Source organism: Nelumbo lutea, chromosome 1 (genome assembly GCF_056320005.1).
Source record: "Nelumbo lutea isolate HS-2025 chromosome 1, American lotus-T2T, whole genome shotgun sequence".
NCBI classification, from domain to species: Eukaryota; Viridiplantae; Streptophyta; class Magnoliopsida; order Proteales; family Nelumbonaceae; genus Nelumbo; species Nelumbo lutea.
The window spans coordinates 105,319,564-105,391,652 of NC_142684.1; the positions used below are offsets into that span (position 1 = coordinate 105,319,564).

General features: G+C 39.4%; 2 protein-coding genes across 2 annotated transcripts; one reads left to right on the forward strand and one right to left on the reverse strand.

The window, feature by feature from the left end:
- Window positions 1-1,146: 1,146 nt before the first annotated feature.
- LOC148876577 (putative UDP-rhamnose:rhamnosyltransferase 1) lies at window positions 1,147-2,893 on the forward strand. The gene has a single exon (XM_088968983.1). It carries the CDS (start codon window positions 1,332-1,334, stop codon window positions 2,760-2,762), a length of 1,431 nt encoding a protein of 476 aa, XP_088825109.1. The 5' UTR covers window positions 1,147-1,331; the 3' UTR covers window positions 2,763-2,893.
- A 3,774-nt stretch (window positions 2,894-6,667) lies between these two features.
- LOC148876578 (transcription initiation factor TFIID subunit) lies at window positions 6,668-31,978 on the reverse strand. The gene is made up of 7 exons (XM_088969227.1): window positions 31,516-31,978; window positions 31,323-31,432; window positions 27,613-28,382; window positions 11,492-11,630; window positions 9,795-10,114; window positions 9,588-9,704; window positions 6,668-6,992 (listed from the first exon to the last, which is right to left on the reverse strand). Exons 1-7 carry the CDS (start codon window positions 31,853-31,855, stop codon window positions 6,965-6,967), a joined length of 1,824 nt encoding a protein of 607 aa, XP_088825353.1. The 5' UTR covers window positions 31,856-31,978; the 3' UTR covers window positions 6,668-6,964.
- Window positions 31,979-72,089: the final 40,111 nt, after the last annotated feature.

A 72,089-nucleotide genomic window follows, 5' to 3' on the forward strand; every position in this document is an offset into this window, starting at 1 on the left:
TGGATTATGATATGGAACTCAAAAAACAATTGATCAATAAACTAGAATTATAAATATGGTAACAAATAAGATATTATTTATCAAAATTTATGAATGGGTTTTAATTGGTCAAAACTCTTTTCATATTATATCTTATTTTTCCCGCATCATATATTTTCCCTCTGTGTGCTATTCTTTAATGAATGTGTTTTTTATCAAAAAAAAGCAAAGAAAGAAAAAAAAGACCCTGAAGATCCCACCAGTAAAAGATCCCACCATTCTTTAATGAATGGTGTACCCCTACACAGGTTTGGGCTCGGGCTGGGCCCGCCCAAGTTGCACCCGTAGACATGAACAACTTTGTTAATAAATATTAATGGTGCTGTGGGTGACTTTTGAAAAATGAAAGTTCCCGGGTTCTTTGCTATTTCATTAAAGCATCTTTACAAAAAATAGTATATCATTAAAGCATTTGGTCTCGATTTTAAGCTTGTGGAATTGGACCAAACAAGATGTCACATCATACTGGGGAGGTGTGGATAATCATCTTAACTGGCTCTCACTGAACCAAGAAGAGATGGAACCCAGTTTTGTTTTTGTCTGATGTTGAAATCTCGATCCATAAGTGAAGACTTATAACCAGGTTCCAATTTTATTTCTCTGGATTGGGATTTTGTCAAATAGAATCCAGAAAGAAATTCGGAGGATGGATTTCTTCAGTCTTCGCCTGGTTCTCTCTTTCTTTCGGTTCTAGTTAGAGGTGGATAATTTTGATATTTTCAAAAAATTTTGAGTTATACATGTTAACTGACAATAATAAAAATCTCCCTTTAATTTTAAAAAATACCTCCTCTAAAGTTTTGAAAAACTCAACAAAGATCTCCTTTCGTTACTGTCCAAGACGGAAAACATTAAATTGATGCACCAGTTTTTTCTAAATACTCATTCTATCTTTTTATAAATTATTTTATAAAAAAAATTACTGAAATAACCTCATTTTAATTCAACAAAAACCTCTTTTAAAGATATATATTTTCTTATTGAGTTAAAATGGGATTATTTCAATATTTTTGTATGTAAAATAATTTATAAAAAAATAGAAAATATATTTTAAAAAAACTGGGATATCAATCTGACGTTTTCCAAGAAGTGGAGGTTTTGGTTGAATTTCTTAAAATAAAATTATAAGGAAGGTTTTTATGATTATCAGAAACTTTAGTGGGGACCAACTTAACACTATTTGAAACTAAAAAACGATTTTTTCCCAAATAATAATATTTGTGAATCACAGAATAAAGAGTTTATCTTCGCTCATTCCCCACCAGCTTCTCTCTCTCTCCGTTCATTCAATCATGGAAAACGAGAGGGAGACGGATAACCTTCACATCGTAATGTTCCCATGGTTAGCCTTCGGTCACATGCTACCATTTTTGGAGCTGTCCAAGTGCTTAGCTCAAAGGGGTCACCGTATCTCCTTCGTCACTTCCCCAAGAAACATTCAAAGACTCCCCCAAATCCCTCCCAGTTTATCACATCTCATCAACTTAGTCAACCTACCCTTACCTCCGGTCGATAACCTGCCGGAGAATACAGAAGCCACCATTGACCTCCCATACGACAAGATCCAGTACCTTAAGAAGGCCTTCGATGGTCTGGAGGAACCTCTGACTCGTTTCCTGGAGGCCTCGTCACCGGACTGGGTTATTTACGACTTTGCTCCTCACTGGTTGCCCCCGATTACTAACAAACTTGGTTTGCTTGGAGCCTGCTTCAATATATTCAACGCAGCAGCGCAAGTCTTCATTGTGTCACCGTCGTCGATTATGGGTGGTGAAGATCCAAGATCAGAGGCAGAGCATTTTACTGTGCCTCCCAAGTGGATTCCTTTCCCTTCCAATCTAGCCTTTCGCCTTCACGAGATCCGCCGAATATTTGACGCCGTCCAAGAGAATGTTGCAGGTGTTTCTGACATATTCCGCTTCGAGTCGACGGTCAGAGGCAGCGATATCATTGCTATTCGAAGCTGTGTCGAGTTCGAAGCGCAGTGGCTACGTCTCTTAAACGAAGAGATTTGCCGAAAACCCAATATTCCGGTAGGCTTACTTCCCCCTTCGGTGCAAGACATCAGAGAAGGCGACGACGATGAGAGGTGGATCGCTATCCGTGAGTGGCTAGACAAACAGAAGAGCAGGTCCGTGGTTTATATTGCACTAGGGAGCGAAGCAACACTGTGTCACGAAGAGGAGACAGAGCTAGCTCTTGGTTTGGAGCTATCGAGGTTGCCTTTCTTTTGGGTACTGAGAAGACCGCCTGGATCATCGGCAGCCGAGGAATTGCCAACCGGATTTGAGGACCGAACCAGGAGCCGCGGGGTGCTCTGTAGGGGTTGGGCCCCTCAGATGAAGATATTGGCGTACCCATCGATAGGGGTATTCCTGACTCACTGTGGATGGAGTTCAGCCATTGAAGCACTTGGGTGGGAAGTCCCTCTGGTTCTTCTGCCCCTGACATCGACACAGGGCCTTTGTGCGAGGCAATTGGTGTGGGATAAGATTGGAGTAGAGATACCGAGAAATGAAGAAGACGGATCGTTTACGAGGAACTCGATTGCCGAAACACTGAGATTGGTGGCCGTCGGCGAACAAGGCAACGCCTTGAGGACCAGAGCGAAGGAGATGAGAAAGATCTTCTGCAACAGCACTCTGCACGATGGATACATGGATAATTTTGAACGCCACCTCAAAAACCATAGGCTCCGTAAAAGGCTCCTCAAAACAGACTAATTTTAAGTCGTTTCTGTAGTTAAATTAAAAGTATTTGTAAGTTTTTCTTCTTCTCTTCCTTTTTCTGTTTGATTTTACCTGGAAAACCTTGCTATTAAATGGAAGTATTCGATCTGGTTTCTTTCCTCTCATAGAAATGGTCGAAGAAGCATTTGATCAAATGGGTTATGGGGTCAATGGCTGTGAACAACTTAGAAGGTTGATTTAAGCAGTTTATCTGAATGGATCATGCAATTTGATTCACAGGCTCACAGCCACGTGGTCTTCCACTAAAGTACTTCAATGCAATTTCCATGGTTCAAAGTTTCTCATCATGGAATAATTTCGACAAGGTCACGGAAAATGTGAAAGGAAATATGAAAACCCTTTGGTTGAAATTTCCAAAACTTCCTTCAAGTTTCACAGGATTTTGCTTCGCACACATTTACTCGTGCTCAAAATCCCAATTTGTTTTTTTTTTTTTTTTCAAGTGAGGCCTCGAGAGTTTGAAAAAATATTATTTTAAGAGAAAAATATACAAACGAGTGAAGCCAGGTTGGTGGAGTGCGGCCATGACCAATCAATTTTCCATTGAATTTTGATGAAAACCCACCAAATTGCTTATACCTTTTATAATAGCCAATTGATTCACGTTTCTAGTTCTTTGTTTTGATTATAGTGTGAATATAGCCAATTGATTCACGTTTCTATATCTATATCATATAAAAGTGTGAATATAGTGTGAAATTTTTTTTTGATTAAAATTATCGTTTATTTCTAGTTCTTTGTTTTATAAAAGGTATAAAAATTATTTCATTATAACTTTAATGTCAGTTATAATGGCTATTATAATGGTCATATTTGTGTATATAATCAATATCTAATTATAAGGATTGAAAATGTAATTTCAATTATTACTTTCCACCATATTTAATCCCCTCTCATTAAGTCTTATACTTAAAGGTATTAACTCTCATTTTCTCTTATTAAACCATATATTTAAATTATTTTTTACTAATAAACGGTACCAATTAGATCTATCTTAATACTTTTAGTAATATAAACTCATATATTTTAAAATTGGCTAAAACACAAAAGGGAAATTGTCTAAAACTCAACATGAGTTTTCAGCATTTCTCTTAAACTCACCACAACTTTTCAAAATGTCTAAAACTCACCATGTCACTAATTGGACGTTAAATAGACTAACGGGTGTTAATATATTACCGTTTTAATATTTAGACATGAAAAATGGAAAAAGTTCAAAAAAACATTTTCAAATATAAAATGCATAAAAACATAGAAATTACAAAAAAAAAAAAACATAAAAATTAAAGAAGTTGCAAACAAAATAAAAATTTATTTTCAAATTATAGAAATTCTAAAACAAAATAACAAAATAAAAATTGTAGAAAAAACACCAAAAAATTATAGATTGTAGAAAATAGAAAAATGTAAAAAAATAGAAATTATAAAAAAAAATGGAAATAAAAACAAAACATTAAAAATGCAAAAAAAAAAAAACAAGAAAATTGAAAACTGAAAAAGACCATTTTCCTCCAACTCACCATTCAAGGGTAATTTGGTCATGAAAGTTGATATTTATGCAGACATGAACACCTCTGTTAAGAAGCATTAACGGTGCACTAACGGAAGGTGAGTTTTGGAAAATAAAAACTTTCTGACATGGTGAGTTTTAAACATTTTTGAAAAGTTGTAGTGAGTTTAAGAAAATGCTGAAAACTCATAGTGAGTTTTAAACAATTTCCCAAAACATAAACATTCTTTATCCAAGTGATAGCTAAGCAATTTAACCATTTGAATCCAATTGATAAACCTATGAAGTCATAGTTAGGTAATAAAATTTTTAAAATAGAAATAAATATAAAAAATACAAAAATGTAGAAAAAGTAGACACATTTATGATAGTTTTATTAACCAAATTAAAAAATAAGTGTAATAAAAAAAAATTATTGATAATGAAAATGAAATACATACTTCAAAACTTACCAAAAATGAAATTATTTTACTATTTGGCAAAGATCAATAATTCAACCTTTGTGTCAAATGTATCAACATTTAATGTCATAAATAAATAATATAAAATATAAAATATAAATATATAAAATGAAAAAAAAATATACATAAATATTGGAAAAAACACATTCAGGCACATGTATAATATTAATTAACTATCATATTAAACAAAAAGTAAGTGTGACATATTGGAATTATTTTTACACAAAAATATAAAACAAATCAAGAGAAAAATTGAAACATCTATAATTCTATATTTACACTACTGTTAAAAATATAAATAAGATTGTAGAACTTTCTTTAGACTAAAATCAATGTTTTGAAAACTGACCCCAAAATAGAACTACTTTGGTTTTCGATTTCCAAGTTAGTAGTCCAATCATTGCTACAACACCGCTTGCCCTCTTTTTAGTTCTTACACCTTTCTCATCTTTCTAAATCTCTATCAAATCCTAGATCATTTGATTCATTGGTATACGTCAGATTTTAATATAAGATCGGTGTTTAATCACTCATCTCTTGCATCAATTTTTCAATTTCTTCATTGGAGTGATAAATGTTTTTATTGCTACAACTTAAAAAGAATCACAAGAATGAAAAAACTCAAAATCAAAATGGAATAACTAAAAACCCAACTAATTTTGGCCATTGGGAATAATTGAACAAGATTTTGAAATATGAAGGGTTCTTTTATCATTTTTTTTTATTTTATAATTTCTATTTTAAAATAAATAAAATATTTGGAACCAGTTTGAAAGCAACCCAATAATCAGTAATCGGGTCAAACATTTTAACAATTAAACTATTCGAATCAACAATTATCTGACCATTTCAATGGCTTTTTTTTGGTAAAAGAGCGGTTTAGGGCCAAAATGGAACTAGTAACCTAACCATTTCTTGGGCCAAAATGGTTCAACCATCTAGTCTGGTCTGATTTTTAAAACGTTAACTAAAATACTCTTTTTTTTTTAATTTAGTTCCTATTTAATTGTAAAGTTTAATTTAGTTCCTATTTCTGATAAATGAACAAAAGAAAAAAAAAATATATATATATATATACTATTTATAAAAATGTAGATGCATAGTGGAAGTTTTTTTTTTTTTGAATAAAATTACCCTCTATTTCTTTGTTTGATAAAGGGTATGAAAGTCATTTTATTACATCTTTATTGCCAATTTTTTTTACTACTAAAATTTCCATATTTGTCTATTTATTACATCTCTAATTGTAAGGGTTGAACTTGCAACTTCATTTATTACTTTTTACCTCATTTAATCCACTTTCATTAAATTTATACTTAAAGGTATTAATTTCCATTTTCTCTTATTAAATCTTATATTTAAATTATTTTTCACCAATAAATGGTACTAATTAGATCTATGTCAATACTTTTAATAATATAAACTCATATTTTAAGATGGCTAAAAAACAAAAGCATTTTTTATCCAAGTGATGGTTAAGCAATTCAACCATTCAAATCAAATTGATAAACCTATGAAGTCATAGTTAGGTAATAAAATTTTTAAAATAGAAAGAAATATATAATATTACAAAATTGTAAAAAAAATTAGACTCACTTACGATACTTTTATTAATCAAATTAAAAGAAAAAAAGGAAAATTGTCTAAAATTCACCATAACTTTTCAGCATTTCTCTTTAACTCACCATATAACTTTTCAAAACATCTAGGGAACTCATCTCATTAGTTTGACCTTAAATAGACTAACGGGTGTTACTAGATTTTACATATATATATATATATATTAAAAGATTAACTAAAAAACATGAAAAAATGAAAAGTTCAAAAATTTTTAAATTACTAGATTACCATTTTTCCCTTTATTTGACCCCTACTATTATATTTGACTATTTGAGTGAGGACAATTATAAAATTTTTAAATTTATTCATATTTCATAATTATATAATTTTTTTTTCAAATCTCAGTGGAAGATATTGTGGCTTCAAAATAAATCCGCTAGTGCAACCAAATATGAACTCAAAGTTGCTACAAATTTACAAACTTCACTTAATAGCTGCTGTTGAGGACCTACCCAAGGCACTGAAGCCACCGTTGATATCTGTCTCGGAGGAAAAAATGACAGCTAATGGCTTAATATCTTACACCATCAAGTCAAGAAAACCATAGCTGATGAGTAAACACATTGGATCTTCACCTCTTACGGTCAACTCCTTTTACCACCAATAATATTCCTGTCGCAGTAAAATTTAGCCGTCACCAAAACGTCGGGGTGCTCATCAAAACCAAAAAATCAAATCAAATTAAGGAAATGAAATCGGAAAATTCGATTAACTAAACTTTTTTAAGTTCAGTTTGATATTTTTTTAAACCTAAGGAACCTAAAAAAAAGATTTCCTTTCGTTATCTTTGCGTTGAAATTCATCATTTTAACCCTTGTAATAAATATTCTAACAATTGCAAGTACTGTTCATCTCCCTCTACCTCACAATACACAAATAACACCCCAATTCCTGCTTCTCAAACCTTTCTTCACTGGCCGCCCAAAAAACCACAGATCCGGAAGAGCTCTTCAAGCTTTCCCTCCAAGTTCCCCTTACCGAGCTCTGCGAGAAGTTGTTATCGGCTTCCAAGGTCAGCGACCTTAGGACATGGCTCAGCGTGGCAACCACAAACGACCAGTCCTGCGTAGACGGGCTACAAGAGTTGAACAGCACCACCGCTGCAACAGTGCTTAAAGAGTTGAGGGTAGCAATGAAGAACTCAACCGAGTTTACAAGTAATAGCTTAGCCATCGTGTCCAAGATCCTGACCCTTCTCGAGAACCTCGGTATTCCAATCCATCGGAAGCTATTGGATGTGGGGTCTGACTCTGATAAGTTTCCGGCGTGGATGCACCCTGGTGAGTGGCGACCGGAGACTGCTGCAGGAGACGGTTCTGTGGATCCGATTGGTCATACATGCACACACACAATCTGTACTCTCTTTTCTTGTCTTTGCTCATGGACTGTTGTTGTTGTAGGCTGGAATTGCAAAACCAACAGTACGAATTGTCCTAGTGGATGATGCACTCCAAGTATTCGAGATGGCGCTCGGCTGGGCTGGGCAGAGTAAATTAAGTAAGATATTTCGTCTTGCCAGCAGGGAAGAACCCCGGGCCTGGTTGAGATGGAGAGATGAGCCTGGAATCCTGAGATGGATTCAGTAAGGGACCATCACCGCTTGCCTGAAGTACGCGGCGACGGAAGACCATTCCCTGAGAAGCTGAGGCGGACGACGTATAAGGTGGACCAGGAGCAAAACCCAAAACCAAGGTCAATATCACCCCACCTTTCAATTTCGTTTCTTCCCTCAACGAGCGCCAAGCAGAGCGGCGGCCGCTGCAAGAACCACAATCATGACAACATTTGAACAGTTGAAAGAGTTGGTGCTCTCAGTTTATTGGTTTTGATTCTTCAACAACAAGGTGTGTATGACCAATCGGATCCACAAAACCGTCTCTTGCAGCAGTCTCCGGTCACCAGGGTGCATGGACGAGTTGATCTATGGCGTCTTCAAACTGGGTTTGGCAATCACGCAGCATGGCCACGAGAAGAGGATCGCCATTGACCTTGGGGATAAGCTTTCGTGGGTAAAGAAGCGAGCTTTGAGAGCTTGATAAGGGCAACTTGGAGGGAGAGCTTGAAGAGCTCTTCTGGATCTGTGGTTTTCTAGGCGGCAAGTGAGGAAATGCTTGAGATTGCGGTGCTGTTTGTGTATATGAGGGAAGATGAACAGTACTTTTCGAATATCGATAAATCCGATACGTCAGTATGGGCATATTGAGCGAATCGATACCTTTTTTTATATATACAGGGGTCTTTGTCACAGACCCCATATTACAGGGGGATCATGATTAATCGAACCGGGCCAGTAAAAATATATACACCTGCACCCCTACCAGAAAGTATGAACTCTACACCATAGTGGATCCCAAACTCGTCATCGGTCGCTTTCCACTGAATCTCAGACATTGTTCAATGTGAATGATGCCAAGCATTACAATCAAACCTTTGAGACTTGCCATGACGTGGCCATTCACAATTGCGGAGAGTTTAGAAGAAAACCATCTGAACTCAATGGAGAAGTTACACAGCAAACTAGTAATTCAAGTGGGCCTACTTCCACCGGCGCCATTAGAGAAGACTATATGAACTCAAAGAAAGGGGACGGGTAAACTCAGATGGCTCCTGATGCACCGAAGGCACGAGACTGCGGGACATATCCATTCTCTTTGATAATGGGCTATGGAAGATAGTTGACCAAGGCTGAATCAACAAAATGTGTGGCTTGTTACCTCAGCATCATAGAAAATGTAGTCGGATTGTCGGAAACTCGTAAACCACCGAACGATTCTCTTCATTGTATCTTTTTTAACTACTACTCTTAATTATGTTTCAAAAAAAAAAAAAAAACTACTATCCTAAACTTCTAGAGATGTAGAAAGATAAGCCCAAAGTTATTGGGTTTTGCTCAATCTACAAACTCATCCAATCACATCCACCGAGCTCTCGTCCCTATGCAAATATGAAAACAAAAGAGGGTGTGGGTCATTCAAGGTCCTTAAACTTATAAAATTACTAACCCATGTTGGACGAAGTGATTACTTAAGTTGGACAGCAGTTCCAAGTAAACATTCTTTCATTGGTACAGAGATTGTTCTAATCTAGCTATTCTGCTCTCTATACATCCTCATTTTTTTCTGAAGAGTTAAAGCATAAAATGATTGAGCAATATTCCACAATCTGAACATGTAATCTGTTGAAATACATATCGTGTATGCTACCTACTTGGGAGGGGACGTTAGTTTGTGTTCTTCAGAATCATGCTTTAATGCTGCATCCCCGCCCATTAATTCCTGAAAGCCCTCTACTTTCACTGGCGGCGCCCTTATGGTTGCCAAATTCCTGCACGTGTGGACAAACTTAAGAAATCTCGCATGTGCCAGAAAAAGTGAAGAACTGCCATAGTAATCTAATCATATATAAGATTCTTACTGTGTTTGGAGCTGAGGAATTTGAAGGGATGACAACTGTTTAAACTGATTGCTGGATTGATTGTGGAGGTTTGCAAACGCAGCCATTTGCTGCTGCCTAAACTGCATTTGAGGATGTCTATGATTTACACCAGTGAAGGCATTACCATCAATTGGTGATTCAGTTTGGCTTTCAATCTTGACTTCCACCATGGATCTTTCTTTCTCCATAGTCGTACCAGACCGAGGAGTGGATGGTTGGCGCCTTCGCATTCTCTCCCACTGCTGTTGCTGTTGAAAAGCCAGATTCTGGTTATGCACCATCTGCATCTGTCTTGGAACCTGCGAGTTCAAAGAGGAGACACAAGATAACAGTTATATTTCTAGATAAATAGGTCATTAATCCATTAGGTTAGCAATTATCATACTATATACACAAAGGACATGCTATATGGAGCATAATGTCGGGCAGTCAAGAAACATGTCCAAAAAATGGGTGTGGCAGAAATGTGTATGCTGAGACGAATGAGTGGAAAACCCGTAAAGAATAGGATCAGAAATGAAGTTATTCAAAGGAACCTAGGAACAACTTGAATAGGTGATGAAATGAGAATAAGTAGACTAAGATGGCTTTGTCGTGTGCATAGAAGACAATCAATAGCACCCATAAGAAGTAATTTATTGCAATTTGAAGGGGCTAGAACCAGAAAAGTCACAAGTCATAGTAAGAAATGATTTAAGCATCCATAATGTAACAAATGGATATGGCATTAAACAGAACAGAATACATCTAGCCAACCCCATATGATTGGAATAAGGCTTCGATGATGATGATGATATACAAAGTACAGCGTGGGTTTGACTGAGACAAAATTCACATTAAAACTTTAAATCCAAGATATGGCACTGAATAGAATGGAATGGTAACAAAGGACTCATGTGGCCAAGAATTAGGTGATGATAATAATGATAATATAAATGGAATTCATCTTGAAGACCTGAGTAACACACTATCAGGAACGATTTTTTCTATGAGCCTCTTGGTCAGTGTTGCATACTCGAACATGGGAATCAGAATCTGACACCTGCTCAGGAGTCCAACTTGGCGAACCCAAAAAAGTAGGATTTGTGGACATCTCTCACATAAATAATATTTTATTGCATATGAAAATTATGAACATTTAATATTATTTTTAAGATCCACATAACTATATTACCATAGCTTAAAATATTTTCACTAACAAATTAAACTCGCATCCTTCACCTATTATTTGCCACGTGGCCACACTAGTTGTTTTTCATTGTTTTCATAATTTTGATGTTAATTGGAAAAGATCAAACAAACAATGGATTATAAGTTCTGTAAATTGGATAAATACACCCTACTGAACAGTTTAAATGGTTGCACCTGTGTTATAAAATAGAATTTAAAGATTTGTAATCTTGGAGAGTAGATGTGGTGGTGACTTTGGTAAAACCATCTAATTCATACAGTTGCTGAGTCCAACATGTATTTTGGAAAGTCAGACACAAATCACCTCAAGGACACATGTTGACTCACAAGTCTCCTCCAAAGGTGGGGTGTCGATGCAACACTGCCCTTAGTGCACAGATCAAATAGAGAGAATACTACTCTTTGGATCTTTTAAGACCTTATCACCTTCTAACCTTTATTAGGGTATAAAAGATAAAATGCAGAGTTCAGCATAAGCTCATTACTTGCTGTGATTGTAGCATAGAATTTTGATGTTGTGACTGGAATCCTGGCTGTGGCTGGAGTCCCCTTGCATGCTGCTGTGCTTGGTGTGATAAAGTCCTTGTACCATCTTTCACATGATCCACCAACGTACCCAGATTGCTAATGAAAGTTCACAGGAATAATGTTAGACAATCGAACAAAATACTTGTACTAAACAGTGTCCTACAAACAAATCATTTTTATTTGAGAGGCTGGAAATACAAACAGAACAGAAATGGAACCTTTTAATGTAATAACCACATCAACCATATAAATATACATTTTGCAGAACAAGCAAACAAGTTAAATAGATTAAAAAAGACAAGCATCAAGAACCTAACGGGATTTTATACCACATGACTTTATATCACTAGGGCAAAATTATTTAACAATCTTCATTAGCTGTTTAAAAAAAAATTGTTAACAACTTCCATTTTAATTGGCAGGCGTCTAAAATCAATATCAATGAAAAGGGGAAAAACCAAGAATGACTTTCACAAACCCAAAAGAACAATACCACCACGATGACCAACCCTTAGAAGAGACCAAAACAGGTTATAAAATTTAAAATGGATCAAAATTGCTGCAAGAGACAATAATTCAATATTGAACATGAATTTTGTGAAAACAAGAGATAACAATGATAGTTGTTACCATCACCATTATCAGCATTATAAACTTATCCAAACTATTTACATCAAAGACAAAGATATTTGCAATTATTCAAACATAATAATAATAACAACAACAACAACAACAAGAATATGATGATATTTTTTTTGAAGGGTAAAAAGAAAAATTTTATTGAAAGAAAAATGATCGGTGTTAAGACAACAAACAAGGTGTTAAGATAACACCCACAAAACAAAAAAAAAAAAACAAACAAACACTTAAGATCACAAAACAGAGGGAAGCAGCTGAAAGCCACCCAGAGACAAAGCAACTCAAAATTCTTCTTTGAACATTTCATCCTGTCCATCTCCTTCAACTCCTTCCTCGTTCCATGCCTCTCCTTCCCCAACTGTGGTCTTCTTCGAGCTTTCTTCAAAAGCTTCGAAAGCCTTTCTAGCAAACTCCTCTCCAAACTCCACCCAAAAAAAAAAAAACAGCCCTAAGCTCTTGCCCACCTTAACATCCCTATCAACCAAACAATCAATCTCCACTCCCCCCTTCCCCCCTTCTCACCCACCCTGACTGATGAAGTTGCAATTGAGCCCTTTTCACTATTTCAATTGCCCCTTTCCCCTTTATATTCAATTCCAAACCTTCTTCAGTAGTTGGCATTCGTTGTAGCTGAACCCCTTGTGAATCTTGGTTCATGGCTCCCCTAATCTCCAGAACTTTCTGTTGAGGGCCCGGGAATAGGATCTCGTCACGGGTCGGTCCACGAGGAAAACCTCCTGTTTTCCCTTGTTCCTTCCTGCTCTTGATGAACCTATCTTGACACCTCTGGTGATTTGTTCAAGAAATCACCAACTCTCCTAACTCACTTCTTCAACTAAATATTCGATATCTCATTCAATAATGGGGTCTCCTTAAATAGGAGATTACAAGAGTCCTAATCAAAGGGAGTCTCCTTGCTGAATAGGGAGACTGCCAGTTCCATCGTTCCAAGGATAAGATAAGCTAATCCTAACCTGACAAGCTACTAACAAGATAAGATAAGAGATAAGAACAATAAGATAAGAACAAGCAAGATGAGCTAATTTAATCTAGATAAGGGTTGTTGCCGAACTAGGTAGGATGACCATCACTGAATCACTGCTGCTGCTGGCGGTGGGTCAGGTTCCTGTTGCTGCCAACGGCGATTGTACGTCTTCCCGAGGAAGGCGTCCATAACATTACTCCCCTCCTGGACTACGAGCTTGTCCTCAAGCTCGAACTCTGGATATGTGGCTTGGAACTCTATCAATGGGATCCATGTGGCTTCTGTTGACAGTAAATTACACCATTCCACCAAGACTTCAAGGATTCCACGATTGAAACGAGAGCGGGTGACAGCTTTAGGTTGGGGGACCAACTTGCCATCTCTCAAGGGTGGCAGGGAGGGAACTTGGTCCAGGGGAATACCCGTAAATGGCTTCAGCAAGGAGATGTGGAACACATCATGAATCCGGCTGGTCTCAGGCAATTTCAACTGGTAGGCCACACTACCAATCCGTCGTAGAACCTTGTAGGGCCCACTTGGGGGCCAGCTTCGGGGCAGCCTTGTGGCACAAGGAGCGTTGCTGGTATGGCTGGAGTTTCAACCAAACAAATTGTCCTGGATCGAATGGCAGTTCCCTGTGGTGCTTGTCATAGTGGAGCTTCATGCGGAGCTGAGCCTGCTGTAAGCAAAGGCGGACGTCGGCTAAGAGGGTGTCGCGCTCTTGTAAGGAGTGATCCATTGCTTACAAACGAGTAGAACCGGGCTCATAGGACAGCAAGCAGGGAGGATCCCTGCCATAAACAACGCAAAAGGGAGTCATGCCGAGGGAAGAATGGTAGGCTGTGTTGTAGCAGTACTTGGCCCAAGGGAGCCAATCCACCCACCGTCGTGGTTGATCGCCTACAAAACAGCAGAGATACATCTCGATTGTGCGGTTAACCACTTCCGTCTGATCGTCAGTTTGTGGCCGGTAAGCTGATGAATAGGCCAAGGTGGTGCCGTGTAGCCGGAATAACTCTTTCCAGAAGGCACTAGTGAAAACCGGGTCTCTATCGCTGACGATGGATTCAGGTAACCCATGTAAGCGAAAGACGTGTGTAAAGAAGGCGAGGGCAACTGAAGTGGCATTGTACGGGTGTGATAGAGGGATGAAATGGGCGTATTTAGAGAAGCGGTTGACTACCACGAAGAGAACTTATTTGCCACCTACCTTGGGTAGTCCCTCAATGAAGTCCATGGAGATGTCAGCCCAGATCTGTGTCGGGATGGAAAGGGGCTGAAGGAGGCCTGCCAGGTGTAGGTTTTCCCATTTGTGTTGTTGGCATGTGGAGCAATTCTAGACAAAATCTCGAATAGAAGTCTTCATACCCCGCCAATGAAAATCAGTCTAGATGCAGTGTAGTGTTTTCTGAATGCCCTCGTGGGTGGGGTTATGGATGTTGGTGATGATGGTGGGAATCAACGGGAAATCTGGTGGAAGATGGACTCGTCCCTTATACAGTAGCAACCCATCATGAAGTGACCAATTGGGGTCGGCGCTGCCAGACTGGATCTTCTGTAACAAGAGCGACCATTCCGGGGACTGTGGTCCTGCCTTCTTAATGTCGTCAAACAGAGAGATCCGAGGTTGGGAAATGCTACACAGAACCATCATGTTTTCATCTCGCCTAGACAAGGCATCAGTTGCGCGATTTGAGGATCTCGCCTTATATTCCACCCGGAAGTCAAACTTGAGTAGTTTGCTAACCCAATGTTGCTGAGGGGAAGTGGTGAGACGCTGCTCTAACAAGTATTTGAGGCTGTAATGATCAGTTTTGACGACGAACGACCGTCCCCACAAATATGGCCTCCAGTGCTAGACGGCTCGGGCTAGGCCGATTAGTTCGCGCTCATAGGCTGGAAGCTTCAAGTGCCGGTCAGCCAATCTACGGTTGAAGAAAGCAATCAGGTGGCCTTGTTGCTGTAGTACGGCCCTGATACCCACTCCGGAAGCATCACACTCGACTGTAAATTCGAGGGCGAAATTAGGTAATTGCAAGACAGGGGTGGAAGACAGGGCATTTCTCAATGTCAAAAAAGCTTCATCTACTGCGTCGTCCCACCAAAAGGAATTTTTCTTCAACAGGTTGGTTAATGGAGCTGCCAACACTCCATAGTTCTGTACAAATTTGCGGTAGTAACCCGTTAAACCGAGGAACCCGCGTAAGGCCTTGGCTGATTGAGGTTTGAGCCATTCTTTTATAGCCTGAATCTTGGAACTATCAACTGTCACACCCTGCCCATGGATGACGTGGCCGACATAAAGAAAATGGCACTCCCCAAAGGAGCACTTGGACCGTTTCAGGAATAATTTGTGTTGGCGTAGGAGCTCGAAAACGGTCCTCAGATGGTGGACATGCTCTACCCACGATTTGCTATAAACGAGGATATCATCAAAGAAAACTAAAACAAATTTGCGCAATTGAGGCTGGAATACCTCGTTCGTTAGGGACTGAAATGTAGATGGGGCATTGGAGAGTCTGAATGGCATGACTAAAAATTCAAAGTGGCCATGGTGGGTGCGAAAAGCAGTCTTCTTCACGTCACTAGGAGCCATGCGAACTTGGAAATATCCGGACCTGAGGTCCAATTTAGAGAAATACTGGGCACCATGCAACTCGTCCAGCAGTTCGTCCACAACGGGAATAGAGAACTTATCTTTGATCATCTGGTCATTGAGTTCTCTATAGTCAACACAAAACCTCCACGTTCCATCCTGCTTCGCCACCAACAAAACCGGCGAAGAGAAGGGGGAGTGACTTTTGCGTATGATTCCTTGGTTCAGCATCTCTGTACATTGTTTCTCTATCTCATCCTTCTATAAGTGAGGGTAGCGATAAGGTCGGACAACGACTGGTGCTGAACCCGCCACCAAAGGAATACGATGGTCGCAAGCTCGGGAAGGGGGGAGGCCCTTGGGTTCCTGGAACTGATCTGAAAACTCGACGAGAAGTTTTTCCATGGTTGTCGGTTCTGTCTGAAGTGCATGAACCTGTGGTGTCTTTTCTTTAACCCTGCAACCGTGCCATGAAACTTGCTTTCCATTTAGGTGGAAGGTCACGGTGACGGCGCTGAAGTCCCACAAAATCGGGCCTAGGGTAATTAACCACTTGACCCCGAGAACAATATCGAACCCATCCAATGAGAGTACAAATAAATCAGCAAGAAACAGTTCAGAATTGACCTGTACCGGCACGTCCTTACAAATTCCTGGATAGTGAACTCTTTCACCATTTGCGACGGCTACCTGTAGTCGCGGTCGAAGCTCCATTGGCAGTTTTAACTGAAGGGCGGCATGTTCACTTATGAAGTTGTGTGTACTCCCAGAATCGACGAAAATGCGCACCGGTTGACCTGCTATTTGTGCCTGTAACTGCATGGTCTGAGAGGTTTTAATGCCGGTGATCGCATGAAGAGAGATATCTGGCTCGAATATGAATGGTTCTTCTTCCTCCTCCTCTTGTTCATCGATTAGGAGGCAAAAAAGCCTCTTGCATCTGTCCTGCCGAGTAGAGGTCATCACAGTTGAAACATTGGCCTCTTGCTCGGTGTTCTGCCATTTCTGCCCTAGTCAGACGCTTAATGGGTGGGGCGGCCATGTTACTACCTGTACTTGTCATTGGTCTAGAGGCAGTGTTGGTGGGAGATTTCAGTTCTCGGCTGGTAGCAGAAGAGGGGGTCGTTGCTGCTGATCTCGGGGGTACCCATGAGTTTGGTGGCCGACCCACATTAAAAATTCCGCGACTGAGCTGCAGTTTGCACTCGAACGCGCGGGCTAAGTTCATGGTTCTGATAGCCCTGCCGTGAACATATCCACTTGCTGGTCGGGCCGCACGGAGGATGCCCTCTTAATCAGCTCACCCATTGGGTTGTTGGTCAGTGGGGGTCCGAACCTAAGAAGGCAATAGGGCTTAAACTAGGGCCAACTGAGCCCGAGTTCTTCTTGCTCTAACTGATAAAACCAAAGTTGTGCTTCCTCTGTTAAGTGAAAGGCTGCGAGACTTACCTTATCCCGGTCATTTGTCTATTGGTTCCGAAAAAATTGCTCGCAGTGATACAGCCAGCCTAAGGGGTCTCAGTTGACGTTGTAGGACGGGAATTCCAACCAACTGTACTTGGGGACAACTGCGATTCTTTGGCCAACGGACTGTTGTTCGCCGAAAGACTGGCAGATCTAGTCGGCGGCTGTCCCTCCTTCAGAGTTCCCTTCCCTGCTAGAAAGGGTTAGCTCCATCAGGCGTCGCAGCTCCCTCACTTCATCTTTGATCTCACGGACTTCGGAGCTGGTCTCCACGAGTTGGTGCTCGAGGTCGTGGACCCTGGATGGTAGCTGCTCTAGATCACCCATGACACCTTGCTCTGATACCAAGTTGTTAAGGGCCCGAGAATAGGATCTCGTCACAGATCGGTCCACGAGGAAAACCTCCTGTTTTCCCTTGTTCCTTCCTGCTCTTGATGAACCTATCTTGACACCTCTGGTGATTTGTTCAAGAGATCACCAACTCTCCTAACTCACTTCTTCAACTGAATATTTGATATCTCATTCAATAATGGGGTCTCCTTAAATAGGAGATTACAAGAGTCCTAATCAAAGAGAGTCTCATTGCTGAATAGGGAGACTGCCAGTTCTATCTTGCCAAGGATAAGATAAGCTAATCCTAATCTGATAAGCTACTAACAAGATAAGATAAGAGATAAGAACAATAAGATAAGAACAAGCAAGATGAGCTAATCTAATCTAGATAAGGCTGTTGTTGCCGAACTGGGTAGGATGAGCATCACTGAATCACTGTTGCTACTGGTGATGGTTCAGGTGCCCGTTGCTACCGGCGGCGATGGTACGTCTTCCCGAGGAAGGCGTCCATAACACTTTCATCTTCAAAGCTTTACCTTTTGAGCCTTTTTTTCTAATAAACTTGTTTGAACTTGTTGGTAGGACCAACACCAACCAAACCATCTTTCAAACGTTAAAAAACTTTTGACATGTGGATAAGCTAGAACTTGCTCGGCTCTCTTACTTCCTTCAAAGACTCTGAAGCATAAGCATCCCTTTCCTTGATCTCTGAATTCCTTCTTCGACCTAAGTCGATCCCAAGTATCCCAGCTAGGAATTCAAAGCGTAAATGCTCTTATCAAACTTCTGACCCACCATTCTTGTCTCCTTTGCTCGCTTCTTCAAGCTTAGAGCTTGTTTCCAACCTCCTAGCTTCCCCTCCTTTGCACCTTTTCTAAAAACCTTCATCCCCTCTTACTCCCTCCTCTCCTTTCTCTACCCCCAGCCTTCTTTCCTCCCCTATCTCCCTCAACCTTAGCAGAATCCTCGTTAGACAACACCAAACGCTCCACTTGGGGCAAATCAGTAAGAATTTCCACCACAAGAGAGCCAAAACAGATAGACCTACCTGAAGGCCGGTTGATCTTTGCATGTTTCTCCAATCTCCCAACATCCTTCTCCCTTGGAATGAAAATAACTTCACCGCACAGAAGACAACGAAACTCTTTCTCATCAATTTGACTCTCCTTGTTTCTTAGCCTCACGGTTTTTCTTCCAGAACTGTCGTAATTAGCAATGATTCAAACCCAATCCTCCAGCTTCTTGTTGCAGTTAAAACTACTGCAAACCCTTTTAAGTCTCGATCTCAGGGAGTGGTCCCCACTCTCAGCATCCGACGTCTCAAATGAGCCATGTGGCCATTCGTATATCCCCTTAAAATCGCTCTTAAACTCCCACCCTCCAACGTGCACCTATTCATATTTTCCTTCCCGACTCCAACTATGCGCCTCTCTTTTATAGTCCCTATCCCACCCCAAATTACTGCTATGCCCCTCGCATCTTCGCCTCCATCATCTTCCTCATCTAAGCGACTCTTCGACTTCCACTCTTCAACAAAGCAACCATCTTGAAACTCCAACCCTGTTTCAGATTTCTCAAAATTCCTGTTGTCAAGGCGTCACCTTCGCGTCTAGTCACTTTTTGGGGCTCGCCTCGCCCAAATGCCAAGTGGTTTATATACCGATTATACAATTTTGTATAACATTTCATATGTTTTTATATTTTAAGCATATAATATTAATATAGGCAAGATATACTGCACCATCTTCTTATTTCTTTTACTAAATAATATCTTTTAGGGCAAATTTCTTAAACTACCCTTATTGTTTACATATTGTCTTAAAGTAACCTTGTTGTTTCTGACAATTGACATCGCCGTTAAGTGCTACTGGAAAGAAATGAAATGTTGAATTTGCCCTCCACTATTCCTTAAATTTTCAATGTAAAACCCAACCGACAAAAAAAAATCAAAATGAAGAAGTTGATCACAGCTTCAACGATGACGAGACTCTAAACCCATACGAAAATATGGTCTGACACGCTATCTCTTGATCGGAAGCAAATGTTGAGCTTCACTCCATTGGGTTATTTCTCTCTTGTTTGATGATTGATGTGGATACATTTTCTGTAATGGGTGTCTTTAGCGTGCTAAAAGAATTCTAATTTCTGAAAGGTGGAAACTTTATTGTTTATGAGTCGAGGAATGCTAAGGATTGAAATCTTAGTAATGTAGAACGATGGAGACTCATTTGTTTGACCTATGATGATTCAAATGTGAGCTTTTGATTTCCGAATCTTCCTTGATTTGATGGAATATATTTTTTCAGGCCACTTTTTTCATTTCTCCCATTGAATTTGATCGAGAGCCCGAGGGTGACTTGACCATTGGCCTATTATGCTTTGTAAGGAGGAGGTGCGAAATGTGGGTCCAACTCCATTTAGATTTGAGAACATGTGATTAGAGCACCCAGGGTTCATTAAGAAGGTTGAAGAGTGGTGGGTAGAGAGCAATCCAGCAGTGGAGTTGTATGGGATGAGGTTTCACAAGAAGCTCCAGTATCTGAAAGGTAGAATCAAGGAATGGAATCTACTGGAATTTGGGAGATTGAAGGAAAGGAGATAGAAGGTGATCACAGATTGAGGACTTGGACAATAGAGAAGGGAGGGAAGGCCTAACTGAAGAGGATAAGGAACAAAGATGGAGATTGCAGGAACAGTTAGAGGATTATATTTTTCAGGAGGAAATAAGCTGGAGGCAAAAGTCAAGATGCAAGTGGTTAGAAGAGGGGGACAGGAACACTAAATTCTTTCATGCTTTGGCTTGTGGCAGAAGGAGGAAAAATTTTATTACTAGATTAGAAATTGAAGGAGAAACAGTCACAAGTCAGAGAGAAATTACGGAAGCATTTGCAGGTCATTTTAGGAATATATATAGAAGGCCACTAAATAATAGGGTATGGTTGGAGGGTTTGGATTGGCCAACACTGAAGAGAGAAGAGAAGGATTGGTTGGAGAAGAAATTTGAGTTGGAAGAAATAAAAGAGGCGGTATTTTCAATGAATAGATCAAAGGCACCGGGCCTAGATGGTCTTACGATGGCTTTCTACCAAGATTGTTGGGAGATTCTAAAGAAGGATATATTGTTGGTATTTGATGAATTCCATACCAGAGGAGTGATTAACCCTGGGTTAAATTCCACATTCATTGCTTTAGTTCCCAAGAAAAGTGAGACAAGCCATCCAAAGGACTACAGACCGATCAGTCTAGTTAACAGCCTCTATAAGATCACCACTAAGGTGTTGTCAATTAGAATAAAAAATGACCAACTATCATCTCGAACAATCAAGGAGCTTTTGTGAGGGGGAGACAAATAATAGATCAGATACTTGTAGCAAGTGAGCGTTTAGAGGACTACAAGAGATCTAGGAGAAAATGTATGGTATGCAAACTAGATCTAGAAAAGGCTTATGATATGGTTAATTGGTCCTTCTTATTGGAGGTGATGATGAACTTTGGGTTTGGAGACATCTGGTGCAAATGGGTGATGGGATGTATTAGGGATTGTCATTATTCTATCTTGGCGAACGGGACAATGGTGGACTATTTCCCAGCTTTGAGGGGGATTAGACAAGGAGACCCCTATCCCCCTTCTTGTTTACATTGGTAGCTGAAGTGCTAGAGGGATTGATATCCAAAGCAGATTCCAGGGAGCTCATAAGAGGGTGGAGAGTTGGAAGGGATAATGTACCACTTACACATCTACAATTTGCAAATGATATGATCCTATTTTGTGAGGGAGGGGATATCAATTGGATTAAAATTTTGAAACTCTCTATACATCTCTTTGAACAAATGTCAAATCTTAGGGTGAACTTTGAAAAAAGTTGTATAGTTGGAGTCAATATGGGGGAAAAGGAGATTGGGGAGTATGCAAATATTTTGGGATGTGTAGTGTCTAATTGGCCATTAAACTACTTGGGCTTACCTTTGGGGGATAATCCTCAGAGAGATGATTTCTGGGCCCCTATTGTGGAGAGATTTGAAAAGAGACTTGCCAACTGGAAAAGAAATTATTTGTCTCTTGGAGGGAGAATCACCTTAATTAGGTCTACGTTGGCTAACCTTCTTGTATATTTTTTGTTAGTTTTCATGATACCGGTGAAGGTGGCTAATAGGTTGGAAAAGTTAATGAGGGGTTTTCTATGGGAGCCGGGGGAGGAGAAGAGGGACCATAGGGTCAAGTGGGAGGTGGTCTGTAGAGGTAAAAAGGAGGGAGGGTTGGGGTATTGGTAATATTAGGACTAGGAATCTTGCATTACTAGGGAAATGGTTGTGGAGATTCTCATTGGAGAAAGAAAGGTTGTGGGTTAAGGTGGTGGGAAGTATACATGGACTGGCAAATAATGGATGGGATTCAGGAATTCTAGCATAGGCTACAAGAGCTTCCCCTTGGAGAGTTGTTCAAGCCATCTTGCCCTTATTCTCTCCATGGATCAAGTATGACTTGCATTCTGGTAACCTTATCAAATTCTAGGAACATGTTTGGGTTGGGGATCCCCCTTTGAAAGATCAATTCCTAGGCCTTTTTGCTATGTCTTCCCTTAAGAATGAACCAATTTCATCCTTTTCTTGTTCCTTCCAATTCACCTTCTGGGTTTGGTGGGAATTTAAGTTTGAGAAGAGGTGTTAGGGACACAGAGTTTGCTTGTACTATAGCCTTACTATCTATCCTTGAAGGGATATTCATTGAGCCGTCTAAAGCAGATAGCAGAATCTGGACACTCATTCCCTCGGGTTGCTACACTTGTGCCTCCTTTTTCAAAGCACTATTACCCTCTCATCCTGTTGGCTGTTAAGTGTGGTGTCGACCTATACCTCCTAAGGTTGGGAGTTTTTGTTGGGAAGCCTTCCTAGGAAGAATTAATACAGGAGATCTACTCCAAAGGAAAAGACCCAACAGTTGCTTGTCTCCTCACTGGTGTGTTCTCTGTAAGTCTGATGGTGAGTCTGGATATCATTTACTAATGTCTTGTCGGTTTGTTAAAGCTATTTGGGTATGGTTTACTTCTCTGTTTGGATGCATGTGGACTCCCCCTTTGAATGTTCCAAGCTTGTTTTCTTCCATGCCTAATTGCCCAACTAAAAGGGCTAAAATCATGTGAAGGTGTGGTAGAGCTGCAGTCTGTTGAACAGTGTGGGAGGAGAGGAACTCAAGGATCTTCTCAAATAAAGAGAGAAGTGTGGAAGAAATCATGGAGATCATCCACATTAGGATGGTACAATGGTTGAGAACATTGGAGCTGTTCAAAGCGTTCTCAGTTGATGAGCTGTTAAGGAATTGGAAGGAGATTGCAGATTCAAGCTTGCTGGACTCCTCCACCCCTTGGGTTCACTAAACTGAACTTTGATGGCAGCAGCATAGGCAACCCAGGGCCTTCCGGAATTGGGGGTGTAATAAGGGATGAAACAGGGAACTTGTTAGCCTTGTACTCTGGGCTGATTGGGGTGGGAGACTCTTCGAGGGCTGAGATCTTAGGAGCTATTGAAGGGATACAAAAGGTTAAGGAAATGAATATCAAAAAGGTGGTTATAGAAGGTGATTCTGAAACGATGGTGAAATGGCTAAAAGAGGGCAGTGCTATGATGGGGAAATACAGCAATGAAAAGAGGAAGTATAAGTGGTTAACCAAGGACATGGAAATTCAATGTACATGGATAAAGAGAAGTGCAAATGCATTGGCTGACGGTCTAGCCAGGCAAGGGGTAAATAGAGACACATTATTTTTGTAATCACTACACGGTCAAAAAGTTTCTTGGGTAGCTGGAGTTAGACTTTTGAGCCCCATCCCTTTGTAATCCTGATTTTTATCACTAATAAAATTCCACTCTTACTGATAAAAAAATAGTACTCTGATATTGGAATACGGAAATTTTAAGACTTTTGAAACACAGAGATTAGAACTAACGGGGATCTTTTAATAAAGAGGAGAGTTTTGAGAGTCTATTTCTGAATACATATGGAGCTTGAAGAATCAATTGTAAATGGTGAGGTAGAGGAAACCGAGAGTCGGAACAGTCGGGACAGTCAGGAGAACTCTGCTGAAACCTCTATCAAGGAAACTCATCTGATATCATTTGCCTCCCCAAACCAGGTATGATAATTCCTAACTGATAAGAAACCAAAGAGAGAAACATAAGAATCAGAAGAGAAGAGGGGTTTCAAATTCCAACAAAGCCAAGTGCTCATTGCCCAAATCCAAAGGAGTAGGGGTTCTTATCATCGTCGCTCTGTTCTTCGTCTCAAGGTTGAGGACAATGAACAGTTTTGGAAGGGTATTTTTAGGAATTAAAAAAATATCAATCACATGATGTCACATGTGAATGGAGTGTGACAAAATTAACGGCAAGGGAGGTTTTAGACAATTGTCAGAAACAGTAGGGTACTTTAAGACAATATGTAAACAGTAGGGGTACTTGAACAAGGGCTCCACCCCTTCTTATCTTTCTTCTTCTTGAACAAAAACAAGGGCTCCGCCCCTCGTTATTTTTCTTCTTCAAGAACACAAACAGAGGCAAAGCCCCTTCTTTTTCTTCTTCTTCGAGAACAAAAAACAGAGACGAAGCTCCTTCTTCTTCCTTTTTCTGGTACAAAAGCATGGGCTCCGACCCATTTTTTTCTTCTGGAACAAAAACAGGGGTTCAGCCCTTTGTTTTTATATCTTTGTTTAGACACTAAGTGACGCCTAGGCGACTAGGCGCTCCCTTGTCGCCTAGGTTCACCTTGCACCTTGAAAACTATGCTTTCGGCACACATTCTGAAAAAGGTATTATCCTCTCCCTTGACAAAAATTCTCGGGTCGTATTTCTCACCTGCAAGAGCCAGAACTAAACACTCTGGAATGGCAGAGACCTCATCGACCTCCACCAAAATTCCCACAAAGTCGATCTTCTCCCGGTTGTTGTTCCCTTCATCAACAATCAAGAATTTACCACAGGCATCCCCTAATCACTTTGAAGGATACATCATTCCATGCATGCAGGGGATACCCAGAACACCAATCCACATCGCCTTCCTCCTTTTGCCTTCTTCCTTCTTGTAGGAGACCTGCCGCTGGAAAGTGGAAGCCACCAGCTTAATCGTAAATCACAGCGCCTATTCAACTTAGCTTCAGACTCCAGAACCCACTCTGCCTCCTTCCTGCCATGAAACATAAACAAGAACAGTTTCTCGTTCAGCCTTCTGACACCCAAAACTCTATCCTTACCCCATTCAGGATAGGCCTAAGCGATCACTTCCTTCTCCTCCATATCCATTCCATCGAACCTTCCAATCGAGCTTGCATTGAGAGACTTCATCCTCTTGTCAAGCCTTCCATCAGAGTCAATCTGAATCTCCACCCAATTCACTTCTCTCGTCAAGCCATCCATTGCTGTAATCAAGCTTTCATTCCAAGACCCAAGTAATGATTAAAGACACCAGCTAAAAAACACACAAACCCCTTCTCTATTAGAGGGTTCACCACTTTCAACAGACAAGTCTGTCACCCTTTTGTGCAAGGAAAGGAAGAAAAAAAATGACTTCTCTGTGAGTCTATGCTAAGTTGCTGGAGTGTCATCAGAAGTCGTGATTCTTTTGGCAGTTCTTTTTTGGTTCAATTGGCCACTTTATGGTTACCATATATATCATTCAAGGATTGATGAATTAAAAAAGGGAGGAGGGAGAATGGAAATATGATGCCCTTTATTATAACATTTTATCTTTTGGGGGTACACATACAAAGGGCCCTTCTACTCTCTTCCTCTAGTACACTAAAGGTAGCCTGACCAAATTCATCTCCCTCAAACAGAAAAGACCAAAGAATTTGCTGCTTTAGCTTCCCATTGTACAATTGATTAATCAGTAACCAGGACCTCCTCTGAATCCCTGTCACCCAACTTAAGCCCCCACTCTGGCTGCTGCTCATCCTCTTGTCTTCAGATGTCTTCCAACCTTCCTTATCTCCCTCCAACTGAATGAGGGCCATGTACTTCCTTTTCCAGTCTACTTAAAGACAGAAAATTAGTGCTCAGACTCTCAAGATTATCTGCCAAAAGGCAACTACTCCACTTACCTTTGCACTTAACAATCCTAACTTACTGCTCCCATCCTCCACTCTCCTTTTTATTTTCTCAAACAGTACAAGCATGTACCGTAAGGCATGTCCCTGTTTCAATCCTGCAGACTATGAGACTAGCCCCCATCTCCTTGTCATGCATCATCTCCTCATTCATCACCTTAAGACTCCAAACCAACTCTATTAACCACTTCCTAAATTGCCATAGTCAAACTAGCTCAACTGGGAGTGGAATCACATTATATAAATAAGTTAATCCTGTCCAACCATGTTAAGAATATCCCATCTCACCCCAATGGAACCAAACACATGATGGTCAACCATACTACCATATAGCACCAGCTCACAAGTCCAATTTTGGGCATGTCTGCAGTTGATCACATTACATGTCCAGCAATCTTCATAAATAATTTGGGTTGTTAATTCAAGTTTTAATTTGAACCAATTCTTCCAACATCACCCCCGCATCTTTTTTCTTTTTTTTTTTTTTTGATAATTAGCACCCATACATCTTATCCCTGCACCATTCATCTCAGTAGTTACCATGATAGCAGTGGGTCCCACCTTGCCTGTCACATCTCCATTCTCAACCTTCTGCTTTTTGATTCTATGTGGGCATTTTCATCATTTTCATCACACAGTTCTTTGAGACTCAAACTGAGACCTGCCTACAGTGAATCACCCCATGGGACCCAAGTGGCACAATAAGACCACTTCAACTCCAGAATGCCATGGCCTACAACCTTACAGTTGTGAATGTGAAGTTTTCCATTCACAAATAGCCCCAAGGTTTTTGGGATGAACTGAAGTCACCTGCACCATACCATCAACTGCAGAGATTCAATCAAATTTCAAGAGATGTCGTTGCCACCATCTTGTGTTAGAAGAAGGTTGATGAATAGCCCCAATAAAGGACTCCATTTACCCAACTATGAATTCGAACCACAGAATGATTCTTTCCCATGCTTGAGCATGAATATACCTCCCTGCTCTGATGAGAACACAAAGAGGAAAGGTCACCCTCAAATATCTTGATCTCCAGGTTAGTCAGACCTTCCCACCCTACAAAGCCCATTCCTCAATCTCTCTATCCAAGGAGTCATAGGCCAAATGTCCTACTAAAAATCAATTAAGAAATGCAACTCCCTCTGAAATCCCTTTTTCTAGTTTCACCTTGTTTGGTGATCCAACCACCTGACTGAAGTTATTCCCTCTTTGATACCCTAGGTAGCTAGTGTCCACTACCCTCTTCATCACTAGCTTGATATAATGAGTGAAGTTCTGAATACAACCTTGCTATTTATGCCACGTGCAGGGATGACCTAGCCAACCCAGGGTGCCCCTAAAATACAAGAGCCTCTGAGCAGGCCATGTGCCCAATACTTGCCCTGTAGGTACCCTATCATACAATGATTCTTTCATCAAGTCACCAAGTGATATGACCATTAAAACCAATCAAAAGGACTCTTTAAGTTTTTAATTAGCATACATGAAACAGAAATGGCCAGGTTGGCTTTTAGGCTGAAATTGTCCATGAAGTAGAGGTGGAGAGGAGATCAGGTGGACCCAAAACCATATTCCATGTGGATGATTCTTGTTTCATTTATACTTTTTTTTTTCTATAGATTGTTTCATTTAGACTTGTTCTACTTTTTTTTTTTCAGAAACGGTAACTTTCATTAGACAGATTAAGAGAATACACTGTCACCACCCCATTTAGACTTATTCTATGCACTTATGTAAAGAAGTAAATGAATAAACGATTCAAGTAGCAAACTCTGTATTCCAAGTTCCTTGTTGAAGAGAAACAAAAATAGCCATTTGAATTGGAAAACAAATTGTGATATATATTGCTTAGATTCCTTAACCATTTCCTGTTATTTAATTTTTCCCATATGACATTCTTTGAAATCCAAATAAAGCCAGCAAGTCACTAAAACATTCTTCAAATGCAAAATGTCTACTCACTTATATCCAACTGTTTGAAGGAACATTTTGAGAATTTCCATGGCTGAACACTGCTTCCTGTAATTATCAGTGAGGACTTTCAAGATGCGTCCAAGTTTAGAGATATGACAGCTGAGGCATTGCGATAAGACTTCCATGGGAACTTCTGTTACACCTTCAAACCCCACATTTTCCAGCATGCGAGCAATCACCCTTTGACACATCCGAGATACTTGATCCTGACCCAGAGGTTTCTTGTTCTCATCAAGTCCATTCTTTCCCCTGTATTTACTTCTCCCAAGTCCCATTTTGAGGTACTCTGGCCTTATGCCAAACCTTTCAATCATTGCAGGACTCCGAGTCATCACATGAGGTAAGCTATCAAGAACCCCATAAAACTCCACTTTCTGGTTATCCTCCACCCTAGTTGCAGGAGGGAGTGCACTATCAGGTACACAATTTGATGGGAACATAACTTCAGGAAGTAAAGATGTTTCATCATCAACTGAGTCATTTCCATCTGAGACAGAAAGGCGCATGTTTGACCCATTCTCCCAAATGGAATTTCCAAAACCCATGTGTCGATCCTCCTTAAATGCTTGTCTCCTTCTCTTATGCTTCTCAATAAGCATAAGATAAGTAGACATCTCCTCAGGTGTTCGCTTATGTGCTTCCCGTTCACCAAGTGGTAATTTTCGATCTCCAAATGATAGTCTAAGTTGCCTGCTGGCTCTGAACTTCTCAGCAAATTGCCTATACCATGATTCTGGCAAGTCATCATGCCTAGCTCCCTGAGAAATATTATCAACTTCAGTATCGCCATGTCTTGATGCAAAATTAAAGTTTAATAACTTAATATTATCTGAAAATTTTGCAGCAAAATTGCATAAATAAAAGAAAAATGATAGGTAAACATTAGATGGCAGTGCACCTATGCTAATCAGTGCTCTGAGTGTCTGATTCAAAAATCAGGTTCTAGAGAAAAACTTTAATATTTTAATACATTACTTTCTTAATTCTTATTAAGTTGCTATGCATAGGGCATACCTTGTGAATTATGAACAATACTTTATTGATCAGTGAGATATGGCTAGGAACACTTAGCCAAGATTTGTTGATTATTTTCTTGTAGTAATCAATTTAATATGTTTTTTATTGGTAATAGGAGAACTTTATTAAATGAAAACAAGAGAAACATTTAAGAAAATGGAATAACAATACTCAATGATGAAGGGGCCAAAAGCAAACAAAAATCTGTAAGGAGAAAAGTACAATAGTTGGGAGAAAGTTTATGGGAGATACTAAATGTCTCAAATTAGAACAACAAGACTTTTTCATGTCATTTGTTTTCAGTGACATAGTTTGGTTAAAGTTCAATACTTCAAGTTAGTAATTAACTTATTATCGTAATCTTTAATTAAAATGTATTTATTTGTTGTCTTGATATAGTTAGTTGAGTCCAGACATTAAGTAGGCAACAAGCAAGTATTTAGGTGTCAAGACTGAGATTTCTTGCTCATGAAAAAATGTCGAAGTCAATTGTGTTTGCTTGGTAGGCAATAAATGAAATGAATTAAAGCTGTTTGCTATTTACTTATCTGTACCAAAGTGGCACATATCTCTCTCCCTCCCTCTCTCTAGTATCACCATTACATAGTATAGGCCTCTCTAAGTTCTGTTTTAGTATTGAAAGAGCCTCCTAATCCTTATTCCTAGAAACAAAAAATGGTACAATTCCCACCTATCCTATATCACCCAAGAAAAAGAAATAAAATTAGCATGGGAGGGACAGTGGAGAATATTGGGTATGAATTGGCTGGACTTGCTTGAGGAAGGTTATATGCATGGGAGGGAGTGTGGGGAACACATTGTTGCTGTGTTATAGCTTCATGCCCTTGTTTTCGAAATAGTAAAAAAGAAAATTTCATTGAAAATAAATAAATAAATAAATAAATAAAAACTGATTACAAGCATCACCGAGGTGTTAAGATAGCACCCAAACCAGCTACATAAGACAACTAAAAACACCAACAGCAATGATCGCAGAGAGAACATATAACAAACCACCCCCAACTCAAGAGCAACTAAGCATCTCCTTCAAATACTTCTTGCCCATCACCTTCCTCATTCCACACCTCTTCTTCATTCTCTCTTCCCTCTTACTCCTTTCAAAAGCTTCGAAAGCCCTTCTAGAAAACTCCTCACTGCCCCAAAAAATAACAGCCCCAAGCTCTTGCCAACCCTAACATTCCTGTTATCCAATCTTTTCCCCTGGCCCTAGCCTTATCTCCAATCCTTCCTCCATAAAAGTCAACAACTACTTCTCCTATGAAGCATAGGAACTCAACTCTCCACCTCTCAGAAACCTTCTTCTTTGAGCCCTTCTCTTTTTTTTCTTTTCTCATATAAACTATCTTATATTTATCGGTAGGACCAGCCCATTTTAGTTTCCCTGATGGACAATTCCAGACACGCTTCCATAATAAACCAAAATTTCCATGAGTAAGCATCAAAACTTAGCTTTATGGAGTACACATACAAGGAAGCCAAGGCATGGCTACATTTTGGTGATACAAAGTTTTACTCTCACATGGCAGTAGACTTAAATCTATTATTATTATTATTATTCCCTTGTTGAGGGAGGAACTTGAATTCCCTTCTTCATTCCTTTGGAAGTTCCTAATGTCTGCAAAGTTGGTATATTTTTAATCTGCATATCTAAAAAATATAAATCAATGTGAACTATTGGAACATGTGGGGTAGGCTCCAATACCAATTGTTACATACTTAATCAGAATGTCAAAAGTCCTAGGACTGTCAGAACACATCAAGCCAAGCTGTTTGACCATTAAGACCACAACAAATGCTTCATCATCCTTCTGTATCACCATGTTCTCCTTTCTTTTTTGGAAGAAGGATGTTAATCCTCTTCAAAGCCGCCATTCTAATAAAGAGTTTGACTAGGGCAAGTTGTCTTCAAAATGGCACTGAAAAAATAGTTGGGATTGATGCAAGTCTGCAACTGAGGACCAAGTAGGTAGGTAATCATGACTAATTCGTTATTCTCATAAAACTTGAGCAAGAAAATTTTCTGCACTTTACATGCAAAAAAATGAAATTCTTACAGAAGGAGAAAAACGTAAGTTGTACTATTGAAGAGGTTAGGGTTAAGATGATTTTTTTCACATTAGGAATTGGGATGACAATGATCGATGACTACTGTGATATTGATGAAAAAGCAAACATAACAAATTATAATGGTAATAGTACTTATCAAAAAAACGATAATGGTAATAGCAGTATTAGCAAACACTAAAGGCTGCAGCAGCAAGAGAACTTACTAGGAGGTCAACCACAGCGGTAATACTCTTGCCCAATCTAAACAAACAGCAAGATGGACACTTTCATTCTCATGGAATGTGAAAGAAAAGCCAAAAGCATTTTCTATCTTCTATTTGCTAACTTCCACTGGTTTTTCTTTCTCCTAAAAGGACAACTCTTTGTATCTCTAACGGATGATTGTACGGATAATATAAACGCAATACAAGAATTCCCCTTACTACTTGTTTCTAGAATATTTAAGTAACCCTAGAGAATTAGAACCGTTATCCTATGATGAAACTCCAAAGCTGATGTTAGAGACTCAACTTGGGCATCGTGCACAGAACATAACTTAACCAGGAAAAAAACTTCCAATCGTGAAATAGCTTAATGTAGCTACTAACTCAAACCTTAGAATGTATGGAATTAATTGGAGCAGAGCCTTCCTGTTGCTGGACCCCGGGGTCTTGTGAATCATCTTCTAAGGAGAAGTACACGTCATCCGAATGTAACTTGAAATCTGAAAGAATTGCGTCAACCAAAATGAAATGAAGAGTAAAGAAGAAAAGAAAAGTCAATGGAAGGAGACTACGGAGACTTAACAGGTAGGATTAACCCTCGAAGGAGCAGAAGCTGCGACCGAGGAAGAGGAAGAAGAAAAAGAAGATGTTGACGAAGACGACGATGAAGAAGAGTGAGAGCGGAGGAAGAGAGAGATGCTGGCCTTGTCGAAAAGGAGAGCTCGGGCTCTGAGCTGGAGTTGGATCTGAGCCCTAGTTTTGGAATCGTCGGTCCTCATGAAGGCCTCCCATGCCGATGGGGAAGAGAGGAAAGGAGCGAAGTTCGAGTAATTCGACTCGCCGAGCCACGATCGCCAGACGCCGCATCCTTCCAGCTTTCTCGCAAGCTCGTAGCCCCGTCCGTCGTCCCCCAGCAAAGCCATTACTTGCTCCGTTACTCCTCCGATGGTATTTCAGAATTCAGATACACGACATAGTGAGGTCAATCCATTGGAATTTTAGAGAAAATATCGGGGATAAATGTAATAACAAAACTTAACGAGGGTTAGCTGCACATGATGGCTGCGTTGGGAACGATTTAACCAATAAAAACGCCTCACGTCAGTCATGAATGGCGCGTTATTTTGGGTGCACAACCGACGTGGGGCGTTATTATTGGTTAAAGTGCAGCTAATTCGTATTCTACAATGAGTCACGAGGAATGGATGGAAAAAGCTAGGTATGGATGGAAAAAGCTTTGGGAATCCTCATAAAATATGTACTAATCATATAAAAACATTAATAACATTAAATTTAAATTTCAAGTTGAATTATATATTGTATTTGAAATCAGTGTAAAATGTTATCATGTAACACAAAATCATGAAACTAACCCTTGCTCTTTCAAAAAGACAATGGGGGGAAGAGTGTAAATTTTTACATGGATAAAAAAACTTTCTACTTCATTAGGGGCAGAGCAGGAATTTTTTATGAGAGGGGCCAACCATTGGATGAGAAATAAGGAAAGGGAGGAAACTTACATAGAAAAAATGTGTACGGTGTACATATTTCTAGACCATAAAGGGGGCCATGACTCCCCTGGTCCCCCTAGATCCGCCCCTTCCAAATGCATGTAAAACTGAACCAAAATGAAGTTTTACATTGATCATAATTACACATTCCTTCCAAATGCCTACAAAACCGAATTGCCCTATATTAAGAGTATCGTATTGATATTTTAAACCTTGTTTATTAATCCATTACCCGTTAGAGTGTAAATCAAACCAGGTTAGGTCGGGTGAGGTCAACCCTAGCCTAACCTCATAAACCATCAACAACGCTAGCAACATCACAAATTCACATTTCTTGGCCTTATTTATGAATTTTCAAAAAAAAATAATAATAATGTCAAATATTGTGATGTAGGTAGCATTATTTTGGATCAGGCTTGGAAGGTTCGTAAAATTTTTAATATATTTTATTTAAAAAATAAGATTTTACTTATTTTAATTTAGGGGGTGTTCAATACTGGAGCCCAAAAAGGCATGGTATATTCTAGGCCACCGGGCCCCACCATGGTCAATTTTAATCACACTACACAAGTGTTTTGTATTATGATCATATATTGGTGTTCCAATACATAAATTTTTACTAAAATGTTCAAAATCATTGTTTGATGATTGTTTCAAGGTGTGGTGGGTTAGGAACACGAATTTAGTGTGGTGAAAATATTGCAATATATTCGATTATAGAACACATCAGCTCAGCCCACAACATGCCCCAATGTAAAAGAACGTCACTCGCTATGGTGCATTCTTGAACCAAGTGAAACAAGCCCTAGCCATTCTACAAAACACCCTATTAGGATTAATTAATTGTGACTATCTAGTTTTCAATATCTATTACTATATAAAGTGGATACTTGCTTTGCGCTGTATGTAAATAGTAAAGATTAAAATCAAATACCATATGATATGATTAATATTAAATTGAACGCATGCTCTTACACTAGTTAGTCTTAAAGGTCATTTTTATGGACATATGACATATGCAAATAAAGATAAAAGGATAAAAACTAAAAAGATGAATAGACATTTAGATTTTGAATAACTCATTATTTGGACCTTTTTTTGTAAAAGTTTATAATTATAACAAAGGAAAAAAGAATAAAAATATAGACAAGCAAGTCTATTCGAGTCCGATATGCCGGTAGGACATATCGGCATGCATTGATACTTTTTTAGATTTTATTTATTTTTTTTTTTGAAACCATCGATTTAAGGCTTAACTACCCTCAGAACCAGTGCCTGATCTTATACAACCCCTAAAGGGGCATATCAAAAAGTCATCGGCATGATACGTATCGACCAATACATATCGATACTTTGAACCTTGCTTCTACCAAGGTGGGAGAAGAGATTATTGCACGCCTACACTACAAAAACACATAGCCACCACCAAACCTCTATTGTCTCTTACAATATTTGGACAATTGTCTTTTGTAAGTAATAAATTTATACCATATGTTGCTATTAAAATACACTAATTTACCTTGGAAACCAAAGCAAGTGTGAGGTTGGATTTGGGTTAGATGTCCAATACGTAAAACCTAACCAAAACCAATGCAATCTTTCAAAAGATCTATCCAGGCATATGGGCTCAGCCTTTTGGCTAATGTCTTCCATGATGGTCTGAACCTAAGTGCTCTGTAGTGCTCTTTTAGGAGTGCAAGAGTACAGAAACGAAGTGCAGAAACGTCATCGAGCTTGGAGGAATAGGACGCAGAAATTGCAACCAAAGAGATGGCTCTAGGGGGACAACAGTTTTGGGAGAAAGATATGACAAAGGCAAAATGTAAAAATAGTGTGTTGGGGAAGATTTTATCGGACAAAAAGCTTGACATGAAGGGAGTAGAGCAAAAAATCTGATACATTTGTAGAGATGATATAATGTAAAAATTATGAGTAATGGCATTTTGTGGTTCAGGTTGTAGAAAAAGAATCATCCGGCCAACATCTTCACTCAACTCTACTCTAGGAAAATATCAATTCAGTAGAGTTTTATTCAAGTTGCGCATTATCTGTAGACATACTCCAACTTGAGGGGGCATGTTACAATCTGTACATAATCAAATGAATAAACACTGAAATCACTTATGCCACATGGCTCAAGGAGTATCATTTGCTTCCAAAGGAATGGGAGCTAGATATGGATTTACAAACCATGTTCATGCATAAAATCAGATTCTGGGTCAAGATTCTTGACTTGCCAGTAGAATGTATGACCAAAAAATCTTGGAAAGCAAATTGGGGAAGTGATAGAGGATGTTGTGAATGCTTTACTAATGGGTCTGTATCTCAGAGTGAGGGTGGTGGTAGATGTTTGCAAACCTTTGGTATGTGTTGTGCTTGTGCATTGAAAGCTAGAAAATGGTAAAGACAAATGGTACTCAATAAAATACGAAACGTTGCTTATTTTTTGTGTGAAGTGTGGAAGATTGGGACATTCTCAACAAAACTGTGAAGCTTTTCGGGGTGCAGATTTAGTCGGCCCCAAGTTGCAGACCTTCTAGAAACGCAGAAGTTCTCAATCGGAGCTGATGTTAAAGGATTTGGGCCTTGGTTGAGAGCTGACAATGGAAAGCCGGATGAAAAGTTTCTTGACACGGAGGAAATAGCGGCTAATTTCAGAGAAGCTTGGATTCAAAGCGGGGATGAAAAGATTCAACAAACTCAGGCAACGGGAAAAGAGGTAGAGTCGGCATCAAGGAATGTTTTAGAAAATAACGAAATTGTAGAAGGTAATGAGAGTATAACAGCAAGTGGAGAACAAAGTTCAGTTCGGCGTCGGCTATTTGTTGAAGATGGCGGTTTTCCGGCAACTCTGGTGAGGTCGAGTCTACCCCTAGGTGCAAACTTCGAAGTGGTTTTCTCACTGGTCAAATCGCTTAGCAGAAATCCCAGTATTTGTGAGTCTTTTTCACAAGTATGGAAGGTGGAAAGTCGACCAAGTCAGACTTGGCAAATTTTTTCGAGTGGTGATAGAAAGGGTCATCACTCATCAGTCTCTTGTTGAGTTTGCAGCTGGAAATATTTTAGTTGGGCAGGATGGGCAGACTCAAATAAATCGAGGAGAAATACTAGAGGCAGAAAGAATTGATGGGACAAGAGCAGATTATCAAAGAAGTTGAAGTGAGAAAGTACTCATACTAGAGCAGGATAAAACGGGATGTCAGAGTGAGAAGATTGGTGGGAAAAGGGGAATTAAATATTGAGAAAGGATTTCGGGGTAGCTTCTGGAACATATTCGAGTGTAGAGCAATGGAAAGAAAAGACAAAGTTTCGATACCGATACCCGATGAGGGCTAATTTGGTCCTTACAAGACATGTGACTTCCGGATGATATCTCGGCGCCAAGTCAGTGAGTTAGCTAAGGGAGTTAAGGCGACCTACTAAGGAGAGCTCGCTAACCACCCCTGCAGTTCCACTTCGGCAAGGCCAAGTTGGCAGCAACATGTTCTAGGAGCCAACTGAGCTGAGAGGACCGAAGGCGACCTATGAGGAAGAGCTTGCTAATCGTCCCCAGTAGCTTGCTACCAAAGGCGCCGATAGCGCGACAGTTAGAACGATTCACCGTGTCACACACTTCAACTTCACTTGGACGAATTGTAACTCCCGCGAAAATCTCTCAACTAACACCTTAATGCGCTTGAAAATAAGGAAACAACTCCACAAAAAGCTCAAGACTATTACCCTGGACCCCTAGAGCCTAGGAGCCTATATAAAGGCGTCCAGATCCACCTAGAAAGGTATGAGCACTAAAGCACAATCTCTCTCACACATTCCCACGAAATTCCCATACTGACTTAAGCATCGAAGTGTTCTCTAGGGTAAAACCTATCCAAGCACTCTCACATTTCTCTCTTTACAACTCTTTCCAGCTCGATCACATAGATACTAGCTCGGCACTGCCAGATTAGGACCTTGTTAGAGCACAGCCACAGTACACAAGGGAGCGACCAGATTGCCCATCATCAATTGGCACTGTCTATGGGAACACGTTACAAAAAGCTAAGTTCTCTACTACCATTTTGGAAGTTAAGAAATGGCCTCCCTAAGCAACCAGCATGCCAATAACAGCAACAACAACAACAATGATAATGGTTGAATCCCTACTGTTACTATTGGGCAGATCGACGTTCCTCTGCACCCTATTATCGTACCAAAGAATATGAATGCACCTCCTTCTGCAATCGAGCTTGCAATGGCTCCTGCAGCAATAGATGCGTGCCAGTTCTATGATTTGGTACGTTGTGTGCAAGGAATGAACAAGCAACTCAAATCCTAGGAAAACAAACTCATCTCTATAGCAGGACAACAACAACCACAATATCAATAGCAGCAGCAACACCAATGCCAGCAAGTGCCTCTCGAGCAGGTACCTCAGCATAGCCAACTAGTGCCTCAGAACCATCAACAAGTACCTCTCCAGTAGAATGTCTTCCTAAATCAGTCAGCCGCATCAACCTGACCCAATTCGTAGCCAGATTCAAGGATCTAACGGTGTACCGGGGAACACCAACAACCAGCCTCCCATTGGCAACGTGGCCCTCAATAACAACCAACTACCAATGGAGAACCGAGTTGTAGCTCCAATCAGGACCGAGGCTGCAAGCTTAACCGCAGGGACCAAGAAAAAGCGCGAAAGGCGCGCTCACCGCACTAGGAAGAAAAGCCAGCTCGCTCCAACTAGGGAGGCATCAAGAAGCAAAGTGAACAACAAGAAAAAGAAGAGAAGTAAATCTCCTAGAAGAAGCAGGTCGCCACCTTGGAGCTCGACTCAATGACAAGCCACTCCACCTCTGTACAGCAACTCGCCTTTGACGAGTTGAAAAGATACCTTAGATCGCCCCCCATTAACAAAACCCAAGACTAGGGTCGAGCTCAAACTTTACATCTTCGCGAGTGACGAGGTGGTTAGCTCGGTTCTAGTAAGAGAAGTCGACAAGGTACTATAACCAGCATACTACGTGAGCAAGGTCCAGCATGTTGTTGAGACAAGGTATCCTAATATAGAAAAGCTCACCTTTGCATTAGTGCTAGCAACCTGGAAGCTAAAGCCCTACTTTCAGGCCCATACCATCATCATCTTGACCGATCGACCTCTGAGAAAATTTCTTCAAAATCCCGAGGTCTTGGGGAGACTGACAAAGTGGGCAATAGAGCTCAGTGAATACGACATCCATTATGAGCTGCGACCAGCAATAAAAGAACAGGTTCTTATAGATTTTATTGTTGAGTGCACTTTTAGCTCACCAACCCTTAATGCGGCTGAGCTTGCAACAACATCAGAGGCTTCAACTAATGCGGCACCACCCCCAGCTGGGACGAGGAGCCCTGGATACTCCTTGTTGACAGCTCGTCCAATCAGGGTGGGAGCAAAGCTGGGTTGATACTATACGGACCACGCGAGGTAAAGTTGGAGTATGTGCTCTGGTTTCAGTTCTGAGCTTCAAACAATGAAGCTGAGTACGAGGCATTAATAGCTGGGCTGGCACTAGCAAAAGATGTAGGAGCCAAGCACCTCGTAGTTTGCAGTGACTCACAACTAGTAGTGAACCAAGTAAACGAAGACTATGAGGCACGAGAACCCGCCATGGTAGTTTACCTAGCCAAGGTTAGGGAACTCCTACCCAACTTCAACTCCTGGTATCTCCAACAAATTCTGAGATCGAAAAATATAGAGGTTGATGCCCTCTCCAGGCTTGCAAACATGATTGACTTGACAAAATGAACGATTTACATAGAAGAGCTACCCCGCCCATCAATAAAAAAAGGGGCGGAATAGGTCGCCCATATAATTGACACAGAGCCGAGCTAGATAGGTCCATTGTTCAACTACTCAAAATAGGGCATATTGCCAAAAGAGAGAAATGCAACTCAGTGGATAGAACAACAGGCAACTCGCTACGTGATAGTGGACGAACTGCTCTATAGAAGGTCCTTCACACTACCTTACTTACAATACCTACGACAAATTGAAGCAAACCAAGTGCTGGACGAAATCCATGAAGGGCGCGCTCCCTTTTATCCCCAAATTTGATGTTTGAAGAAGAAATCACAACCCGCCTAGCCTCAGACCAAGCTAATAAAGCAAGCGACCTACGAACCAGCCAAACCAATTACCCTTACTGAAAGTTACTCTCTTTGCCAAGCTAACGCTAGCTCGAGAGTGGAGGGCAATTAATGAGGGGTAATTTGGTCCTCCCAATCGTACAATGACACGTGTCTTCTGGATGACATTTTGGCACCAAGTCAGCGAGCTAGCTCAATAAAATTAACTCGGAGCATCTCACCCATGTCGACCTCTACCTCGACAAGACCGAACTAGCTAACCCCATAGGGTTATGGCGAGCTGTCCTAGGAGTTGGTCGAATTGTAGGGACTTAAGGTGACCTGCTAAGGAGAGCTCGCTAACCACCCCCTGCAGTTCCACCTCAGCAAGGCCAAGCTGGCAGCGACCAGTTCTAGGAGCCAGCCAAGCTGAGAGGACCTAAGGTGACCTGCGAGGAAGAGCTCGCTAACCATCCCCAGTAGCTCGCTACCTAAGGCACCAATAGCGTGACCGTTAGAACGACTCACCTTGTCACACACCTCAACTTCACTTGGATAAATCGTAACTCTTGCGAAAGTCTCTCAACTAACACCTTAATGCGCATAAAAATAAGGAAATAGCTCCAAAAAGAGCTCAAGACTGTTACTATGAACCCCTAGAGCCCAAGAGCCTATATAAAGACGTCCAGATCCACCCAAAAAGGTATGCACACTGAAGCACTTAAGCTCTCTCACACATTCCCACGAAATTCCCATGCTGACTTAAGCATCAGAGTGTTTTCCTGGGTAAAATCTACCTAGGCACTTTCACCTTTCTCTCTTTACAGTTCTTTCTAGCTCAGACACACAAATACCAGCTCGACACTGCTAGATAAGGACCTTGTTCAAGCCTAGTCACAGGACATGAGGGAGTGACCAGATTGCGCATCATCAATACCTATGCTCACTTAGATCAGGATAATAGCAACCAATTGAAATGTTTCAAAGAAGGAGGGACTCCAAACCTGGCAGAAACTGATTTTGTGCTAGAGACTCAACACATGATCACGGATTATCTAGTGGAGATGTTGAATCAAGTGATTGGAGATGTTGAGCAAGAATTGGGTTTGGAACATGAAACAGACACTGACTAAAGCACAACATAGGGGAGCTTGGATGGGTCGAGAGATATGATGTTATATGAGGACTGATCAAGTTCCTATATAGCCGAAGGAACCAAATAAGCTAGCAGAACAGATGTAAGTTTCAATTTCTTGCACTATTATTTCACTAAAAGTTCACTTGTTCTATTAAGTAGTAATTGTTGGTTCTGCTCTTGGAAATTTGGGAATAAATGCAGGAAAAAACATAGAAAGAAAAGAGATTATTTGTCTGTGATGAAAAATAAAGATAAAACACAAGTTAAAAATCATGCAGTTAAGGTGGTCACGGGACAAGTGCAATTACTACCAAATGATGAAAAAGAAGAAAACTTTTTGTTGTGATAAGAATAGAAGACAAATCAGATTTGAAAAGATACACTACAATCCTTATTCTGAATGTTTTGAAAGGATAGTTACTTTCAGACTAATGAAACTAAGCTAGAAACTATTTAATAGACAAACTCTAAACAGTGTGTGAGCGGCAACCCTTGATCAGCCCCCTAAGGGGCAATGTTAGTCCTAAGTTGGAATTGTCGAGCCCTAAAAAAAGCTTGTGTAGATACAAAGCCAAATATCATTGTAGGTATGTAAAACTCACCCAAACCCTCAAAGAACACTCAGACACCAAAAGTAATGCCACAAAAGCATTAACGAGCCGCTTGCAATCAACTCCCATGTTGCAATGAACTTAAGGTACACCACCACCTTTGCAATGAACCCGCAAAACATTAAACAAAGCTGCGATAAACCAGCGGCTCACCAAGTTCAGTTAATGCCATAACCTAAATAAACCTTAGAAAGACCTGTCGAAGAGACTCAAACACACCTAAGTGTGCGGTGAAGCCACACCTGCTACAGCGTGCGATGAACTCACGACTTGCGAGCCTGTTCTAAATAACATGATAGAAAGGATAGTAGGTCAAGCCCACTGTGAGAACCGCATGTACCTAGGCACACGCAAACCCAAGACAACAAAGGACTTTGCAAGACACCATGTAGAACTGACGAAGTACTGCCGAACAGTGACATCACTATTGCCACAGGATTAGTTATGATGTGCAAAAAGGTAGTAACACATGCGAGTAATGAGGAATCTCAAAGATAAGGAAAGTCAATCCTTAAGAAGATCCTCATGAAACATGTGGCAATACCTCAGTAGCTCACCCAATGATTGACAACAAATCAAATACTCCCTTTCCCGATACGGAGCGAATATCTTAATCTCCTACCTTTTAGGAATTGGGGACCTCTCCATAAATAGAGGTCCTCCTCACATTAGAACTCATCTGATCCTAAGCATTTGTTACTGAAACTCTCGAGTATCCACGACCCTCTCATTTTTCTAAGCCATTTACCTAAAGGCCTTCACTTCCCCTCACTCTCGAGGCTTCTCTTCATCTTTCAAAGAGACCACTCCCCAACCTAGCCTTACATCTAATAACGTTGTATTTGATGCCTTAAGGGCATAATTTTAGGGGCATTTTAGACCTTAAACTGACTAATCTGTACCATTTTTTTCGGTTAAATTCAATGTTATGACATCTGAGGGTCCCTATGTAAATTCTGGGTAAAAACTAGGAAATTTACAGAGTTTTCTACAGATTTTGGGAAGTTGGTGAGAATTCTAGTTGAGAGAGGGATGTTTCTGTAAAAAATTGAGCACAGGAGGGCGCCTTCTATTTGTTAACATACTCCTACTATATTAACATACTCCCCTCTCTTTAACTAACCCTAGGGCACCTCCCCACTCATTCTTTTCACCTCTAACAAACCCTAGTGACCCCTAACCGCTAAATCTTCACCTTCCACTTCTCCCTAACATCTAATCTCAACCATCCAAGCCTTAGCAAATTCTCATACCCTTAGATCTTCACCTTGCAATCTCCACCCTCTATTCTAGGGTGCCATCTCTTTAGCATTCTAACCCTAAGGCGCCACTTAACTCCTAATCTCCACCATTCAATCCTTGGAGCTTAAATCCCAACCCTCCATACTTATAGGCGCCCTCTCCTTTTCACCTCTAACAAACCCTAGTGACCCCTAACCGCTAAATCTTCACCTTCCACTTCTCCCTAACATCTAATCTCAACCATCCAAGCCTTAGCAAATTCTCATACCCTTAGATCTTCACCTTGCAATCTCCACCCTCTATTCTAGGGTGCCATCTCTTTAGCATTCTAACCCTAAGGCGCCACTTAACTCCTAATCTCCACCATTCAATCCTTGGAGCTTAAATCCCAACCCTCCATATAGGCGCCCTCTCCTTTTCACTCTAGCCGTAGGATCCCTCTAGTTTAATCCTAACCCTCCATTCCTAAACCCTAGAGGTGCCCATTTTTTGCATAAACCCACTAGCCACCCCTCTCTTTCTCTCTAATCCCAGTTTTGTCTACCATTTTTTATAAAAAGGACCCCAAGGACCTTGGAGAAGGGGTTGGTCAATTCACCCAGTTCACAAGGCTAAGGTTTCTTGAAGAGTTCAAGGGTTGTAGAAGGGAAGGAAACCCAGATCTTGTCAGGAGGGGTTCTTGCAAGTAGTCCAGCCAACCTGCAACTACCGCCATTGGATTTGATCAACCATCCTTTCATCTTCTTTATTTTTTTATGTTAATTTTATTCTAGCAATCTTTTAGATTTAATTTCTGTTTGTTTGTGTGTTTTGCGGATCTGAATTCGTCCGGTTCAAGGCTAAGGTGTCTCGAGGGGTTCGAGGGCAAAATGTGGGAGAAAGCGTGTATTTTGTCTTCCCGAACAACTACCACTACTAGATCCGAATTCTTGATCATTTTTATTTATTTATTGTTGATTTCAGTGTTCTTTAATTTTTGAATTTTAATTATTGCCTTGTTCAATTCAGAACATTTAATTTTAGCATTGATAAATTTTATGTTTAAAGAAGGGACAGAAAGATAATAAGAATTGGATGATTTTTTATGCTTCTGCACATCAAAATTTATAGCTCTCTCTAGGATACAAACTAGGTAACAAATCTCCCTAAGTAAAGGAAAAAATAAAACTGATTTCTAAAAATATTTGTACAGCTCACAAATCTCTCAACTACCTAAAATAGCACATAATATAATAGATAATTAATGAAATCTTCCAACACTCCTTGATGAAATGTATCACTCATGGCATGAATATATCACTCATGGCAAGCTTGCTAACTAAGTTCTCATACTGCACCCTAGGAAGCCCTTTGGTGAGAATGTCTGCTACTTGGCTCGTGGTGGGTATGTAGGACATGCATATCATACCACTGTCTATCTTCTCCTTGATGAAATGTTTATCCACTTCTACATGCTTTGTTTTGTCATGTAGAACTGGATTATGAGCTATGGAAATGGCTGCCTTGTTATCACAATAGACTTTAATAGGTGTTGGTATAGGAAACTTCAACTCTTCTATGAGCCTTTTGATCCATAACACTTCACAAAAGCCATGTGCAATAGAGTGGAATTCTGCCTCTGCACTACTCCTTCCTACGACACTGTTTTTTGCTCCTCTAGGTGACCAAATTCCCTCCTACCAAAGTGCAATAACCTGAAGTAGATCTTCTATCATTTATATTACCTGCCCAATCTACACCTGTGTAAGCTTTGACTTGGAGATGACCCCTATTTTTGAACAAGAGTCCTTTCCCCGGAATTCCTTTCAGGTATCTCAAAATCCTGAACACAACTTCAAAGTGAGTAGGTCCAGGTGAATGCATAAACTGACTTACTACACTTACTGCAAAGGCTATGTCAGGTCTTGTGTGTGACAAATAGATTAGTCTTCCAACTAATCTTTGATAACATTCTCGGTCAACCACCTCATTTGATGTTGCTGCTTTTAACTTCATATTTGGGTCCATTAGAGTTTCTGCAGGTTTACAACCTGTCATCCCTGTCTCCTTGAGAAAATCAAGAATGTATTTGCATTGGTTGATAAAGATTCCCTCCTTGGACCTTGCAACTCCATTCCGAGAAAATATTTAAGTTTTCCTAGGTCTTTAATGTCAAATTCAGCCTCAAACTTATTCTTCAACTTGTTGATTTCAAATAAATTATCTCCAGTCATGATAATATCGTCTACATACACTATCAAAATAGCTATTTTACTTTTGGTGGAGTGCTTGAAAAATAAAGTATGATCAGATTGACTTTGTGAGAAGCCGTACCTCCTTAGTACATCCCCAAATTGTTCAAACCAAGCTCTTGGTGATTGCTTTAGTCCATATAGGGATTTTTTTAACCTGCAAACTTTTCCTCTTCCAAGACTTTCTTCAAAACCTGGTGGTAGGTCCATATATACTTCTTCCTTTAGGTCTCCATTCAAGAAGGCATTCTTGACATCGAATTGACAAATTGGCCAGTTAAAATTAACAGCAAGAGAATGCAGTATTCTGATAGAGTTAATTTTAGCAACGAGAGCAAAAGTCTCTTGGTAGTCTATACCATGAGTTTGGGTAAATCCTTTTGCTACGAGTCTTGCTTTGTATCTCTCCACACTTCCATCAACCTTGCACTTCACATATTACTTTTCCTAAGAGTATTCATCTCTTCCATCACAGCTAACCTCCACTCCAGATCATCTAATGCTTCCTGAATAGTTTTTGGCACATACAGATTAGAAATCCTAGACACAAGTGCTTTATGAGTATGTGATATTTTCTCATATGACAAGTATTTTGCAATAGGATGTTTTGTGCAAGGTCAGGTACATTTTCTTAATGCAATTGGAATGCCAATATCTAAAGAGGATAGATTAGGTAAAGACGGAATAGGAGTAGAAGAAGGATTACTCTGAGTTGTAGGACCTTCACTCGGTAAATTGAATTGGCCTTCTGCTGTAGGAACAACTGGAACAATAGTACTTTTGTGAAACCTCTTCCTGGTATAAAACTAAAGCTCAGGATGAGGATTGTGATCCGTTTGAAATACTTCTCCCCCTGTCTTTGATAACGTAGTATCTGGCAAATTTAGATTAAGAGTACTATCACTAGGTTCCATTCTTTCAACAATTATTTCTGAAACTTGCTTATCAGAATTAATCAAAGGTAAAAATTCTTCTAGAATAGGTAAAGTTTCCCAAAAATTATCTTCCTTACTTATGTTCTCCTCCTGAAGAGAATTTTTTTGAAAGAAAGGTTGGTCCTCAACAAAGTGCACATCCATACTTCAAAAAATTTCTTTTTAACTGGACTAAAGCATTTGTACCCTTTTTTATTAGATGTATAACCAAGAAACACACATTTTTCAGCTTTGGGTCCAATTTTGATTGAAAACATTTGGTATATACACATAACAGACACAACCAAACACTTTTAAAGGAAGATCCATGGTTATTCGAGATGTGGGAAAACAATTTTTCAGATTTTGTAAAGGAGTTTCATATTTTAAAACTCGAGATAGCATTCTATTTATTAGGTAACATGTAGTTAGGAGAGCATTTCCCCAGAGATATTTAGGTACATTCATAGAAAACATGAATGCTTTAGCTACCTCAAGAAGGTGCCTATTTTTTCTTTCAGCAATCCCATTATGTTGTGGTGTGTCACGACAAGTTGATTGATGGATAATACATTTTTTTGGTAAAAAATGTTCCTAAGTATTTGTTAAAGTATTCAGTTCCATTATCTGATCTTAGAATACCAATTTTGGTTTGAAATTGATTTTCAATCATTAGGAAAAATTCTTTAAATCTTTGTTCAACCTTTGATTTCCTTTCCAACAAGTAAACCCAACATACCCTTGCATGGTCATCAATAAAAGTCATAACCCTTTTTTTTCCAGAAAGTGTGCTAACCTTAGATGGGCCCCAAACATCACTATGTAACAAATAAAATGGTTTTGAAGCAAAATAAGGTCTTATTGAAAATAAAACACGATGATCATTAGCCAAATGACAAGCCTCACAATGAAGTTTTGACCAATCAATTCCTTTAAACAATTTAGGAAACAAATGTTTGAGATATGAAAAACTAGGATGCCCTAATCTTCTATGTCATAATATAACTTGATCACAGACAGAGATTGAACTCGTACTACTTAAGCCATGAACTTTTTTATTACCAATAGCGGTTTCATCAAAGTAGTAGAGTCCATTTATCTCTCTAGCAGTTCCAATCGTCTTACCTGAGTTCTGGTCCTGAAAAACACAAGTGGAAGGAAAAAAAAGAATGGAGCAGTTAATATCTTTAGACAATCTGCTGATAGAAAGAATATTGCAAGCAAGTTTTGGAACACATAAAACAGATTTCAGAGTAATTTTTTCTGAAATTTTAATGTTCCCTTTGCCTGCAATAGATGAAAGACTACCATAAGCTATTCTCACCTTTTCAATACCAGAACAAGGATAATAGGAACTAAATAAATCAGAGCAGCTTATCGTATGATCGGAGGCCCTTGAATCTATGATCCAAGGACTGGATTTTCCTAGAATTGAGAGTGCCAAAGAATTGCTACTTGTTTGTGTCATAGACCCGGCAGGAGTATTAGGTGGCGAATAGGATTTTAGTAGTTTAAGAAGGTGATCTATTTGCTCTTTACTGAATGGGGATGATTCAACCTCGTTTGTTGTAGGTATATTCTGTTCACCAGGTTTGTTCACCCTGCCATTGGATGGTCTCCCGTGCAGTTTGTAGCAATTCTCTCGGGTATGGTGAGGTTTTCAACATTAATCACAGTGCAGGTTATTCTTGTCTCCAACCCGCTGATTTTGGGATGACCTTCGACTGACTTGGGCCTTAGAAATAATCAGGACTGACCCTTCCACAGGTCTAGTTGTACCTACAGCCTTCATTTCAAGCATCACTTGTCTCTGGCTTTCTTCTCTACGTACTTCGACAAATACCTCACCGATTGGGGGCAGAGGGTTTCTTCCAATAATTCGGCCACGAACCTCATCGAATTCAATGTTTAAACCTACAAGAAACTTGAAGACTCGGCCAACATTCACCATCTTCTTGTAATAATTGCAGTCATCGGGTGATTTCCACTCGTGATCGTTGAAGAAGTCCAGGTCCTGCCAAATTCTCTTAAGAGAATTAAAATACTTAGTCACAGAGTTCTCACCTTGGCGAATATCTCCAAGTTATAGAGTTAACTCGTACACTTGGGATTGATTCCCTAAATCAGAGTATATCTATGAGACATTGTCCCATAATTCCTTGGCTGTAGAATAGCAGAGATAATTTGCTCCTATCTCTTCAGTCATGGAGTTAACCAACCACGTCATCACCATGGAATTTTCAGCATCCCAAATAGCATAGGCTGGATCCTTCACATCAGGCTTCTTCGTGTCTCCTGTGATATAGCCAATTTTCCCTCTCCCTCTGAGATACATGGGAACAGATTGTGACCACCGGAGAAAGTTGTCACCATTTAGTTGGATTGTAGTGATCTGAATAGGGTGATTTTCAGGCAGATTCTGGACAATCTGGGGTTCAGGCTGAGAAGGCTGAGGAGGCTGAGAACTGGACATGACTTCGAACATTTTTTAGGGACACAAACGCAAAAACAAACCCTAAGTCTTTTCTGCTCTGATACCATAAAGAAGAGACAGGAAGATAATAAGAATGAGATGATTTTTAATGCTTCTATACATCAAAATTTATATCTCTCTCTAGGATACAAACTAGGTAACAAATCTCCCTAAATAAAGGAAAAAGTAAAACTGATTTCTAAAAATATTTGTGCAGCTCACAAATCTCTCAACTACCTAAAATAGCACATAATATAATACATAATTTCCAAAATCTTCCAACAATGTTCTTATTTTCTACAAATCCCAGATCTATTTTCCTTTTATTTGTCCGAAATGAAAATAATAATTTTTATTCTTGCTTCCCTGTGGATTCCACCCCTTCCTCACCACGTACTACATTGTTTAAGGTTACGTGAGGATTGAAAAAATTTACAAATCTCTAAATTGGTGCCACGGGTGTTTAACGACGCATTCCGAGTGCCCCAACATCCCCATTCTACAATCATATTCCTGATGGAAACAAAGACCATGGTTCTTTCCTGTAAAAAAAAAAAAAAAAAAAAAAAAGCTAAATTGGTTTAGGGAGTGAGAATGTTGGGGAGTAGATGCTTTGAGTCTTGTTGGAGGGTTGGTAGTTTTATGGGATGAGGGGTGAATTTGAAAGTAAAATCAACAAATGAGAGAATAATAACATTTGAGGTTATAGAAGAAGAAAAGGAGAATTGGAGCATCTCTTTCATTTATAGGGAGCCAAATAGAAAGAAAAAAAAGTAGTTTTTTTTTTCCAGATTTGGCAACAAATTGCATTTTTAGTGTGAGGAACTTGGGTTTACATAGATGACCTAAACTTAATTTTCAACAAGGAAGATAAATGTGGGGGAAACCAAGTAAGAAGATCAAAGCTATAAAAAAAAAAAATAAGAAGCTTCTAAGAAATATAGGCTGCAAAGTTTTGCCAAGCCATGGTCCAAAATTCACTTGGACAAATAAGAGGGAGGGAGTTGAAAATGTCCAAGAGAGAATTGACTTGGCTGTAGCAAATGTTGAATGGCTTAATATTTTCTAGGAAACTAGAATTATCCACATGAGTGTAGGAGGCTCTGATCACATCCCTATCCTTTTGGAGACTCTACCAGAAAATAAAAAGAGAAATAAACTTTTTAGGTTTGAAGATATGTGGAGTACACATGAAGACTACCCAACAATGATAAAAGAAATTTGGGAATCTAGTGTTGAAGAGAATTCTCAGAGTCAAATGGTGAAAAATTGCAAAACTTTGAAGCCAAATTTAATCAAGTGGAATAAGAAAGTTTTTGGAAAAATTCAGGAGAAAATAAAGGCTTTATAAGCAAAACTAGGTTTTGAGAGAAACAAACCCAGGTGCTCCTTTAATCCCTCTAAAATCAAACATTTGGTGTTGCTTTTGGACAATGAATTGAAAGGGAAGAAATCTTGTGGGCCTAAAAATCAAGACATAATTGGATAAATTTGGGGATAGAAACATAAGACTTTTCCACCAAGCAACCCTAAGAAGAAGAGCTAGATGGGCAAGAGCGGATTAGTAATTCCCTAGTTAAGCACTTTGCAAATCTATTTAAGCCTTCTGATCTAGAAGAAAGACACAAAATTCTAAGAAATGTGAGGGCTATAATTAGTAATGAGGATAACTTTGGGCTTCGGAGAGAAGTTGATGAACAAGAGATTAAGGATGCCCTTTTACAAATGGCTCCTTATAAGGCCCCTAGCCCAGATGGTTACCTGAATTCCTTTTTCCAAAGGTATTGGGAGATAGTGGGATCAAGTTTTATAAAGGCAATCTTAGATTTTTTTTTAGAAAGGAGTATTTCATGAAGACATTAATAAAACAAACTTGCCTTAATTCCATAATGCAGAATACCCGAGGATGCCTCACAATTTAGACCCATTAGCCTATGTAACACACTGTATAAAACCACAGCCAAGATATTAGTGAACAGAGTTAAGCCCATCTTATCCAAAATAACCAATCCAAATCAGAATGCATTTGTTTCAGGTAAAATGATATATGATAACATTTTGGTATCTCATGAACTAATCCATTTCATGAAAATACAAAGAGTATACAAAATTCCATGGCAATTGATGAGGGTAGATTTGGCCCTCCACTAACATCATGACACATGGCATCTCAGAATAGTTGGATGACATCCCAACATCACCTAGGCGACGACTTGCCTGAGCCAAAATGATGGAGTTCCAACTGGCGACTTGGCGACCTGCCTTTGCCGCTGACTTGGCAACCTACCTCTACCGTCGACCTAGCGAGCTACCTCCGTCGCCGGCCTAGTGGAAATCTAGCTGGCGACCTCGTGAACAACTCGGGGCAGCTAGCAACACCTCGCCCAAGTGACCTCGACGTGAGGAGGGACCTCCCTTGAAGGCTTGCCAATCTGATTGAGGTCCAAGTGGCGACCTACGAGACGTGCTCTCTGACCAACTCTACATGCATCCCATCACTCCCGGGTCTCTCGGAAGTCAGCTCTCACACCAAATGTTTTAGAGGAAACTGAGTAAGGCGCAAAGATTGGTCTACGTGCATGACTACCTCCAAGGACTTTGGACCAGTTAGGCATGTCTTCACGAAGATCCCAGACATGGTGCATGATGCCCATGCCAAACAATGCCTATATAAAGGCCTTACCTCCAACCTTAGAAGGTACATGCGCAATTTAGTTCTCGCAATTCTTCAGCTCTCTCATATTTAACTATCTTAAAAATCTCTTATTCGCTTACTTAAACATCGGAGTGCCCACCTTGGGTAAAGCAACTCGGGCACTCTAACACTGTTTCCTTGCAGGTCACATCAATAAACTAAGCAGTTTGCCACCTTTAGCTAGGGACTGTTCAGCTAGGCATTAGAGCCACCTTCAGCTAGGGACAGTTCAACTAGGCGTCAAAGCCATCTTCCAGGTAGGAACCGTTCAACTAGGTGTCCGAGCCACCTTCCAACTCATCACCATTCATCTAGGCATCCGAAAAACCTTCCAACTCGTCACCATTCAGCTAGGTGTCCAGGCCACCTTCCAACTCGTCACCATTTAGCTATGCATTCAAGCCACCTTCCAACTCATCACCACTTAGCTAGGCATCCGAGCCACCATCCAGCTCATCACCATTCATCTAAGTGTCCGAGCCACCTTTCAGCTCGTCACCATCCCTACATTCCAGGTAGGGATTGTTCAGCTAGGCATCTAAGTCACCTGCCAGCTGCGAGCGACCAAATCGCACACCATCAGCAATAAAACTGAACATGAACAAGGCTTATGGTATGGTGGAGTGGGTTTTTGTAAAAAAACACTATGGAAAAATTGGGCTTTGGTGAAAAAATTATTAATTAGGTTATGCAATGTATCTCCTCAGCTTCATTCCAATTGCTGGTAAATGGGAGTCCAAGCTCCAGAATCTATCCTTATAGGGGTCTCAGACAAGGGGATCCTCTGTCCCCTTATTTGTTCTTAATTGTCTCTAAAGTCCTATATTTAGCCTTGCATCATGCTCACTCTGTGGGAGATATCTCTGGAATTAAAGTAAATGTCAATAATTCGGTTGTTATTCACTTATTCTTTTTGTAGATGACTCTTACATCTTCTCAAGGGCCAACATGGCAGAAGGAAGGGCGACAATGGAGATTCCGGATTAGTATGGGAAGGCTTCTAGACAAAAGGTGAATATCTCTAAATCAGAAGTCTTTTTTTCCCTAATTTACAAGCAAAGCTTCAAAAAATCATTACTGAGTCATGTGTATAAAAAAAGTAGGAAACCCATCCAAGTATCTGGGGTTACCCCCAGTCTTTGGCAAATCGAAAAGGAGTTTCTTTGGTTATTTAAAGGAAAGATTAGAAGGCAAAACAAATGGGTGGGAGGCCTCTTTCCAATCATCTGCAGGAAAGGAAGTAATGATTAAGGTAGTGTTAACTGCAATCCCATCTTATGCCATGTCATGCTACAACTTTCTTTCTTGCAATCCAAATATTCCATAATATGATAACAGAAAATTCTACAGAGGGCTTTAACAAATCAGGAGAAACAATCTTTTGATTAATCCACCAGTCCCACCAATCTGCAAAAGTGTTAAAGGATTGAAAATTTGAACAAATGAAGCCTAAAATGCTTCCATACCATGTTGCCCTTGCATGATCACAGTAAAAGAATCAACAGGTTCTTTTTTGACTGAAGTTGCAGTGAATATTTCCTCCCCAACAAGTTACTCCTTTTTGTAAAGCAAAAACTAATGGTAGTTTCTGTAAAAATGGGTCGAGTGGTTATGGTTTTTGGTTAACAGATGGGCTTAAATTTTTTTTTTTGTTGGTCAGATGTGGTGGATGTACTCCATGGATTGTTTTTCTGTTGCTTAGCTACAAAAAATCTGGGTTATAATGCTATTACCTATTAGTATAGAATGTGACTCTGTAAATTTAGTTAATGTGCTGAATCGAAATTGCTCCCCTTTGGTCTGGCCGTTGCTGCATGATTTGTACTCCATGGATTGTTTTTCTGTTGGTCTCAGGCACATCAGCAGATCTGTGAATGAGGTTGCCCGTGAACTTGCTTTGAAAGGTAGAGATGGTCTGGTGACAGTTTGGAGGAGCCCCCCGGTTTGGTTAGTTCCTCTCTTGATAGAAGATAGTGGCTGTGTTTTTTCTGCGGTTCGGTAGCCTCCTTAGACTTTGTAGTCTATATAGTAGCTGAGTAGTTTTGTTAGTTTGTCGTGTTTTTTTGTTTGTTTTTCTTAGTTTATGTTTGTTTCATTTCTTGGTGTTTTTGTCTCCCAGTTGTGCTTGTAGTCACCCAACCCCCAGTGCCCCAAAATACCATGAATATTATGGATGCTTGCCCCCATGACTCATCCATATTACATCCTCCTTGTCCAGTTTGCCAAAGAATTGCACGACAACAAAAGCAATAGTACATACATAATGCATGCATACATATATATCATACATACATACATTTATACATTATATATATATATATATATACATATATAGCACTTGTTTTTGTTGTGGAAAAGATAAATAATTCACATAGGTGAAAACTCCCTTAGATCCAATAGATAGATATAGAAGGTGCAACTTGGACTAGGGGTGTAAACGGATCGAATTCGATTCGATATCTTATGGATATTGAAAATTAATATCCGAATTCAAATCCGTTTAAATATTCTAATATTTGATTTGATTCGGATTCAATTAATTAATTATTTTAGATAATTAATAAATATATAAAATAAATATTTTATTAATATAAAGTATATAAATATATAAATTATTTATATAACTTAATTATTATATATAAATTATATAAAATATTTATATATTATATATAAGAATTAAATAATCAATCAAATTTGGATATTTATCGAATCAAAACAGGTCATATCCGAATTCGATTCGATTATGTCGAATATCAATCGAAATCGGATTTTCGAATACCGTTAACGCCCCTAACTTGGACACATTGAGCAAGGTTTAGGTTCAAACGAAGCCCAACTTTTTTTTACTAAAATAAGGGTAAAACATAGAGACCTACCCTATATTTGGGGTAATGTCACTTGGGTGGCATTCGGTAAATCAAAAGTTTATAGTCTAAAAAGCAAAAAAAAAGAAAAGAAAAGAAACTCTGTAAAAGCTTTTAAATAGTCCATGGAAAATCTGTTTTTCTACTTTTGTAGATGTATTAGAGTCGTCCGGTAATTTGAATGACATGAATTTGAAAAATGTGCATTTTACAAATTTACCCCTTTCATTGTTATTTAAACAATAATAACAAAAAAAAATTAAAATAGTAAATAATAAAATAACAAAAAAAATCGCATATTAATTGAATAAATATTATAATACAATATTTGTCTTCAGATATTAATATTATGAAATAATGTTAATTGAAAAAATATTATCATATTTTATAAAATATTATAAAATAATATTAATTAAATTAGAGGTTGCCTTCAACCTCTTGACAGTTGACACTCAAAATGATCGACGCAAGCAGCAGATCCGAGTAGGCAACAAATGGTCGAAACAAATCTTATATAGGACGCTACCAATACCAAAGGTGTCACCGCCGACCAATGGCCTGGCCACCGATGCACCAATCACCATCCAAAGACAGTGGTGAGTAAGTCTTTGGGTAAACCCATAAAGTTCTAACCATAAATATCTAGATTCCAGTACAGAGCTCAAGATTATAGGACACATGCTTCAAAGTAAACACAATTAGAATGCTCTATATCAACGTTTGTCTGCAACTGGTTTGAAGAATTGCCCTTTGCTTGGTGGGATGAGAGAAAGAACAAGAATGAATTTGGTTGCCAAAGCTCTATATATTGACACCTCTGTTCATCGGTAGCGAAGAAGAAGAAGAGGAAGAAGAAAAAGAGAGTCACTACCTCCGGATGTGTTCAGCCTTCAGAGGTACATTGACATCTAAAGAGTTTAGAGGCTTTGCTGTTCAAAGGATCAATTCACAGAATCACAGGTGCAACTGAATTACCTCCAATCTTTGAAAAAGCAAAATTTTCAGCCTTTGGAGACCGATTCAGCAATACCAAACCCCACCTTACAAACATTCTACTTAGATTTTTTTTAGGTAGCTTTTGGTCACAAATGAAAGGTCAAGGACCTAAACCCAACACAACTAAAGCTGGATTTGGGATTAAACAAACTCAGTTAGGCTTAGTTGAGATAGTGTGGATTGACTGGGTTTTAAAGTTTTTCTCACATGTGTTTGGAACCTCTACCTTTTAGTCCAATTTAGAAATATAATAAGGGTAAATTACAAATAGCCCAATATGTACTTAGGGGGTGGTAAGACTGAACCCCAAAATTTTGTTTTGCGACACCTTTTAACTTCTAGATTCCATTACTTTGCCTCTCACCCACTAATGAGGTTTATGGAGAAAGTGAAATTACTGATTGCCTATTTTAAACTCAATGAACTAAAAGCAACAAATGCCAACATCAACAAAGTAGGAAAATTTATGGTTTGCCTTACCTTATAAATTTTTATTAATTTTTTTTTTGTTTTATTTACCAATAAATAATGTTTAAAGTATTGATACACCCGATATGCACAAACAGGCATATCGGGTGTTTCAATACTTCATAATTTATTTTAGCTTTTTTTTTTTTTTTAATTGTATCAGGGGGGTTGGTTTTAGGCATGCCTACCCCCTAGAAGTGACCAAATTCCAAAATACCCCTTATTTGGGGTTTCAGGGAACTACCAATACGATAATACACCCGATAGGGGTGTATTTTATTGAAATTTTGAACTAAACCCCCACCAATGATACATTACATCTCCTCGTATTTTGATGAATGTCCCCAATTGTACAATTCAATAAAAAATTATGAGGTGAGGGAATCAATAAAACCCCAAGAAAATAATAATCTAAAAAGTAAAAAGCATAAATCTTTTTCAAGCGTTGTTTGGGACTTTAGAAATGCTTAAAAGTCCCCATATGAATATGGATATAGATTAATCATATCCATACTATAAATGTATTGTCGAGGAAAAAATAAAAGATTCTTTTTGGTAAATTGGGGAGACTTTTATTCAAAGAACTCCACGAAATAGGGGCATAGGGGCCTCTCATAGAGGGTACATAGAATTATAGAAGATTGAAAGAAAGGACTTAGCCAAAGATATGGCCGGGGTCTGATATAGCAAATACTCATGAATTATGACTTCACATTCTGTTGTGATTAAGTGGGCCAAAGCATTGTTCTCCCTACAAACACAACTCACAAATTCACAATATACCACGGCATTGAACCGATTATGTCAGTTCTAAACTGATTTTATCCTGATTAATAATTGGGTCGATTCTAATTTTTGCTTGTCCCGGATCAAATATTTATTAAATGTACATAATGTTTTCTTGATTTTTATTATATTTCATGTCTGAAAAGTAAATATGATAGATTATATAATATATATGATAATATTAGTAAAAAAAAATGTTCATTTTATTAAACAATTTAGAACTTTATTGTCATTTTTTTATAATGCGCAATTCGGTCGGTCCTAACTGCCAGTAACCTTGCCTCTGATGGAGCTGAAGATGCCTGAAAAAGGAAGAAACTAGAGATTTTTGGGAAGGAACCCGGTAGGAACACTCCGAAGCTCAAGTTAATATTCTTGAGAAGGCAAGAAAAATAAGGGATTTCAAGACCAGAAAGCACAAAATATCGCATACCTCTTTCTCTGGGGGAGGACGCCCTTTTATAGCCACCTGGTACACTTACTCCCAAATTTCTGCCAAGTCAGGTACAACCGCCTCTGGGGGGGCAGCCATAACCGCCACTGTCCCCTTTGTTAGGGCCGTCTCTGCCATAACTGGATGGCGGTGGAAGGTGGCCGTTACGGCGTGATTGCCATCTGTCCGACCCAGACCAGTCAGGCATGCTGCCTCAGAGTACAGATTTGTCAGATATGGTTTCACAGTTGCGCGACCTGGAGCCGAGGTGTAGTCTTGAGTTCGGATGTGTAGGTCCAACTGTCCCGAAGTGCTGGCATATGGTCCGAACTGACACGATGTGGACTGGTCCGGGCCTTACCCTCGTGGGCTTCGCTGTTAGCGTTGGGATTCTTTAGGGAGAGCTCGGGTTTCACTCCTAGGAAGCGTAGGTCCCTTTTGGGGAGCTCGAGCCTCTTTTTGGGGAGCTCGGGAGCTCGGGCCTCTCTTTGGGGAGCTCAGGAGCTCAGGCCTCTTTGGGATATGGTTGTGCTACGTCACCGTGTCAAGCTGGCGTTCCCGCCAGGTCACCCCGTCTTCTTCCACGTATCACACAGCCAAGGGGTCGGGCCAAATCTACCTCCATCAATTGCCCCCCACTCCCCATTACCGGGGTCTTGACCCGGCGTGGGGAATTCACACACTGACGGGTGGATTTGCTTCGTGGCGTGCTTAGTCCAGTTCGGAGATTCCCCAATCTAACCCGCTTACGTTCTTGGCTCAACTAGGGTCAGCGCGGCTCGACTGGAGTCAGCCCAGGTCGCGTACAGCTCACGCGCATACGTCAAACGATTTATCAGCTATCGGGCCTCAAAAATTCGTGCTAAACTGATTTCACCTCGGGGGTCGTGTAGTCGGTTTTCCTGAGAGCCATTGGATGGCTTTGATCTCGACCGCTGATGCGCGGGTACAACTGCTATAAATAGTGGGGTCCCTGGTCACTTTTCCTTTGCCAATTTTCAATGATCGTTCCTTGAGCTCGCGTTCATGGTCCTCAGCTCGCGTCACTTTCCTTAGTTTGGTAGTATTTCCCTTGGTGAGTCCCCTTAGCCTTTTCAATTTCCTTTCCTTTTCCTTTTGCGGTGTCTAGTTCGAGTAGCTCGGGTAGTCTAGATAATCTTCTAGAAGGGCCTGAGGCAGAGACCTCGGGCTGGGCTGACTCCTTTGGCAGCCTTCTGGATGAGCCCGAGGTAGGGCTTTCAACCCGGGTCACCCCGGGTAGCCTAGAGTCCACTTCACGTCGGGTTCGGATGCCAGAAACATTCGAACCTTCCACTATGACGTCTAAGAGACTTCGGTCCCTTGTTCGTCAGTTCAACCTGCCCGGGGAGTATGTATATAGCTTACCTTCGGGCAACTTCCCTTGGGAGCATGGTCCAAATGAGATCGTGGTCTTCCGGGAGCAGCTCATCACCAGGCTGTGCCTTCCTCTTCACCCCTTAATCATCGAAGTCTTGAACCACTTTGGTGTCTTAGTCGGTCAGCTTCACCCGAACTCTATTCGCAACAATGCCGAGACCATATCCCTCTGCTGCGAATATGTCATCCCTTTGGACTTGGAGATTTTTTCTGCTCTTCTCATGCTTAAAAAACAAGCGAGCTACCTTCCCGAGCATAGGCGGGCTTACTACCTGTCTCCTCGCCCAGGATTCAACCTTCTTCACAAACTTCCAAACAAAGTCCGGACGTGGAAGCGAGACTACTTCATGGTCCGATGTGCTATGGGGTAGCCGTTTCCTACGCATTGGAGGGTGGTTGTCCCTGATCCCGACGTCATGTTAGATAAAGACATGGCGGAGACTTTTCAGTCTTGGGCCCAGGTGGGGCTCGAGTGTGAAGAATACCTCTCAGAAGCCAAGTTCATTCAGGCCGGTCTGAGTCCGGGTAGGCTTCTTTACTTAGTTTTTTTTTTGTCGTACTAATGCCAAGCTCCTTTTGTAGGTATCATGGAAGCAGAGAAGACCCGTGGTGCCAACTTACTTGACGGAATGAAGAGAAGGAAGCAGGTCACCAAGCGAGCTCGCGTGGAGTCTCCTCGGGCCATGGAGCCCGAAGTCCCGAGCTAGCCTCCGATCATCAACATGGAATCTCCCAGGGAACCCGAGGCGGCGGGGCCTATCCCCGAGATGGCAGCGGAGCCCAGCATTGCAAAGATTCGGGAAGCTGAGACTACAGAGGCTTCTCGAACCCCAATTGTATTTTCTAGCTCAGGGAGCTAGGAGAGGGTTGGCAGTGTGCTGACTCCGAGGTGTGCTCTTCGCAAGAGCCAGAAGGCTGTTTACCCAAGCAAGGTCACAGCATGGTCCGAGCTCCCTCCTGGTCACATTGGCGCACATGTAGCGACTCATGTTATGGTGGTAAGTTGTCTAAGTCTTCCCTTAGTGCTTGCTTTTTTTTTTTCATTCATTCTTTTACTTTCTTGCCGAACTGACTCCTTGCTTGGCAGGCGAATTCCTTCATTCATGCCCTGATAATTCAGTCAGAGAAGAACCTGAAGCGGGCACAAGCTGCCGAAGAGGCTTTGGGGTCAGCTCGGGAGTGGGCGCAAACTGTCGAAGAGGCTCTGGAATCAGTTTGGGAGAGGGTCCATTGCCTTAACGGTGAGGCTTCGGCTCAGAAGAGTGAACTGGAGAGACTCCGGAGGGAGAATGACACTCTGAGGCTCGTTGTGAAGCACCTCGCAACCTCGAAAGGTGGCCTGGAGCACGATGTGGAATAACTCAAGGCTGACATCAAGGAGAAGTCTGAGATATTCTTTCAGGCCCTTGAGGATACCAAGGTGAAGGCTGTCGACGACTACATAGCGTCGGAGCACTTCGACGACTTGATGGTGGGCTCATACCGGAGGGGCTTCAAACTGAGTTGGTGGATGATAAGGCATGCCTACCCCGAACTTGACATTCGTGCCATCACTACTTCGCGTATTACTCCGGAGATGGCTGCTACGGCTGATGAAGATCCAGATTCTGACGACGAGGTTGACCCCCCGAGTGTTGCTGAGGTCCCTTCTGAGGGTAAGGGGAATGCAGCCCCGAAGTGATGTATATCGGGCCTGCAAGCCCAAAGTGATATGTATCGAGCCTGCGAGATCATTTTCCCTCTCTTTTGTTTTTTTTTTGAACACTGTAAAGCACGGATTAGTAATGAAATACCTTTTTTCTGCTTTAAGTGTTGTGCAACTATTTATTTTTTTCCGAAGTGATTATATTGCCAAGCTGCATAGAATTAGGTCCCCAAGACGAGGGGATTCCTTGAGGCGAGTTGACATAGTAAGGCTATATGCCCGATCTATTCTCTGTCTGGCTTGGAGCGAGCTTCACACCCCGGGTTTCGTACCCGTGCTACCTGCTCTTTTGGCGCTAACACTTAGTTTGCACTGATGAGGTCCCGAGGTCATCCTCATTTCGGTGCTTTAGCCCTTAGGACATTTTCCCAGGTTTTTTGCCCATGTCGGATAGGTGACCGGGTCTTGTGGTGTCGAGGTGGGAGCTGCAGTTGGGGGAACTGTTGTTGGTAGTGATACTTGGAAATGTGGTGTAGTACTTGCTGTTGATGGAGTTGATGTTGCTGGAACTGTTGCATTTGGGCTTGCATGGCCAGCATGCATTGCATCAAGTCATCAAGCTGATTTTGGCTGGTCGCTAGAGGAACAACGGTCAATTCGGCGAAAGTTGTCTCAATAGGAAGGGAAAGGGGGACATTCACAGGTGCCACTGTGCTCAGTGCATTGAGGCTAGGGATTCTGTCCGTCGAGAGGGGGACGGTGAATTGTCCAGTGCACACAGTGGTGGGCTGAGGGTGTTCCCCTACAATGCTCAAGTCGGCGTTGTGCCTGTTACTGCTAGAGGAAGCCATGGATGCTAAGGTTTCTTTTAGAGAGAGTTAAAGGTTAGGGGAGGCTTTTTGAAGTCTTCCCACAGACGACGCCAATTGATGATGCGCAATCCGGTCGGTCCTAGCTGTCGGTAACCTTGTCTCTGACGAAGCTGAAGATGCTTGAAACAAGGAAGAAGTTGGAGATTTTCGGGGAGGAACCCAGTAGGAACACTCCAAAGCTCAAGTTAATATTCTTGAGAAGGCAAGGAAAATAAGGGATTTCAAGACCAGAAAGCACAAAATATCACATACCTCTTTCTCTAGGGGAGGAAGGCCTTTTATAGCCACCTGGTACACTTACTCCCAAATCTCTGCCAAGTCAGGTACAACCGCCTTTGTGGGGGGGGGGGGGGGGGGCAGACATAACTGCCATTGTCCCCTCTGTCAGGACCGTCTCTGCCACAACTAGGATGGCGGTGGCAGGTGGCCATTACAGCGTGATTGTCATCTGTCCGACCTAGACCAGTCAGGCGTGCTACCTCAGAGTACGGATTTTTCAGATATGGTTTCACAGTCGCACGACCTGGAGCCGAGGTGCCGGAGTGGTGCGCAAGGTGGAGTCTTGAGTTCGGATGTGTAGGTCCTACTGTCCCGAAGTGTTGGCATATGGTCTGAACTGACACAAGGTGGACTGGTCCAGGCCTTACCCTCATGGGCTTCGCTGTTAGCCTCGGGATCCTTTAGGGAGAGCTCGGGTTTCACTCCCAGGAAGCGTAGGTCCCTTTTCGGGAGCTCGGGAGCTCGGGCCTCTCTTTGGGGAGCTTGGACCTCTTTGGGATATGGCTGTGCTACGTCACCGTGTCGAGCTGGCGTTCTTGCCAGGTCACCCCGTCTTCTTCCACGTGTCGCACAGCCAAGGGGTCAGGCCAAATCTACCTCCATCAATTTTTATTAAGGGTGTCCAATCATGAACATTTTTTGCAAACCGAACTGGTATGACCGGTTAACCGGTTTGTCAGTTTTGGTTTTTGACCAGTTCAGTATCTACAAGTCTAAAACTGAAACACACCAGTTTGTAAGTCCTAAGCGGATAGAGCTAACAATGTTAGGTCAACATCCATATGGGGAACAGATTATTGAGGCGAGGGTAACTTTGCCAATGCTCTGATCGATACCCGCATCACAGGGATAGAATTGCTTTTTACATTTGTACAGAGAGAATTCAAATATTCAGATAACGCTTATAACTGTTTATCAGATGACGGAATAGATCGACTTTACTATAAAATAATTGATTTCAGAGAGAGAGAGAGAGCGCGCATTAGGGGTGTTAAAGGATTGGGTTTCAGTTGGAACTGTCAGAATCAAAATCAATTTGAACGGAATGATCGGACCAATAATACATATTGAATTGGACCAGTTTAAATTTAATAATCTAAAATATTTATTGGATTGGACTGGATTTGGTCCATTTATAATGGTTTTATATTATTGGATTGAACCACTATCTGGTCCATTTATGAGTGTATGGTCCAAATTTGGATTAGATCCGATTTAAATTAAAACCAAATCGTACAGTTTGGAAGGAAAAGATATGAAAACTTATATAAAGTTTATAAAGGTCTTCTTGTATTTTCCTTCCTTTCCCTATTTTTTTCCTTCAAATCAAACATAGCTTAAATTGAATCAATCGAAAATGGTCCAAAATATTCTTTTTTTAAGTAGAAAATGGTCCAAAGTATTCACCCCAGTTGAATTGGACTTGGTCAATCTGTAATGGATTCATACTCCACTGGATTAGATTTGACCAATATCCGGTCCATTGACAGCATTAGAGAGCAGTCCAAGCCCTGGGCAACTAAACTTGGGTTATTTTTAAGGCCTAAGCCCCTAGCCTAAAAATTATTGTTAAACCTAAATCCAATCAAGCAGTCCAAGCCCACCTCGTCTGAAATGTCAAATTAGGTTGGGGCGGCCCAAATTGCACGCGTTGGTGGTGGAACTGGGATGGAATGCAGGATTAGTATCAAGGTTTTTTTTTTTTTTTTTTTCATTCTTCCTTATTTAATTTTTTTTAATAAGGGAATTACGTATTATGGTCTACAACATGATAGAAAAGAAATGGGTCCTTTTCAAATGAAGAATTCTTTTGTATACTATTTTCATTGTTGCGTATTAAATTGATGATGTCCCACTAAAAGAATATATTCTAATATCTAATAATTTACATAAGACTCATGTTGCTTAAAAGGTGGTACAAATTTTGTATCAATTTTTTAGATGCAAAACTTGTACTGTCAGTGAATGCAAATGAAACAAAAGAAAAAACTACAAATTTTATATCAAGTAAGGGTGCAAATATGGTTTTTAAAACTAGACTGGACCGTTGGATTAGAAAAATTGGGAACTAGTTAGGTGATCGGTTCCGTTTTACCCCATAACTATTATTTTGCCAAAAACCGTTAATTTGGTCAGGAAAACCATTGACCCGGATGGTCGAATCGTTCAAACTGTCCAACAGTTTTGGCAATTTTTACTTTTTTTAATTTTTTATTTTTTGTGAGAGTAGGCCGTTTGTTTGGTTCGACCAATCAGACTATTTGACCCGAGAACTAAACCCCTAACTGGTTCATTGTTCATTTCGATTTTAAAAACCTTAGGTACAAGTTATAGTTACAAAATTATTAATACAAAATTTATATTCAGTTTAGAATCTCAATTTGGGAAGAGTGCAAATTTGACTATACACAGTTTAGATATAGAGGTACAAATCTATACTATTATGAAAAATATTTGATTCTGTTTTGATGCATATCATAAAAGTTAAAATATCAACTTATATATTTGCCCTTTACTTGTATACGTATATAACATGTCCTTTTACACAATACATATATAAACTAAATAAATACCATATATAAAATTTTACACTCAACATATAAAATATTTATATTTGCACTCTTCCCAACCGTATAGTTCAGTCAGTGATTCTAGTTGACCCACAGATTGCAGAGTACTACATACCAACCATGGACATGGAATTATATTAATTCCTTAAAGCTCCGTTAGCTCAAAGGAATTATCCACTTATTAAATATTCATTATAAGGACCCTACTTAAAATTCTTTGCTTGTCTTGACAAGCAACATCCAGTTGAGCTTTGGGAGTCTACAACATTTGACGTGTGATGTGGTACCTTAGGCTGTGTTTGATTTAAAAAAAGAGATGGGATTTGTATAAATTCTATGCACCAATGCATAAGTTGCTGGGTACGGGGAGACCAACAATAGAGAATCACAGACGTCTTTAGTCTAAATTTATTGACCTCTATGTAGACCTGGCAAAAAGGTGACCCAACCTAATCCAATTAGGGTCTCATATTTAGTTACCTGAATGTTAGAATGACTTGATCCGGTCTAACCGGAAAAATTGGGTTGGGTTGGGTTGGGTCATAGATTAATCTATCGATCCGATTGTCAGGTCTAATTGAGATTATTTATGTATTGTTAGAAGTTTCCACTCTTTAATTTTTACTATTTAGTCTTTACATTTTATCGTTTACTTTTTGAATGATTAAATATTCCAAATTTTTCTTTTTAGTTTTAAAATTTAGGGTTAATCCCTTTAATTTTGACTTATATATATATATATATATATATATATATATATTTTTTTAAATGTCCAATTATTTTTAAGAATGATCCAAATTTACCCGTTGGTCAACCCCAACCTGAACAGTTAGGGTTAAGGTTTAGCATTTTCTGATCCAGCCTAACCCGAAATCAATCCAAAATATCTTGACCCAACCTAATTGCCAGGTCTACTGATCGGGTGTTCTAACTCAGTCAGGTCAAGATACATGAGCTTTGTCTAACTAATTCACGCTTGTAAATCCTTTTCGCAGCATCTACTCAACCATGTCTCATGTCTTTCCATACATATTAGAATAATGATTGAAGGGAGAAGATAAGCCTTGAGGACCGGATTGGATTTGCTGAGAATGGAGTCAAAAGGCCCAATACCCTAATGGGTTTGGACTTTGGCGCACTTTTTGAGTCGTGCTTTGATTTGGGCTTGCTCAATTTATGACGTGACATGGTGTGGTTGGTGCTAACAATTCAACTCATGTAACGGGTTTAGTTCACCAACTCGTTACTCTTCTCAAATCTCAACTTATGTTAACCTGTCTATCCTGCTTACGTTAGTGATGTGAATGAAAATAATTTGGTTAAGTTGTGGATTTGTTTTTATGTGAAAATGCTCCATGGATGAGTTCATGTGGGCCTCTTCGAAATCGATGGATCTTAAATCCACTCAACCCTAAGACCCTTGTTTTGGCTACATTAGACAACCTTAATTGTCATCTATAGTTCGGGATGGCAATTTTCCGCCCGACCCGGGTGGATACCCACCCTAATCCTACATTATGGGTTTTGGCTAAAGCCGACCCTCCCCATAATTGACAATTATTTCTGTTATTGAAATCTGGATGTTTGTTATGTTATTTGGTCGCTTAATGTTTACACATTACATAGGGGACAAGTGGACCGGATGATGATCCGATTCGAAATGGAAACCAAACTTGTTATGTTCCTATGGATTTTTAGATTGGATTAGATTCTATAGGATTGGATAGGGGTGATTCGAATTCATTTTTAAACGGTATATCTGTTTATCTATCTGGTTGAAAATATGCTTGTGTGTGTTTTTATTTTTCTTTGTATTAACTGTTTTATTTATTTTTTCCCTATTAATAATTTGTTGAACTTTACAAACCCATGGGTAATCAAATTAAATGGAATCATATTTGGATATCAAATCTTAACGGATTCAAATTCGAATTCATCTTTCTAAGATATGTCGTAACTTTGGATCAGATCAGATTTGGATATACCCCTATTCACATTCGATCTAATCCATTTACATTCCTATATATAAGAAGCGGTTATTATTAAGTTTAGTAACTTTACTAATTTTCTACTAGGTTTTAGGTTTTTTAGTTACTGATTTGGTACGGATTTTGGACACAATCCATCCCACCCTCGAACGTAGGGAGGGTAGGGTTGAGGAGGGTTTTGAAATTTCAAGTATAGGGAGGGTTTGGATTTTGAAAACCCAACCCAATACAGGTTTTGGATAGGAGATCGATTCAGATGATTGTGGATAGATCTGTTCATGGGCCGGGCCTGGCCGGACTTTTATTCTTTATTAACAGAAAAATGCTAGGCCCGAGTCCGAGCCTGGCCTGACCAACGGGCCTACAACTTAGGCTCGAGCCCGGCCCTGATAAAAAGCCCGAAGCCCGAGCCCAACCTAATAAAAGAAATTCAAAATTTTTCCTATTCAAATGGACATTATCTATTTTAATTCAGATGTTTTTTTCCCCTATTTAAATGAACAATGGGCCTACAAGTGAATCAACAACCTTCTTATATCAAAAAATTTATTCAAATGGACATCACATAGGGTTTTTACTTAGGTTTAACTATAGATCGGGTCAGGTCAGACTCGGTCTGGGCTATTTTGACAAAGCCCGAGCCCGGCTCGAATTTTATGCGGGTCGGGCTTTTTGGCCCGAGGTTAAGCCCGCGAGCCAAAAAGCCTGTTCAAGCCCGTCTGGGGGCCAGGCCAGCCGGTCGGACCACCCGACCCTTGAACACGTCTAATTGTGGAGAAGGGAGAATGTGGAATTTATAAAACCCTCCCATAACCCGCTCCATTGCCATCCTTACTCTACTTAAAGTTGCCAATGGGTCATGTCCATGTATGCAGCAATGCGGGCACGAACACTTAAAAGGAAAATTCAAATTCGTGGATTTGCCATATTCCCTTGTGTATTTGTTAATTGGGTCATGGATTGGACCCAATTCCTAGTGGTCTTGAATATATAGACCTGATTTAGATCATTGTCTTAATTGCTAAATAACATATGTTTGTGTTAGACAATGTATGCCCTTAACTCCAATCAAATTATTGTACACTGAATTTTATGTATTATAAAATTAGCTAATTATTGTTTTTATGTTTATAGCAGTATATTTCTATGAATTATCCCTTAAATTTGACACCTAATAGACTTATGTGAGTATAGAAATTTCTCAACTATTCGATAAACTTGGGGAGTTTATCTCAACGAGCTTACACTGATGTGATGTCAAAATGGTGGAATAGTTTGTCTCAACTATCGGGATTAATTACATCCTAGGTACTATTAATGGGTATTTGCAATAAACATAGAACATGGACTAATTTTCAGTTATACCTTGGACATTGGAGATAGATAGGAGAAATTGGAAAATTACAATTAACCCTAGACTAATGATACTACATTAGGTCTTGAACTAAGCTGTTTTTTGATATGCCAACCAATGAGATCTTGTAAGGGTCAAATACCTAGGTATGTTGGAGTACACCAGTGAGATCTTGTTGGGTTAAAAACTGGAAAGTTCTAATTAACTGCAGACTTGATAATGATACTACACTTGGTCTTGAATTTCATTGTTTTTGATATGCCAACCAGTAAGATCCTGTTAGGGTTAAACACCTAGGTATGTTAGAGTAGTTTAGGATATTACCTAAGTAGATAGTCATTATGATAGTACTTGCCCCTTTGTCAAACAAAATAAATATCAAGGTTTACACACTCTCTAATGAAAACCTAAAGCTGTCAACAATGGATTTCAACTGTTTTAAAATCACTTTGCAAAATGTATTTTTATATATTTATATTATATTATTTTATAAAAATGATTTAAAAACAAATTAATCCCAATACCCAGGTAAGTATAGTGGGTGGGTGTGTTGTTGGTAAAGCCTTCGTAGAGAAGCTTCAACTATGGAGAGTTCACTGCATAGTTGAAATTTATGAGCTTTGATTACTTTTTTCACAACAATAATAGTTTTATTTTCTTCCTCAATTCATGACATTTCCCATTCTTTTGTTCATAACTATTGAGCCTAGGTCGCTAGGCTTTGCTTTGGAAATAGAATGGAAAGTTAACAGGGCACATGAAAATGGCCTTTATCTGGAAACATTGCCTAAATTTCCAAAGTGCCCATCAAATGGAATTGGCTACAATAGGATATTTATCAAATTCAAACAAAGAATGGGTCTTAGGGTCAGGAAAATGAGTTGTGTATTGATTGTCCACCACAATTGGCTTAGGAAGGTGAGCTCCAATCTACAATGAAGAATGTTGCTCACTTTGAAGGTTGGGCTATTCTAGGGGTAACGATTTTTTTCGTTATTGCTGGCTACCTGACCTCCTGACTTGGATATGGAGACTACTTTGTAAAGGTTTAGTGATTAATGATGTTAGTTAAACGTTAAATCAATTTAGATTAATAGTTTTATTTTTTTCTTTTAAGAAAATATTTTTTCTCAAAGAAAAATTAAACTTTTAATTAAAAAAGGGTAAATTATAAAGACCCTTTTGTACTATGGGCTTAGTGACAAATACCACTTGAACTTTCATTTCTAATAAAGACCCCTCTGAACTTTCACTTTGTGACGAATACTCCCCTCTGTAGTTTCGTTTGTTAACTTCAAAAAAGAGTCTCATTCAACTATTTAATTTTTTTAAAATATCCAAACTACCATTTCCTTACTTATTTGAATGATTTATGATTTCATTAGCTTTCTAAATATAACATGAAGCCCTCTTGGTTGCTCCAATAGATCCTTGCAGATTTTTGGCTGGATTCATTATTCAGATGAAATGTTAGTGGTTTCTTTGAATTATTGGAGAAAGGAGTGGGCAATTTTTACATTTTAAGATGAAGAGAAACATTTAATGTGAGTGAAATGAATCAAGTATGCAAAAACTTTATTTTTTATGCCAATGAAATGATTCTTGTTATTTTAGATGGTTTCATTTGGAGAAAATGAAGGTATATTTGGTCAATTAGGGTTTAAGATAAAAGGGCCAAAAAAAGAAAATAAGGAAAATTTAAGTGGGTATTTTGGTAATTTACCACATTCTTTCATTTGACTTAATGGTCAAGTGGTATTTGTCACAAAGTGAAAGTTTAGAGGCCCTTTGTCACAAATAAAAGTTCAAGGTGGTATTTGTCACTAAACCCATCGCACAAGGGGGTCCTTGATGGGGAACACATCTCCATCAAGGCCCCGGATGGATGTTGGTTTTTCTCCCTGACAGGGATTGGGTTGGGGATGGGAAATTAGTAAATACATTGGGTCAAAAAATGGCTTGTTTGAATTAAAATCAATTTGAATGGATTGGATAGATCAATAAAACATATTGAATTGGACTTGTCCAGACTCAATGGTCCAAAGTATTTATTGTATTGGATTTTACATGGTCCATTTATAATGGATTTATATTGGATTGGGTCAGATTGAAGCAATATCTGGTCCATTAACATAAGATAAAGTACATGTGTCAATGGATCAGGTTTGAATTGGACTCAATCTGAATTAAAACCAATTTGAACAGTTTGGACAGTTCAAACATTAAATGGTCCAAAAAATTCATCTTGATTGGATAGCTTGGTCCATCTATTATCGACTCATACTGGATTGGATCATATTGGGCCAGTATCCATTCCATTGACAACCCTAGAAAGCACCATTTTCTCAATTTCTGGTTAAAACCTGGGCACCACACTTAGGTTGTATTTGGTTTGAAGGAAAAAAAAAAAAAGAAAAGAAAGGAAAAGATAAAAAAACCTTATAAATCTTGTATAGGTTTCCCTACCTTTTCCTTCATTTTCTTACCTTTTCCTTCCATCGAAACATAACTTAGGATTACCTTAGGCCTAGGCTCCCAGCCTAAAATATATTTGTTAAACCTAAATCCAATGAAATGACCGGCAATCCAAGCCCACCTTGTATGAAATGTCAAATTGGGTGGGGCGGCCCAAATTGCATGCGTAGGCGGTGGAGCTGTAAAGATAATTTTATTTTTTTTCTATTTTTCTTTATTTTTGTTTTTTTTTAATAAGGAAATTACGTATTATGGTCTACAACATGTTAGAGCAAAAGTGGTCTTTTTCAAATGAAGAATTCTTTTGTATACTTTAATATTTTTTTTTGTTGCACATTAAATTGATAATGTCACACTAAAATATGTACGTATTTATATATAAACTAGCCATATGCCTTATGTATATAAGTATATTTATATAAAGAATATATTTTAGTATCTAATAATATATACATAAGATTTATGTTATTTAATTTTTTTTGCGGTGTTAATTTCATTTGCATTGATGTAAATGCATGTAATGAAAGAAAGAGAATGGCACAATCCCCATTTTATATGAGAATAATTAAGGCAGGAGGAAGGTGGTAAAAATTTATAGTACCATTGAGTGCAAAAGTGAAAACAAAAACAAAAACTAATAGGAATTTTATATCAACTAAGAGTGCAAATTATTGCTGTAAATATATTAATGCAAAACTGAACTGGGGGCAAAATTTGCATTCATTTCAATATCTCAATTTGGGAAAAGTGCAAATAAGACACGGTATACAAAATTTAAAATTATTTGTATCTGCACTCTTTCCCAAACAAGAAAGGCAACACGACAAATCATTTAATTCAGCCACAGATTGCAGAGTATTACATACCACCAGCAGGCACCAACCATGGACATGGAATTGAATTGATTCCTTAATTCTCCATTAGGTTATAGGAATTATCCACTTATTAAACATTCAATATAAAGGGCCCACTTAAAATTCTTTGCTTGTCTTGACAAGCAACATCCAGTTAAGCTTTCTGATCAATGGGATTCGAGAGACCAACAACAGAGAATCACGGAGGTCTCTCGGCTATTTTATATTTTTATTGACCTCTATCTCTGTCTGATGATCTGGTGTTCTCTCATTACGACACTCAACGTACGGAGCTTCAGTCAGGTCAAGATACATGTGCTTTGTCTATCTAATCCACGCTTCTTAATCCTTTTTCGCAGCATCTACTCAACTGTGTCTGTCTGAGATGTCTATCCATATATATATGGATAATAGAATAGAATAGAATAGAATAACGAAGTTGTTGAAGGGAGAAGATAAGCCCTGAGAACAAATAATGCAGTCAAAAAGCCCTGAGGTCGTCTTTTGGATTTGGGCTTGTTCAGTTTGTGACGTGACATGGTGTGTTTGGTGCTGATTAAACTGCTAATGATTCAATTCAATTCAATTCAATTCACGTAACGGGTTTTGTTCACCAACTCGCTACTCTTCTCGAGTTTCAGTTTTACGTTAACCTGTCTATTCTGTTTACGTGAGTGAGTCATTGTGAGTTTAGTCACATTCAACTATATTTTTATATATATATATTTAATGTAAGATTGTCTATGTTAATTGTTATATACCCAATCTTCTTCCATTCTTGTTCGTGTTTTCTCTTTAAACTCTCTCCTTGTTCTCTCATTAACTCACTTTCTTCTCTCTCTTTCCCCTATCCAACCCTTCCATTAAATCACCTCATAAGGGCTCTAACCCATCTCCATTAGCCACGTCATCAAGGTTTTGCAATCGTGGCAGAAAAGGCTTCCCAACACCGAATTTTGGCTCTGTTCAACTGAAACGGACTGCAGGGGTCTGAATATAGAAGTTTTTACAGTCTTCATGATCTAGGTAAGGAACTAAAACACCGATATCAGTCATCTCTGGTTGTTGCTTTTCTTACGATTTGTATGTAGAAAACGGATTCTGGGAGAGTCGCCGGCCGGCATCCACAGTATCCGTGTAAGAAACAAAATGCAAGAATCGATCCTCCCTTATTTCGCCAGTTTTTTTCCTTTTCCACTTGTTTCATGTTAAAAACAGAATCTAGGAGGATTTCCAACATCAATAGTGCATTTTGTGCCAATGTATGGGGTCTTGTTGCCCGGACATCACCATTTTGTTGGCCTGTAAACACTGTATAGCCCTTACCGGGTGAAGAAGACTAGTTATAATGGTTCGGGTTTATCCTATACACAGATCCACCCTTGACCCATATAACTTAAGTTGTTATTTTGTTAAGGTTCGATCTAGCCCGACTGCATATTGTTTCGCCTAGATTGGACTGTTAATTAGTTTGGTTATTTTTGTTTATAGTGATTTCGTTAAGTTAATTAATGTTAATGTTAAGTTATTTTAGTTAAGTTAACTAAAGGTAAAGGGTAAGTTAGTCATTATAAAAATGTTAAGCTACTACATTAATTTATTTAGATTTAGTAGGTAGTAAACTGTTTGGTAAGGTGATTTTCATCACTATTTTTTTATGTATATTCTGACAGGTAAGCATCACATAGGATACACCAGTCAACCGTTGGGGGAAACGGTTCATCGATGCATGAAATGTCAAATGCATCGGTGGGGTCTCGATTTTCAAGGCATGTCCAATTTTTTAATAATCTGTTGAACCAAACAGCCTATGTGGATCCGATGTGGCACCATTTTTTTTTTTAAAAACAGCCACGGTTCCAAACATCCCCAAAAACGGTGTTGGGCATGTGTGAATTGTAAGCACCGTTTTCAGGGTGTTTGGTTCTGTGGGCGTTTATTCAATAAACGCTGCCACATAGGCCCCACTTCAGCAGTTTCCCTCTCTTGCTCTTCTATATGCATCGAGAATGGCAAAAGTGGACTTCGGTTTTTGTACACGCCTACCGTTTGGGGAAGTTATTTTTTAAAGCTTCCACAAGCGGTTAGGCGTTTTTTCACTGTTACGTTGATGTGGTGCCTAGTGGCACCTAGTTGTCATAAACGTTTGTAATTATTACCTTTCTCGGTTTTGCAAGCAAATAAAATACAAACGTTGAATGAAAAAATGTAAACGGAACCAAAAACATTATTTGTTTGGAAGCGGTGCTGCCACACAAATTATTTTTTGGGAAAACAACACTAGTTTTATTTGGACCAATGTTGTAGAGCTGTTTTCAATATTGGTCATATTATCCATGTCCAAGATGATACCACATCATTGCACTGTTGGTTTTGAGAAAACATCAAATTTAGTGTTGCTTTAGACTGTACATTCCTGATTCTCAAGGCATGTTCTGAATCAACATTTTTTATGAAAAAATGGTACCAAATAAGAGGTCATTTTTTGAAGCACCATTGTTTCTGATGTGGTGCCTACATGGTGTCGTTTTCTTAGAAAACAACGTCGATGCCAAACACCCACTTAGATAACTTTGAATTTTATTATGTTTAGATGAATTTTAATTTAATATAATTTCATCAAAATAATAATAATAATAATAGTAATAATAATAATAATAATAATAATAATAGTAATAATAACAATTGAATTTATATAGTTTTATTTCTTCCGTATTAGTTTAATTAAATTTAAATATTAATTAATTATATTTAGATAAATTTATATAAATTTAAGTAAAAGTAAGGTACGTCATTTTGTTAAGTTCATTAATACTATATATTAATTTGGCTTAGTTAATTTAGTTTATAGTACCTTGGTAATTTAATTTAACTAATTTAAAATAGTTACATAAAATAATTAATGTACTTAAAATATATCATTAAGTTCACGGTTTTAACCTGGCCCTTAATTCAATTAATTAGTTTAGATGATAATTAATCTTCCTTCTCTTTATTTAACAGTAAATTATTTAGTAATTATTAAAAATTACCAGAAATTATCAAAGTATTATTGTTAAATTAAAAACAATTAATGAAAATTACAAAAAATTATCAGTAATTTTTTAAAGTTACCAGAAATTACCAATTAATTATTGTTAAATTAACAGTAATCATTGAAAATTAGCAGAAATTATCAGTATATTATTGTTAATTTATTCACTTTATTTAACAGTAAAATATTAGTAATTATTGGAAATTACCAAAAATTATTTATAAAGTAGGAAAATTATAAGATTA

Bases quoted from the DNA above. Each gene is read 5' to 3' on its own strand.
- LOC148876577 (XM_088968983.1), top strand. From the start codon at position 1,332: ATGGAAAACGAGAGGGAGACGGATAACCTTCACATCGTAATGTTCCCA.
- LOC148876578 (XM_088969227.1), bottom strand. From the start codon at position 31,855: ATGGCTTTGCTGGGGGACGACGGACGGGGCTACGAGCTTGCGAGAAAG. The intron at 28,383-31,322 runs GTTTGAGTTAGT...AATATTTCTCAG, and splicing joins TTAATTCCATACATTCTAAG to GGAGCTAGGCATGATGACTT. The intron at 10,115-11,491 runs GTAATGAGCTTA...TTGAACTCGCAG, and splicing joins CTATGCTACAATCACAGCAA to GTTCCAAGACAGATGCAGAT.